Below are 72089 nucleotides of genomic sequence, written 5' to 3'. Positions count from 1 at the left end.
ATTGAAGAGTCAATAGATGATGTGATGGCCTTGCTTAGACTTGGGTATGGTTGAGAAATCAAACACTAAACAGAGCATCAATATATCTTCTGAACACATAATTGAGTTCCGTGTAGGGACAGACATCACGGATAAGAGCACATAGTCAATAATAGAGAAAGAAGTAAAGAATTCTACAACAATAGAGAAAGAAGTATAGAATTCTACAAGGTTAAACCTAGTTCAAAAAGAAAACTTGAAATCACATCTTTAGAAGACAAACTGAATCTTATTCTTCAGAAAGGGAAGAGAGGGACAAAAGACTGAGGAAATAACAATGTACACAGTTGTAACACACACATATATACACACACACACACACACACACACAGAACTGGAGCAACCAAAAAACCATGCAAACAGAACATACAAACTCCATGTAGATAACAATCGTAACCCTAGTGCTATGTTTCATCAGTGCTAACCACTGTGTCAAAACTAATCATATAATTGAAATCACAGTGAGTGGAAATAGCTATATGTATACTGTACAATGTTTTTTGATTATTTTCTAGTACTTAACACCCAAGTTTCACCACAAGGGACTGATTTTATCCAGTTACTGTAGCAAGATGATGCTGATTGTGATACAATAACAACAACAATAATGAGATTGACCTACCATGAAATTGCAATTCCATTTTGTTTTGTTTATTTTATACACCTTCTTATTGTATTTCGCCATATAGTATTTAATAACTATATGAAGGTCAATATTTTTCATTTTATGATGTACTGTGTCCAAAATATACTCAAATAATCCTACTTCATAGATTAAAATATACTGAAGTTTGACCTCAAGCCTTTAATGTTGATCTATTTCTGTATTGTTGAGCTTCCCTATGTCCCTTACCCGTACTACAGTATCTAGGAAAACATGATTCAAATGTCAGAGCATAAAAGTAATTGGATTACTCTTTATACAGCTCTGCAAGATAATGCACTCTTCTAATTAGTCTACATGAACCAGTATGATCTAGAGGTGTGTACTGGAAAGAAAATCAATTGTTTTATGACAAGTGGGTGCTGAATAGGGGCATGTTGTCCATTCTGTGTACTATGACAATGCTGGCGCTGGTCAAATTAGCAATTTATTGGGACATATGTATTGAAAGCAATAATGTATAAAAATGTTTTATTTTTTTAGCTTTAATTTCCTTAATTAGTGTACTATTGTAAAATTCCTATGGGTAAACCTTTACATTCCATTGCAATTGGTAAAAGTGTAATCTGGCGTTTCTTATATTAGTTTGTTGGATTTTAATTGCTCCCAGTGGTTCTTCTTTGATTTACTGTAGAACCTTCTTCAAATTGTTTATAATGAATGTGCAGACTAAACTGATTGGGTTAATAAAAACCAGCAAACCTGCTGAATAAGAAAAAACGCATTGTTTCCCCCAGCACACTGAATTATACCAGCAACCAGATTTAAAGACAACATGATAATATAATTCAGAGATCTTGGTTACATTTGCAATAACATGGTTAAGCCCCCAAGTCATCTGTCAAGGCTACTCTGAGTATTGGGGTCCCTATTGCTATATTAAGGTGTGGGGTAGGACACACCACAAATAGATATAGCAACGAACAATGGAATGTAAAGGTCAAAAAAGCTGTGACTGATGGTTTGGGGGCTTTATCGTGTACTTTCAAATATATATAACCAAGATCTCTGATTCTATTATTATGTGATCTCTAAATCAGGTTATTGGTATCATTCAGTGTGCTGGAGAGAAAAATGTGTTTTTTCTTACTCAGTATAACCCCTCCATTCCAAGCACCTGGATGATATCACTAAACTGATTGAGCAACTGCCCGTATATAAACCTACTGTATAACCAGCCATTTTTGTAAATGTAATGTAAATCCATTACAGTTTTCTGTTGTCCTGTAATAATGTAATGGATAGCAGCTGCTTTGGGTACGCTTGAACCCTCAAGCCATTCTCCATCAAGAAAGCTGCAAAGGCTCATTTTCTTGTTGAAGATGGTGAACTGAGGAAAATGTTTGCCTGATGTGCTCCTGAACTGATTATCTACAGTATCTTGCATAACCTACTGTACTAAATACAACCACAATATAAAATAATGTTTTTTAATTACAATCTTAATTACATATTGTGAATTGACTCTTGAAACAGCCCTTAATGACGTGGCTCCAGCTACCCAGTACACCCCACGTAAGCTTAGATGCCAACCGTGGCACACCAAAACAACAAGATAACTACAAAATCAGTCACGTAAAGTGGAACGCCAATGGCGTAAATCTCATAGTATGACTGATTTCCTCGCATATAAAACTAGCTATCTCTCCTACTGCAATGCTTTGGACGCTGCCAAACAAACATACTACCAATCTCTCATCTCTTCTCATGCCACCAACCTTAAGTGACTTTTTAACACATTTAAGTCTCTCCTGTACCCTCCCCCTCCTCCCCCACCGGCTACCATCAGTGCACAAGAACTTGCCTCCTACTTTAAAGATAAGATTGATAACATCCGAGATGAAATGGTATGCTCTTCCACAACCTCTAACACTCTTTCTTCCCCACCTGAACCCTCTGGCACTTTCTCTTCATTTGAGCCCACAAATGAAAAGGAAGTATCCGCACTCTTCTTATCCTCTTACTCTACTACCTCTCCTCTTTATCCTATACCTGCACAAGTCATTAAAAATATATCTCCTGTGCTTATTCCAACCTGGTACTTTTCCTTCTCTGCTCAAACATGCAGTGATAACTCCTATTTAAAAAAAAAACAGAATTCTGACCCTAACTCTCTCTCTAACTATCGTCCTATATCTCAGCTCCTATGCCTCTCCAAGCTACTGAAGAGACTTGTCTACTCTCGCCTCACAAAATTTCTTAACTCTAACACCCTATTAGACTCGCTTCAGTCAGGCTTTCGCTCTCAACACTCCACTGAGACAGCACTGACTAAAGTGGTGAATGATCTGGTAACGGATAAGTCTAAAGGCCATTACTCACTACTTATTCTTCTTGATCTTTCTGCTGCATTTGACACAGTCGATCACTCTCTTCTCTTACAAACACTACACTCCCTAGGTCCTAATGATACAGCCCTTTCCTGGTTCATATCTTACCTATCTGATCGCTCTTTCAGTGTTCGCTTCTCTGACTCTACTTCCTCTTCATTACCTCTGTCAGTCGGAGTTCCACAAGGTTCAGTCTTAGTTCCTCTGCTTTTCTCAGTCTATACCTCCTCTCTTGGCAAACCAATTAGCTCTTTCGGATTTCAGTATCACTTGTATGCTGATGATACTCAAATCTATCTATCAACCCCAGAGTTGTCACCAGTGGTTTTGGGTCGAGTCTCTGAATGTCTCTCTGCCATCTCATCTTGGATGTCTTGTCGCCAACTCAAACTCAATATTTCCAAAACGGAATTACTTATATTCCCGCTAACTAAGAACAGTTACCATCCTGATATCTCCATCGCTGTTGACAACTTGACAATCTACCCTACACCACAAGCTTATTGCTTAGGGGTCATCCTCGACTCTGAACTGTCCTTTCTTCCCCACATTCAATCTTTCTCCAAATCATGTTACATGCATCTAAAAAACATATCCAAAATATGACCGTATCTCACACAAGACACTACCAAATCTCTTATCCATGCACTCATTATATCCCGCATTGATTATTGCAATGGTCTCCTAACTGGTCTTCCCAAGTACAGACTCTCTCCACTGCAATCAATTTTAAATGCTGCTGCTAGGCTGATCTTCCTTGCAAGACGCTCATCGTCTGCTGATCCGCTCTGCCAGTCACTCCATTGGTTGCCTGTATTCTACCGTATTCAATATAAAACACTTCTACTTGCATATAAAGCTATTAACCATACTGCACCAGCCAGGGTCGTAGCTAAGGGTTCATGGGCCCTGGTGCGAAAGGTCAGCTTGGGGCCCCCCTACATACAACAAAATTAAAATCTCGCAAGCACTCATGCTGTAGGAAATTCTTGATTGATGTACGTTGCCAAGGGGGAGTAAAATTGCTCATTGCCAATGAGCAATTTTACTCCCCCTTGGCAATGTACATCAATCAAGAATTTCCTACAGCATGAGTGCTTGAATGTGATTTGGGCACCACACCAGTGGGTGACAGGGGTACAAGATGCTGGTCTGGGCAGCCTCAGTCCAAAGGGGCACTGATGCAATGCTCCTGCTGCACCAATGAATGTTCCATTTCTGCCAAGGGTTAGGCACTAGCGGTGAGTTATAGGGGCAGACTGCACGTGGGGGGCGAGGGTTATGGTTAGGTTGCTGCAAGGGAGGGTTAGGGTAATACAGAGCCCCTAATGGGATTCAGAGGTCGGCCTTTTGTCAGCTGGTATCACCACAGCCAGGCTATCATATGTATCCCATAAAATACATGTGTTCTCATTCCCAAGGTAGAGCCCGGCGCTGTGCGCGGTGCCAGCCACCCACCCTGGCAACAGCAGTTAGACAGGGCAGATCCAGAATAAAATGACGGGGGGGGGGGGAGAATCAAAATAACTGGGTGTGGCCTCAATGTGAATGCCATATTCATGAGCTTCGCCATAATTTTCATCACTCTTCCCCAACGCATGCAAACTTGAGAGGCTAGCTGCTGCACTGACAGATGACTGTCTCCATAATTTAGTTACAATATATAGGTTTCTAGTGCTGCGCTCTGACTATTTGTTATGTACTGTCCCAAAATTACTTTAAGAAAGAAACAAGTGACTCCTTAAATAAAATTGAAATAATCTTTACTACTTTTTGCTGTTGTGTACGGTAGCACAATGATTCCCTGTACTAACGCTCTCCAATTGATGACGGGGTTCTGTGCGCACTCTAACCACATACGAATTGGATAGAAATACATAGAAGGCAGAGATTACAAAAGATATACAGAAAAAATATAGAAAAAACAATGCATGCAGATATTGTATAATATTAGAAGCTTGTGAAGGGGTGAGGGATTGGAAAATCCTGACTTCTAATGTCCCGGTGTAGTAAGCTACAGTTGCACCGTTTAAATCATTGGTGGTCAGTTGGACCGCTCACACAAAGAGGTATTTGAAGCGGGCAGTCTTTCTGGGCTCTCCACAGGCCCTTTGCGGTGGCCGCTCACCTCTTTACAGGTATCCCCGGCAGGTCCTCCTCATACTCACCTTTGTTGGTCCTGTCGTCCGGGCTTCCGTCCTGTGTGCAATCGCGCTGTTCACTCGAGAGGAGCTCCCGGCGCTTGATCTTCAGTTACAGCAGGCTGGACCACGGAGTTGCTGTCTGTGTCGTTCTACATGAAGCCTGTCTCCTCCCCTCTTCCACCCGCCGGGGCTCAGGCGGCAGCTTCCCCAAGAACTCCTTCCGTCAGTAGTTCCGCCACTGGCCATGTTCCTAAAGCCGCGGCTGACAGCAGCAGGAGGATAATGGAGCACCAGACGGCCCGCAGTGCTAATTGATCATGCGGCCCGGGGGGCACATGGCACCCTGCCCAGCCCCGCCACTGCGGTGTACACACAACTGCGTGATGCGGGGACTCCGGAAGTCGCGCTGCTATTGGTGCGCCGTCCGCCCGATCTGTTAGGAAATGCGCATGCGTGATGGAGATAGGACGCGCTCCGGGCTTTGCCAAGGTAACGACTTTTGTGTACATCATCTCCCTGATCGCTTCATCCCTTGGTGGCGGCGACTCAGCAGCGGAGACAGCCCGTGGAGAGGAGGCCTAGCAGCATGCCGGTCCGATTTAAGGTGCCGCTGTGTAACATGCCGTACATGACATGCCGGACAGTGGCGGGGGCTGGGCCCCCTGGCTCAGGGGCCCGGTCGCAGGTGCGACCGCTGCGACCCCTGTAGCTACGCCACTGGCACCAGCATATATCTCTGTACTTATCACAAAATATCTCCCACCTCGACCACTACGCTCTACACAAGATCTGCGTCTCTCTTCTGCACGGATCACTAGCTCCCATTCACTATTACAGGACTTTCATCGGGCTGCTCCCATCCTATGGAATGCCCTTCCACGCACAATAAGACTCTCCACCAGTCTCCAAACTTTCAAGCGTTCCCTGAAAACCCACCTCTTCAGACAAGCCTATCATATTTAAATTGTACATGCATAACCCTCTGAGGCACTTATGTATTATATAGCTTCCCTTCTGGACTTGTAACTTGGTGGGACTGCTATGCTATTACTGATGCCTGTCTTTGTGTTTCCCTCCTATATCCCTATAGATTGTAAGCTTGCAGCAGGGCCCTCTAACCTATACATGAATGAGTTTGAGATCCACAGCTTTAATGAACAGGTTTGCATGGTATTGATGGGATGACAGAACTAAACAAATAATATAAATAACATTCTTAAGAACACATGTTTATGGTATAAATGCCAATAGCCAAAAGTTTAAAACCAAATGTGTCACTTCTATGGTGGAAAAGCACTGATCAATTTCTGGATATTTTCTTACCAGCTAAAATCATTGCTCTAAATAATAGGTGTTTTTCTTATTTGAGGGTTGCCATGCGGCCAAAAAGAAAGCCGCTTCACATTTCTGCTTAACAGATGTGACAACTCTGTATGAGCCAGGTATCATGGATTTGAACAGAACAGCATTTTCCCGCAGAATTTGATCAATTAATCTAAATTACTACTGGCCAGTCACTGTTGTAACATCCTCCCGTAGCATTTTCTATATACTGTATGAATATATGAATACAGTATATAGAACATAGTAGCATAAATTTCCAGCGTTGTTTTTTAATGAAATAATCACTGCAGACTAATACCGCTTTCAGACCGCAAATGTAGGGTTGCATCGGGACTTTGAAAACCTGCATGTGCAGTCTGTTCAGATCGCATCAGCGAACCTTCAATAATGCTGGTTCGCTGATGACATTGGTGGGCGTGCCAGAGAGTCAGAGCATCATCGGGGCCGGGGCAGGAGACAGCTCTTAGAGCTGGGGCTGCTCCAAGCGCTGGGTCCTCCATAGTGTGAACGGGTCACTCGATCCTATTAACCCATTCCCACTGCACAGCAACACGGCAACAAACCGGTGAGAACCCTTCTTTTTACCCGGTTTGTATTGCCGTGTTACTACCGGTTAGCTGTAACCGGTGGCCCCTTTCACATCGCACCAATTACTGGGTCAAACCGGCAAGATACCGACATGAACCCGGTAATTTTGTGCTATGTGAAAGGAGTTTAATTGCCAATGTGATATTACCCCCTTATTTGTAAATACAGAAATAACTATTATCACTTAAGGTAATGTCTCATTGACAATTTGCAGGTTTTCAATCAGCAAAAAATCGAAGCTGGAAATGTGTCCATTAAATGTTGATTGAGAATGTCACACCAATGTTGTCTGACATTAATGATTATAGTGAATGATACACATTTGCTGGCTTATGTTGTATTGCTAAGAATATGGGATACCACTAATATTTAATAGTGGACCTGTTGCTTACACACTAAGGGTCTGATTCAGGTTGGCTCTCTAGGCAGCAAATATACACACATTAACACTGCCACCCTACCCCGCCGAATGGCTGTCGCCCTGGTGCCCGGAACCTTTTGCTAGCATGCGAGGGGTTGTGTTGCTAACACACCCCCTCACATGTGGCCGCCAGCAGGAGAAATCATTCGCTGTCCATTGAAAGCTTTCTCCTGCCTTCAGTAATAGAAGCCAGTTTCAACTGACTTTTATTACAGCCGCTATCTGCCAAAAAGGGGGCGGGTGCTGACGTCACGTGATGTCAGCCACCCGCCTGCGTTCCCAGGGAACGCCCAGCATTTTCATGGGGATGCCCATAAAATGCTGGGCGTTCCCCTGCAGCCGCCCCCTGACTGTTCTTGCCCTCCCCTTAGTGTGAGAACGCCTCAGTGAGTGTGATATTTGCCAAAGGCATTCACACAGGGGTCTGCACATGTGCAAATGCGCGCATGCGCAGATCCCCCCACCATTGGAACAGGGATGAATTTGGCCACCAATGAACAAGCCTGAATCAGGCTGTAAGGATGTTTGAATGAGGTATCACTCAGTGTAATGTGTTGTTGAACCTGATTGGTTGTTATGTCTCCTCCAATCATTTTTTATCAACAAAGATAAAGTTATTTTGTCTTGAACAACTTCAGCTACAACACTGCTGGCTTGTGGAGTGAATAGAAGCTGTGCGCAGTGTGTTTTATTCCCAACAAAATGAGGTAATGCATAATTTATCTTCTGGTACAAATAATGGAACAAGTAATGAAGGGTGCTAGACCTTGTCACAGACTCAGAATGAGAACAGCTATACTAACATGTCTAGGTTAATGATTGGACAATGCTGACATTTAACAAGAGCTGTGAAGTGTGAATACTATGTAGTTTCACTGTGATTATGGTGTAGTAAATAGCAGTATCTTCTTTAAGCAACATGAAATATCATTTATTTCAACATTTCTGCTTTTCTATTAAACACTACTCTGGTCAGCTTAATTAATGTCTAAGGTGCATACACACTGGGCATTTTTGCAAAAATTGGATGCTGTTGTCTTGTTATTTATCAGGTTTGTGACATCTGTGTTAACCAGAAAACCACTTATGTTTTTACCTCTCTTATAACCAGGGCATAAAGTGGTCATGCAGAGGTGGGGGAACTCATTTCTTTATGCCACCTAATTACACCCCATCCCCTCCCTCCATTAGGCAGAGACAGGGCCAGTGGTATGGTTTTTGGTATCCCCCTGCAAACTAGAATGCTTTCCTGTAAGAATTATTGTGCAGGGCCAATATGGAGGTTAACATGTTCCACCTCACCATTAGAGGTGGTGGAAATCAGTTCCACCCCGTTCCCCCTCACTTTAACTCATGCTTATAACAAAATTGCATAACCCCACATCGACATCCGATGTAATGACGTACTGCCAGAGGCGTAGCTACGGCGGAGCCGGCGGATCACAAGCTCCGGGCGGGGACATTTCACCTGGCGCCGGAGCTCTGCCGCCGGCTCCCCCGCCCTGCTCGCCCGCTCCCCGCTATGGCCGGCGTCAGTGTCAGTGGGGTAAGCAGGGGATAAAGTGAGCCGGAACGGGGCGGAACTGTCAGTTCCATTTTGGAGGTGGAACGGTTCCGCCTCCGTCCGGACACCTTGCCCTTCTCATTACATTTAAAATCTGACACTGGGTGCAGACAGCCTATCGGAGCTCGGGACCAGAGTGTATTAGCTCCAGCCTAGTCTCTCCTCCTCCAGCTGCTCTGGCCGCGCCCACCGCTTCCCCCAACTTCTCTGGCCGGCGGCCGCGTTCTCCCCAGCTCCTTATGCCGCATCCCCCTCCCTCATCTGCACTGTCCTCCGCCTTCCCCAGTTGACCTCCTCCTACACGTGAGAGCACTGGAGTACCTCTCTCTCACCCCCACCACCGGTGCGCTTGGCTCCAGGTTCTTCCGTCACTGGAGTCCCGCCGACGCGCTGTAGTCGCCCATTTCAGAAGCACTGGTCCTTTTTCTCAGTCCTGCTATTCCCAGCGGCAGGTAACAGGCCATGCTGCGCGGCAGCCTCTCCCTCCACCTCCCAGCTCTTCATGCCATTCTGGCTCCTGGCTCTTGCATCCTAATGCTGCCCGCCCAGAGAACAAACCGCAGGAGTCTGGACAGGAGGCATCCAAAAACAGCTCCATATCCACCCTGCCCTGGGACTCACCAACCTGTTGTCGGCCAAACTGCACTTCCCTCCTGATAACAAAAGGCACAGACTGCAGGTAAGTTGGCACTTGCCTGTACTGTGCACTTCCATTGGTGTCTGTATTCATAACTGTGTTACTCCCCACCTCCCAGATCAGTGAACCCCTATATCCAGCCCCATACCCCTTCCCCATAGTGTGCCCCCTTGTACCAGCTAGCCCCATAGTGTGCTCCCCATATATATATATATATATACATACCTCCCAACTGTCACGCTTACCGCGGGAAGTCCTGACCTCCCAACTTCAAAAGTTGGGAGGTATGTATATATATATATATTTTTTTTTTTTTTTGAAGATTTGCTCCACCATCATTCACCACAGTACCTGTTCTATATAAAAAAAAAAAAAAATACAATAAATTATATATAAGTGTGTATAATGTGTTACTGGCATTATGGCTTGGCTTGTAGTGTATAGTCTAATGGGAGTTATGGTGTGTGGAGTATAGTGTAAGCAGCAACACGGTGTGTGGAGTATAGTGTAAGGGGCATTACAGTGTGTGGCATATAGTGGTATGGCCATTATGAGGGGGCCTTAGAAACTGTTTTTGGCGGGGGGATCAAAATGTATAGTTGCCCCCTCACCCCCTCTTGCCTCCCATCACCTCACCCCCTCTCATCCTCCGTCAGCTCACCCCCTCGTCCCCCGTCACCTCACCCCATCCCGTCCCCCCGTCAGCTTGACCTCCAGTCACTTCCCCCCTCCTTTCCCCAGTCACCTCCCCCCCTCCACCACCCCTGGCATCGAGCAAGAAAACCCTAGCAATGAGAATGTAGGTAAGCGGCACTTATGTGGCATAATATGTAATAGGCATTACCTGTGAGTGGCATATTGTGTAATGGGCATTACGGTGCGCATAATCCCCTGTCCCACAAAGCCATGCCCTAAATTTTTTCGGCACACACTGTTCTGTTTTTCTTTTGGCTGTTGGCTTGTTCTGCACTGGGGGGCATCATTTCAATTAAGGGTGGTATTATGTGGCCCACATTCATTTTTTCATAGGTGTGTGGGATAGGCCATACATTTAAAGCTTGCAGGGGGCGCTAAACACACTAGCACCCACCCTGGCTGTGATATATGGAAAGGGGGGGCTAGAGGTGGGGAAAGTGAGTTCCCCCACCTCCCCAAGACCACTTTAAGCACTGGAGGTAAGTAAAAAATCCGGCGAGCGCTCTCATTGCGCATGCGCCGGTTTTGGGGGGGGGGGGGGGCAAAACATGCCCTTGCTCCGGGCGCCGTGGAACCTAGCTACACCACTGCGTACTGCTCCCTCATGCACCATGTATAGAAAAAATGGGGATACAATCCCATAGGGCATAACCATTTAAAGGATTTAAATAAAGTATCACATAAGCAAGCTTACAAAAAAAAAGTTCTCAAGAGAGAGAAACCCAGCTGTTCATCAAAGCGTACCCTTCCGCATGACCTTGTACCAAGGCCTCTCTGTCACCTTATGTCTTGACCATCCCTGCCATGCTTACTTCCTGTCTTCGACCACCTTGTCTGTCACCAGTTTGGTTCCCACTCACTTTAGATTGCAAGATCCTCTCTTGCACTCTCCTACTCAGCTACCATCTATAACGGGATGCAGTTACAATCCCGGCGGTCTGGATCCCGGCGTTTAGAATCCCGACGCCGGAATCCCGACCGCCGAAATGCCGACACATTCTCCCTCCGTGGGTGTCCACGACACCCCTGGAGGGAGAATAAATTAGTGTGCCGAGCGTAGCGAGGCACCGGGCCAGCTGCGTGGCGAGCGCAGTGAGCCCGCAAGAGGGGGCGATCCACGTCCCCCCCTTGTCTGCATTTCGGCTGTCGGGATTCCGGCGTCGGGATTCTGAACGCCGGGATCCCGACCACCGGGATTCAATACTGAATCCTCTATAACTGCAGCTCTTTTCACTTGTAATCATTCATCTCTACAAATAACAACTCCTTTGCTTCCCTACATCTCTTCTGTATTGTGAACTGAAAATTGTTACCTGTGCTATGTTTTAGTTTTACATTTACTGTGATATTAAGTTCTGTGGCTCATGTATTGTTGTAGTGTATGCCACTTGCGGCACATTATACTGTAAATAACATGTAATACCAACAATATCTGTAGATGAGAACAGGGACACTGCATTTGGTTCTGAGAATATCAAATATTTAAAAATAGTGTAAACTCCCCAAACATCCATAACATTCGCATTGTTCTCTAAGGAGGCTCAAACAAAGAATTTGGCTACTGCACCAACCCAACACTGAGCAGCACTGGACCTCTCCAGGTACCACTGGCCAGTGAATACTATGGGAATAGAAAATACAGAGAATCAACAACTATGACATTACATCTGAAAAGGTGCTGTTCTGGAGAAAGATGTCCTGCTAACACTATATATAGTACTGGGTGCATACCTGGCCATTAGGCTGTGCATGCACTTAGAGAAATCATCACGAATAGTGCTCAGGGATCTCCAGAAGCACCATCACCGGCTGGGTTTTCCCCATAGATGAACACGGGCAATGTCATTTATTAATGCAAGGGCTGAATGAAGGTCTACATGGGCTTGGGTCTGAAAATATTTGGGAGCATGTTATGAGAAGCACAGAATCAGCATTGGGTGCCAGCAGGTGGCCAGGTTAAACTGCACTGACTTCACTGTTACTGTCAGTGACTTCCTATAGGAAGCCACTCCCTGCCTTATTATGCAGCCCAATCCAACTTCTATGAGCTACAGTTGGGGGTTTGTGCATACGCAGTGGCACAGCAGGGATTGCACATGCGCCAGTCCCTGCACCTGCTGGATCCATTACACTGGTGCCAAATCCCTGGGATGATGGCTCTTTCCTATTAGGTCAAGGTTTGTCATCAGCTCCCCTGTTAAATGTAAGTAGAACCTGCCACTGGTAACCATCATTATGCTGTCATGATTATGCCCCTATTTTTATGTGGAGGACTGTAGTTGGCATTAACCAATAAAGACAAAAACCCCCCAAAAATGAAACTTTTCTGACCTTGTTTAACACCACCATATAGAGTACCATGGGAACACTGCAAGCATACAGTATTTTAAGGGCATCAGTAAACTCATAAACAGTCCTCTTTGGCTTGAGAGAGAACACTGGGGGCCGGGAACAGAAATTCAGTGATGCAGAGATATAATAGCAGCTTTGTGGCGAGGAAAAAATTCTCTCTTTGTCGGACTCTATCATATAAGTTATAGACTCATAGTTATGACTATATCATTATCCATGAAGCACATATTGATCTCCCATTATCTAGAGCAAAATATAGTATTTCACAAGAATTCACATTCTGACAAATTGAAGTGAAATGAGCATTTCAGATGTTGTAAATTGAATGTGAGGTGCACATACTGTAGTTTAATGTTATATTTTATTTGAAAAAAGTCACATACTAGAAAAAGAAACCAGCTAAATTGTAATAGCAAGGCGATATTTGGTCAATAAAATAAATATCCAGTGGTATGCCAAATTATATTTTACTTCAATATTGTCTTATGGTAAATAATTGTAAGTGGCTTTGAACTTGAGTACACATCATATGAATTAAGGTCTCAGTGTAGTCCTGTGTACACATGGGGGGTTATTCTGATTTACTTGGAAAGGCACAATCACTCTCTAAAGGACAAAACCACATGCACTGCAGGTGGGGCTGATGTAACATGTGAGAATTCGATTTGGGTGGGGGGGGGGGTGTACTTCAAACTGATATCTATATTGCAGTGTAAAAATAAAGCAGTCAGTATTTACCCTGCACAGACACAATAAAACACCCAAATCTAACTCTATTTGCACATGTTACATCAGGCCCACCTGCAGTACATATGGTTTTGTCCATTAGAGAGTGATTGTGCCTTTCCGAGTGAATACAAATAACCCCCATGGCCTCATTCATTTGTAACTAAAGCAAGAAAGCAAGTAACCGGGCAAACCCATGTTGCACTGTGGGTGGTACAAATGTAGCATGTGCATGGAGATTTAGACTTTAGGTGGGGTGTGGTCAAACTGAATAGAAATTACACTGTCAAATAAAACTGTCTGCGGGCTACATGCCAAAGCAATTAGTATTTACACCACACAGAAAAGTGTTTTACTTACTTACAAACATTAATTAGGCTCATAGTTTCCAGGTACAGTATAACATACCTCCCAACATGACCCATGCCAGGAGGGACAAACTACTCTGCTTCTGCTTCCTCTTAATGTATAATTGCCATCACCTACAGATGAATCTTTCCTTGTCTTTGCTGGCGATCCGCCAGCAGCATGCTGCTGGCGGATCGCCAGCAACACGGCAAACACGGCGCCGCTATCTGACCGTGACGCGCGTGCATCCCCCACGCACGCGCGTCACAGTATCCGGGCGACGGGGGGTTGAGGCGGACGCATTACTGTCCGCCTCCCGCTCGAGGGGCAGGGGGGGGGGACCCGAGGAGGCTACGGGGGGGTGCGGTCGCCCGGTGTGGGCACCGGGCGATCAAAGGCAGCACCGTCGGAAGGGGACGCGCGCGCACCTCGTGCTCGCGCGTCCCCTTCCGGCATATAGATGGCAGCGGGGCAGGGGATGGCGATGGCGACGCCATCGCCATCCCCTGCAAAGATGAATCCCGCTACATCTGTATGTTGAAGAGGTTTACTAATAAGAAAGGTGTTTCACCACAGGTGATGGCAATCATACATTAAGAGGAAAGTCCAGGAACAGAGCATTGTGTCCCTCCTGGAGAGGGTCATGTTGGGTGGTATGGTATAATATATGTTATTTTACACCTGCAGGCAATTATAACATATTCTTTCCCTCTAAAATGTTATGCGCTCATTTGCAGAGGCTTTACTAGGGTTAATGGTGTGTAGTTCTAATTAAAAATAAATGGCAACTCTTGAAAATTAGTGACTTCAAAACAATACAGAGTGAATTTTAGTTATCAATGTACAAAACATGTTCATCCTAGTGACACTAGGAACAGGGCATCGTAAAAACCAACAGACAATATAGAAAGGATTTCACATGAACCACACAAAGCATATGTATGAATGCAAAACAATTTACAGGGAGCGTTATTTACCACATGCAAAAAAATAATAGAGACTATCCTAGTGGTTTCCTCTATAGTATGAAGAACATCTTAGTGACCAACAAACATTAAGCAGAAAGTATATGAATGTCTGCCATACAAAACAGAGAGCAATATAAAATAAAATTTAATTGAAGTGCTAAAAAGAGATAAAAGTATTTAATCTTGGCCTGTTTTTTTCGCATAGTAATATTAACCTCAATGACATTACTGTACTTTACTGTCACATTAAGTTACTTTTGACCACCCCACAGTTCACCAATATAGGCCAAAAGCTGTCTGGCTAAATAAAGCAACACATGGCGGCAGGGGCGGATTGGCCTGGCGGGAAACCGGGACATTTCCCGGTCGGCCGGTCCTTAAGACCCCAGATCCGGCCGCTATCCCCCCCAGTCTGGGCCGCGGACCGCGTAATCGCGGCCACAGTGTTTTGCCCAGATCAAAGATGGCCGCGGGAGGGCTGCTGCGCATGCGCGCACACAAGCAGCTCCTCCCGCGGGGCTTTGGTAGTGTGTCCCTGATCATCAGCAGCACTGCAGAGCCAGCCTAAGGGGGAACTGGTGAACGGTACCTTCTCCGGCTGCAGCAAGACGGTTTCCGAAAGGGGGCGTGGTCACGGGGGTCCGCGATTAGGCCACGCCCCCAAATTTGCCTGACCCTGCTCTGCAGTAGCTGACTAGCTGGAGTGGCTGCTGTGTGGTCCACGTCCAGAAGCAAGGTAATGTGTGTGTGCATGGACTGGGGACCACGTCACCACACTGTGTGAAACAGTATATCTGTGTGTTGATATACAGCATGTGTGCTGACTTGAGGGAGAGGGGCACAGCAGCAATTTCATACTGCCCACCCCTCCTCCCCCCACCAAAAACACCATAAAAAGTATCATTTTCATATATGTTGGATATTAAATTATCCTAGTACTACAAGTTCCAGCATGACCAGTTTCTATTAGTATACAGATTTGAACATTCATTCATGTATACCTACATGCTGAGGATCAGATAGCCTGTGGTCCTCTGGCAGCTGCTGATAGACTGCTAGTAGAAACTGACACGTCATGCTGGGACTTGTAGTACAAGGATAACTATCTGTTATGTACCTGGCAGTCTGTCCCTGGCTTGCTGCATGGCTTACTGCACTGCTTTTCTTAATACGTGTGCAGCGTGGCCTCCCTGTTCCCTCCCCGACTTCTCTGCACCTTCTCCGCCCTGTCCGGCTCTTCCTCCCTCCCACATCACACGCATGTGCAGTCGATGGTGTCATGATGTCATCCGCACTGCGCAACAGGAGGAAGGGAACAGCAAATCACCCCAGGCACAAACAGGGACCTCGGGCAGGGCCGGGATTTAAATAGCATCAGTGGGACTCTGAGTTGGGTGGCGGTCAGCAGTCAGCCAAGAGTACCGCAGGCAGTGGCCAAATGTAATTTAGTTCCCCCCTAATCCAGAACCCTGGTCGAGTGACCCTTTAGCCCCCCTCCCCCCTAGTTACGGCCCTGATAGGCCCTCTCCATCATGTCGGCACTAACACAAGGGTTAAGTGAGCTGGAACTGCATTCCGATTGGAGCCAGAACCGATTTATTTTATTACATGAACATGGATCAATGCATGCTGTGTAATGTGACTATGGGTCACTACGTGCTGTGTAATGTGAATATGAGTCACTAGGTGCTGTGTAATGTGACTATGGGTCACTATGTGCTGTGTAATATGAATATGGGTCACTACGTGCTGTGTAATGTAAATATGAGTCACTAGGTGCTATGTAATGTGACTATGGGTCACTATGTGCTGTGTAATGTGAATATGGGTCACTACGTGCTGTGTAATGTAAATATGGGTCACCACTTGCTGTGTAATGTGACTATGGGTCACTATGTGCTGTGTAATGTGAATATCGGTCACTATGTGCTGTGTAATGTGAATATCGGTCACTACGTGCTGTGTAATGTGAGTATGGGTCACTATGTGCTGTGTAATGTGAATAGAGGCCACTACGTGCTGTGTAATGTGAATATGAGTCACTAGGTGCTGTGTAATGTGAGTATGGGTCACTACGTGCTGTGTAATGTGAATATGGGTCACTATGTGCTGTGTAATGTTAATATGGGTCACTATGTGCTGTGTAATGTGAATATCGGTCACTACGTGCTGTGTAATGTAAATATGGGTCACTACATGATGTGTAATGTTAATATGGGTCCATATGTGCTGTGTAATGCACCTTCAGCGTGCACTATTCCTTTATAACATTTTGGCGGTAGGGCACAGTTTATAATTTGTAGGGGGCACTGAACACACTAGCGCCAGCCCTTGGGGAGGGCATTGGCAGGGAAAATGAGTTCTACCACCTCTCCATGACCATTCCAAGCCCTGCCGCTGGTGGAGGAGCCTAAATATGGACAGTCATCCCTGTGCAGCAGCTCTTGCCGGTGGGCTCTCTTAAAGTTTCTCTCCTCTCAAATCCCCCCCCCCCCTGTTCCTCTCCTCCTCCCACGTCTCCCCATTTCTCTCCTCCTCTCACATCTTCCCCTATTACTTTTACATCTCCTCCTCTCACGTCTTCCCCGTTCCTCGTTTCACCTCTACCCCTAATCCTCCTCTTTTCACGTCTCCCCCTGTTCCTCCTCCTTTCATGTCTCCCCCTGTTCCTCTCTTCCTCCCACGTCTCCCCATTCCTCTCCTCCTCTCACATCTTCCCCTATTACTTTTACATCTCCTCCTCTCACGTCTTCCCCGTTCCTCCTTTCACCTCTACCCCTGATCCTCCTCCTTTCACGTCTCCCCCTGTTCCTCCTCCTTTCACATCTCCCCCTATTCCTTCTCTTATGTCTCACCCTCTTATGTCTCCCTGTTTCCCCTCTCAAGGCTCTCCTCCTTTCACATCTTCCCCTGTTCCTCTCCTACTCTCATGCCTCCCTCTGTTACTCTCATGTCTCCCCCTGTTCATCTCCTCCTCTCAGGTCTCTCCCTGTTTCTTCTCCTCTCTCATCTCTCCCTGTTCCTCATCTGAAGTGTCTCCGTTCTGCCTCTCACGTCTCTACCTGTTCCTCCTCCTTTTACGTCTCCCCCTTAAGGGAGCTGTTGCTTTTGATAAAGGGTTCCCTGCCTTTCCCGCTTTAAAAGACTCCACCCCCTTCATTGACTCCACCCCTTTTGTAGGGCTGCTTTTAGAAATTTCCCGGGCTGGTTTTTCATCCCAATCCGCCCCTGCATGGCGGTTCTGTTTAATGTATTTCAAACTAGTTATGTATTAAACAATAAAAATGTCCATGCAAAAAAAAAGACCTTCATTAAAGCCCCCAAAAGATACTCATACTGAAAAGAAAAGTGGTGCAAGATGGTCCTTAGAAACTCTCACCCACCTTCTTGTTGGATATTTAAACGGACATGCACAGTTTAACAAACCAAGCACTTCAGCGAATGGGATTGCCACTTTTGTAGCTGAAGTGCTTTGTTTGTTTGGGCCCCACAAAACAAATTACCAATGTACTTAAGGCAGGTAACAGTGTTCTTAATCCATTTTATAGTTGAAAGTTGTCATTCTCCTCATCTGGTTCCTTCACCCTTTTAATATAATCATCACGCAATATTATCTCATACCCATTGCAATCCATCACTATAGAAGTCTTTGTACATTGATGTGATTGGTGGGAAAAGTATTATTTCTACAATTCATAGTTCATTTTTATGAATATCAACTTTTAAACATTTTTGGGAAATAACCTCCTACGCCGATCTCTCACAAGGTTACTGGCTGTGCTGAAAACTCTGAGTACACACTGTAGGGCAGCTACTTTGTACAAGGGATTTCAATATTTCTTTTTTTTTCTTCCAGTTTCCAAAGAAACTAACTGAAATGCTAATTTGTATATTGGCTTTAAAATAAACCTCCACATGCTAATGCTTGAATGCCAGAACCACACTTATTTTATTACACATGGAGACTCACAGCACTTAAAGTAATGGTAGCTTACTGGTCCCTAAGGAAGGCTAATATTTTACAACGCAATGCTGATCCTGAACAAAACACATTTTTTTATATACACTGAAAGTCACATCACTGGCAAAGGTGGCACACTGGCACCTAATGAACATTATTTTTTAGTTCAATTTTTTTAACATGGTTCCTGCACTGAGCACTCAACATTGTACCTCATAGTGCTGCAAATCCCAACCTTCACTGATAGTTACAGTATTAATAATGCTCATAGCCTTTCACTAAAAGTATGACAGTCACAGACAGCAGTGCTGCACTCCAGAAGGCAAGGGCGTAACTACCATAGGTGCAAGGGGTGCAGCTGCTATGGGGCCCAGAGCTGCAGGGGGCCCATCTTTGCTGTTTAAGTAATATGTTTTACATATAATTGTCATCATCAGTTGCTAAATAGGGGGCCCTTAGAAACTTCTGCTATGGGGCCTATGAATATCTAGTTACGCCCCTGCCAGAAGGGACGGACATTGGAAGCCCACTATCAAATGATGACTGGGCTTGTGCCATCAGATATTTCAATGTGATGGTGACTAAAAATTTGATAGAGAAAACTATTAATTTTACTTGCATTGCATATACACAAAAAAAGTTTGGGTATGTGCAGATCCTCTGTAGTGCTGTTGGACATGGATTGGACTATGTCCAGCAGCACTGCAGATAACCACTTCATTATCTGCACTAATATATACTCTAGAATACGGCTAACATGGATTCCATGTCAGGCTTATTCTAGATCAGTGGTCGCCAACCCATCGCTTGCAAGCTACTGGTAGCTCATGGTAGCGATCCGGGTCGCTTGACCATTCTGCAGCTGCCCGCCCTTCCCTCCATCGCCCGCCGCTGCCACCGTCGCTTACATTCTGAAAGCAGGAGAGCGCATCACGTGTCTCTCCTTCCCCTCAATGTATCCCTGTGACTGGGCAGTCAGCCAATTAGAGCTCAAGGGCCAACCAGCCAATCATCTCCTACCTGTCATTTTTCAAATCCAGCCTGTAACATGACAGGTAGGAGCTGATTGGCTGGCTGTTTATCACTCTCCATTTTATCACTTTTTTATGCTTGATACGGTACTTGTGAGTTATCTGGGCGTCCGATTTTTTGATTGTATGCCTTAAGTTAAGGCATACAATCAGATGCGATGCGATACGATATCGCATCGCATCGCATCGCATGCGACCATCGGATGCGATGACCCGATTTTTCCATAGGAATCAATGTTAAAATGGACTGAGTCCATTTTAACATGGAATTCAATGGGAAAAAGGGGTCCTTTTCATACCCCTACTATCCAAGTGGGCATGGAGTTGGATATAAACCTGTGGCGAGCGTAGCGAGCCACCGAGCCCGAAGCGTGGCGAGCGAAGCGAGCCCCGCGAGGGGACGGTATTCCGTGTCCCCTCGCGGGGCTCGCTACGCTCGCCACGCTTCGGGCTCGGTGGCTCGCTACGCTCGCCACAGGTTTATATCCAACTCCATGCCCACTTGGATAGTAGGGGTATGAAAAGGACCCCTTTTTCCCATTGAATTCCATGTTAAAATGGACTCAGTCCATTTTAACATTGATTCCTATGGAAAAATCGGGTCATCGCATCGCATCGCATTGCATCCGATGGTCGCATGCGATGCGATGCGATGTCCCGATCCGACCCGATTTAAAAATCGGACGCCCGGATAACTCACAAGTACCCTTGATACATCTGGCCCACAGTGAGGGGAAGGAGAGATGCGCAATGTGCTGTGCTCTCCTCCCCTCAAAAGGGAAGCGGCGGCGGAGGAGGAGACAGACAGACAGATAGCAGGGGGACACTGGACTCTCAGCAGCAGCAGGAGCACCGGACTCTCCACAGTAGCAAGAGCAACAATGGTGAGTTGTGCTGTTGCTGGAAAATTATGGGAAATATGTGTTTCTGGCACTGAGGGGGCATACCTGGCACTGTGGGGGGGCATGCCTGGCACTGTGGGGGCATGCCTGGCACCATGGGGGCATGTCTGGCACTGTGGGGCATACCTGGCACTGTGGGGGCATACCTGGCACCTTGGGAGCATATGTGTATCTGGCAATATTGGGGGCACTTGAGTACCTGGCACTATTGGGGGCATTTGTGTATCTGGCACTGAACTATTGGGGGCATATGTATATCTGGCACTGCACTATTGGGGGCATTTGTGTATCACACTCCCATTTTCATTGGCCACCCCCCATGTGGCTACACCCATTTTGCACATAGTACCACCAGAGTATTTTTTTTAAATGGCACCACAATCAGCCGGGCATTGTTTATCTGGCACTGCTGGGGGCATTGTGTTTATGGCATTACTGCGGGTATTGGGGGCATTTTGTAAATGGCACTGCTGGTGGCATGTGTATATATGTCACAGCATCTATTCAGAGAGGCTGGGGGCATGAACAGCAGCAGTGCTGGCCATGCCCCCATAGTGGAAAAAATGGGGGATGTGGCCTTGCAGGAGTACCCCGATAGCAGGTCATGCCCCCTAATTTCAGGGCTTCCACACACGCAGGTGTCCCTTCTCCTCTGCCTCCAGTGTTGGGAATAATGCTGTATGTATGCGGCATATTGGACAATGCAGTGTGTGGCATAATATATCAGGGGCATTGGGGTATGTGGCATAATGTCTCAGGGGCATTACAGTGTGTGGCATAATGTGTAAAGGGCATTTTTCTATTATTATGCAGATTTCGGTACTTGTGTATTAGCAGGGCGCCCACTAAGCAATTTGCTTAGTGGGCGATTCTGTGTAAGAAAATCGCATTGCATGGGCCGTTTCAGTGCCGTGCGATGCGATTTTCCTATGCAATTTATTCACTGCTCTCTTGGCCCCAGTGGATCGCATCGCACCTCCCGCAAAATCGCATGCGATTGAATGCGAGCGCAGCAAGCCACCAAGCCCAAAGCGTGGCGAGCGCACGCGGATTACTTTACATGTATTCCATGTCCCCTCGCCACACTTCGGGATCCGTGGCTCGCTGTGCTCGCACACTATATAAAATCAACTCCACGCCAACGTAGATAGTGGGGTTATGAAAAGGTTGGGAGGATGTGTTCCGCCGCCGTTCGCCATGCTTCGGGGTGGTGTGGATAGTGGGGGGTGCCTAAAACTACATTGCATGTCCATAGGCGTGCGCAGCACATTTAATTAGGGGGTGCACCGTCAAAGGGATGTGCCTAGCGCCACCGATTGGGCATGTTTAACACCGCCCACTAGGTGTGTCTAACACCGCCAATCAGCCGTGTCTACCATCATCTATTGACACTCGCTACAATATAAAACGTCTCTCAGCCACACCATATACTCCTGCCGATTTAATTTTTTATGTTGTAATTACTCTGTGTAACAGTAAATGCAAATAAAGTGAAAAGCAAATATATGGATGATGCAGGTACAGATGGGGCCGGGCTCTTCTTTGCTGGCGAATCGCCAGAACGTCACCGCTGGCGATCCGCCAGCAGCCCGGCTCGCCATCTGACTGAGACGCACGTGCGTCTCACGCGCACGCACGTCTCAATTTCCGTTGGCGGGGCGACGGGAACCCTGTCCGTCTCCGCTTCAGGGAGACAGACAGGGTAAGTGGGGGGTGGGGTGCGGGCAGGCGGCGGGGACCCTGGGTGACCGCCGACAAGCCGGAGGTGACCCGGGGGAAGCGCTGGAAGCGGGACGTGCGTGCATGAGAGGCGCTATACAGATGGCGGCTGGCGGGGGATGGCGGCTGGCATCGCCATCCGCTGCAAAGATGAGCCATGCCCCATCTGTATGTAGTGATATAACAATGGTCTAGTACAATTAACAAGGCAAAACACAAATAATTGATGGGCGCTTCTTTTAATGGAAGTTTTAAAAAGCAAAAGTCTTTGGTAAAACTTATTGCTGGTATTGCTAATGGCAGGGAGGTGTTCATAAGGGTGGGCACAGTATAAGGTGGTGCCTGTGCACCCCTAACACTCAATGTGCGCACACCTATGTGCATGTCATACAAGTGTATAGCTAATGTAATGGCATCAAACCCTATAAAATCGCATGCGTGCACATGTGATTTTGCAGGAGGTGCGATGCAATGCAATCCGCCGGGGCCAAGAGAGCAGTGAATAAATTACAGAGGAAAATCGCATTGCATTGGACGGTACTAAAATGGCCCATGCGATGCGATGTGATTTTCCTACGCTAGCGTACCAGTGGTGTAACTATGAATTGGGCGCCCCCCCCGCCGTGAATGGGGGGCGACCCCCTCCGCACCCCCCGCCCACAGCCTTACCTCTCTTGCTGGTCCCATCCCGTCTCCCTTGCTGGCTTCATTCTTCTGCTAGTGAGACGGACCAACACAAAATGTCCGCCCCATACAGCAGACAGTTTCAGAGAACTGTCTGCTATATGGGGCGGACATTTTATTGTGGTCCGTCTCACTAGCAGAAGAATGAAGCCAGCAAGGGAGCCGGGACGGGACCAGTGAAGTCAGGTAAGGCTGCGGGCGGCGTATTGGCGGGCGGCAGATGGGCGGACGGGAGGGGGCTAACTATAGCACCACAGCCCCCCGGCGCCCACACATGCACAGCGCCCCCCCGCGGCCTCGGGGGCTGCGGTGCTATAGTTACGCCTCTGTAGCGTACGTATGCTAATTGGGCGCCCTGCTAAACACAAGTACCCAGATTTCTTTTTTTATTTATTTTAGTTGCTCTTCAAGCGGTTTATGTTGTCTCACGGCCCAAAAAAGGTTGGAGACCACTATTCTAGATTATGTGGGGGGTGGGGACCAGCGAACGGCAACGGGAAGGTGACTGATGGCAGCGGGGAGCTCTATCAGAACGACGGCTGGCGGGGCCTTGTGGCTGGCAATTGCCAGCCCTCGCAACGCTGAGAGGGGCTCTATCTGTATCTGCAGCTCAAGTACATGGGGGGTGATTCAGGTTGGTTTGCAAAAGCAAACTCCTTCTTTAATGGACAAATCCATGTACACTGCAGGTGAGGCTGATGTAACATGTACAGAAAGAGTTATATTTGGGTGAGTTATGTTGTTTCTGTGCAGGAACACACCCCACCCAAATGTAACTCTCTCTGCACATGTTACATGAGCCCACCCCCAGCGCACATGGTTTTGTCCATTAAAGAAGGAGTTTGCTTTTGCAAACCAACCTGAATCATCCCTATAGTTTATTAAACTAGTGCAATAGCACCAATTTTTTAACATTTAACTAGTGCAAAACTGTCAAATCAAAAACATTAATGGGTGTACACCATCGCATACCGATGTTCATCCCTATGACACAGTCACAGCATTGTCTCAGTAGTGATGTACAGTAGCTCAATTACAGTCCAGTGCTGCAACACACAGCCCCTCACTGTCAATGACATTCAGTGGCTGATTCGGGGGGGGGGGGGAGGGGACAAATACACTTGCCCACCTGTCAATTTCAGGCAAAGGCCAAGGTGAGTGGGGATGGGGGTAGCCGGGTATGCTACTAGCAGTGGTGATTGAGAGGTGCAGGCTATAGTGCAGGGGAGGCATCTCCTGCAGCCCTGGAATGTGGGTAGTGGGAGAGGGGGCTGGCTGTACTTCAGGTAGGCATTCCCTGTGACCATGGACTGGGGTTAGAGGGAGAGCGTGTAGGAAGCCACCCCATGCCTGGTTGTCAGCTTTAGCCAGTTCCTGTGGCTGAAGCAGAGGCAGTATATAGAATCCAGAGTTTTGCGCATGTGCAAACAACGTTGTCTGTGCATGTGCCAATGCCTACCACATACAATGGACAGGTGCAGAGTCCTGAGGCTGGCAGCTGTCTCCTCTCTGGGCAAGGGGTATTGGCAATCATATTTGCCAACGTTTGAGATCTCCACTTTGGGAGAACCCGGAGAGGAGACACAGAGGCAGCAAGTCAGGGGCGCGCAGTGACGAGGTGATGCCAGAGGAGAAGGGGCGAGGTTAAATGGTGCAATTTGTGTCATTTTAGCCGCGCCCCACCCTAAGACCCATAATACCTCAGCCGGAAGGGGTAAGTGTGGACTCCTGGGAACATGCGGGAGATTTGGCTACCTTCTGAAGTGAGCCCGGGGTCCACACGATTTCCATGAGCCTCCAGGCATTTCCAGGATGGCAGGCAAGTATGGGGGAAACCCCCCTACTACAATTAGTTAGGAGACTCTGTACCCATTATTGACTACCAATACTGACCTATATATCCCTGACGGCACACTGCGGATTAACTGCTTTGGGTGCAAGGACAATCTTGCTGTTTGACACTGACACTCAGAAAGGGTGATCTGACACAGAGACTGGTGGCCATCCTCTCCCTGCCAGGAAAAGTGTCCTGCTTCCCAACCCGAGTTGCACCACTGTGCACTGTTAGGCACTGAGGCATATACTGGTTCTTAGAATGGGGCCACATATTTCATTTTGAGCTGTGTATTGATCTGTGTCTCCTAGATTTGTGTAGAGCAGAAAGAGGTTGAAATGCAGGTCTACAAGACTAAATACTGTTAGTCTTAGGTTTTATTTTTTATTACATATCTCACTCATTTATTGTTAAATTTTTTAAGCATTTCTATATGACTTTGGATTAAGGGGCCAATTCTGGTTCACATGCAGTGAACCAAATTCTGCCCCGATGGTCAGGGTTTGGGCTTGCGCATTTCTGCGCGTGTGCAAACCCTGACTGTGAACGGCCGTGGCGAGTTGCTCACTCTCCCAGCAATTCGCAGAGGAGAGGGAGGGATGGGGGCAGATTGAGGAACCGGTGGCGCTGGTCCATGGGATCGCTGATGCCCGCCTGCATCCCCATGTCACATGACGTCAGTCTCCTGCCCTGTCTTTGTCCTGACGGCTGCAAATATGTCAGTCTCCACTGACTTATATTTGCAAAGGCAGGGGTAATCATTTAATGAGCGGTCACAGAGTTTCCTGCGGTGTCCCCCCGCCTTCCTCTCCCGCCGTACAACAGCATAGTCACTGGGATCGGATTACATGGCGGTGGCGGCCTGACATCCCACTCCAGCAGCCAGATGTTAGGGGGGTAAAGGGTGTAAGACTGCAGGCTGACACAGAAGTACATACTGCGCTGGCCACCTGCTTCCCTGCATGCTGCTCTGTATGGCGCATGGTATACCATCATACTGCTCTGTAGTGTGTCACAGAGGTAGCAGCAGGGAGGAGTGAGCCAGACTGACACTGCCGCTAAACAGCTCAGCCCTGCCGCACCATCGGGAATATCGGAACCACAAAAGATATACTCGGACCCCCCGCTGCGTGCGCGCCTGTATGACATAGATTATACAGCAGTGTGATTTTGAATGTTGGAAAATTCAGTAAGCAAGGTGCTATGAAATGTCAAAGTTAAAATGGGTGATCCAGACTGAAAGCTCTGGTTATGAGTCATGAATGTAGCCCATATGTTTTACACTTGGCAAGCAATTCTGTAAATTAGTGAATTTGTGAATCGGGTCTGTCTAAGCCGCAGGTTTCTCTGCAATGCAAGTGAAAAATGCAGAGTTAAAAGCATTTTACTCTGACAAAACACTGCAGACGACACAGTAGTAATTGTAATGGATACTAGTGACATTAAACAATCTGTCTTCCTCATAATGGATGGAACAATTTGCCCTGGAAAATTAAAGCAATAGCTACAGTGGGACATTTGTCTAGATCACTTAGGACTCTCCTCATTAGATCTGATAGCTCTCATAGTTGGATCAATACATGCATAACCGTGGAACTACTTAGATGACAATGTGTGCTAAAGTTTTATTTTTAATAATTACATTTTGTTGGCTGACCTATTAGTGTTCAACGCTTTATGGAAATCTCTGTGTGCATTAGACAGACCTGCACCATGTGATAACACAGAAAAAAACATACAGATGGAGCCTCTCGTTCAGTGCCGGAGCTCGCCAGCACCTCCCGTCTGGCGAGCACCGGCGGAGAGGGACTCCATTAAAACCGAGGAGCACGCGCGTCCCATTCTTCGACGGCAGGGCAGCGGCATCATGCTCATCTCCGCTTCAGGGAGACAGGCAGGGTTGGGAGGGGGGGGGGGGATATTTATGTATATTTATATAAAAGGATATTTATGTATATTTATATAAAAGTATATATGGTAGTGGCACTCAAAAGTCCTTTTGTAGATAAAAGCAAGTCTTTTTATTCCATATATATATATATATATCTATGTCTGTGTGTCTGTGTGCGTGTGTGTGTGCGTGTCCATCGCATTGCGGACACACCGTGGCACTCAGAGACACCAAATTTGGCAACAAGATACCTCTGGACCCGGTGGTGTGCACCTCAAAGCCGTTTTTGGGAAATTTCACTTAGAATTTTAAAAAACACCAAGTTTTAATTTTCCTTCATTGATGATCTGGGGAAAAGAACAACTCCACACCTGATTTCATTGCTGTCATTGAGTATGACAGACACATTCTAACATTATGGTGAAGGCTTTAAACAATTAGGAAATAATTGAGGATATACATAGACCACACATAACACACACACACGTACACATTGTACACGCGCGCACACACACACACACACACACTACACCACATATGCACACATAGCACACAACACACACATTTATACGTAGAGCACCTCACACACTTAAGCTGTGTACACACGGGGGAGATAGGGGCTGAAATCGCTGGAAACACACCGCATGCGGTACAATACAAATCCATACACACTACAACACATACCCAAAAACAGTACAACAAACACACAACTCCTGGCTTCAAACAATTCTATGGAGACGGACCACGATAAAATGGCCGCCCCATAAAGCAGACAGTTCTCTGAAACTGTTTGCGGTATGGGGGCGGCCATTTTATCGTGGTCCGTCTGCATAGAATTAATAATTGAAGCCAGGAGGGGAGCCGGGGCGCGCAGACAGGTAAGCCTGCGGCGATGGGGGGGGGGGGGGGGTGTGGTACCGGCGGCCGGGGTGGGGAGGGGGGGAGGTGCCCCTCCATTAACGGCGGGGGTGGGGAGGCCGGTGGGGAGGGGGGGAGGCACCCCCCCATTAACGGCGGGGGGCGCCCCAAACCAAGCTACGCCACTGAGAACACACACACTTAAACATTGCCAGGATATGCACAGCACACTACACACACATATATACATAGCGCACCTCACAAACTTACACATTCGGCAGATATACACAGAACACAACACACACACATAACACACAGCTCACAGTACAACACACACCAACATTCACTACAACACACACCCAAAAACAGTACAATACACAGAACACACACTTAAACATTGCACAGATACACACAGATAACATACCTCAAACAGCACAACACACACCCACATTCACCACACACACCCAAAAAACAGTACAACACACACAAAACACACATTTAAACTTTGCACAGATACACAAAGACACAACACACACATACTGTATATACATAGCACACCTCACACACTTATGCATTGGACAGATACATACAATATAACACATAAAACCACATACATTACAACACACACACAAAAACAGTACAACACACACAAACACACAGAACACATAAAAAATAATTTGCCGTTTATTTAACAGTCTGTACCGGCAAATAAAAACTGTACCTAATGTACCATTTCTACTTTGTTCCCCATATCCGTCTCTCCAGTCCTCCAGTTGCACTGAGAAATCTTTGTCCTGGCCCATGCACCCATTGATCAATACAAAGTGGGTACACTGCACTCACCCTGTTAGTCAGTTGGATATCAGGCACTGCTCTGCCTTAAGGGTTTCCCAGACTCTTTTGGTTCATAGATAATGTTTGGTCGATGGGCATGAGCGCTGCATGCATTTGTTTGAATGTTATGAGTGTAAGAAGTTGAAGAATAAGACTGAGATGAAGATTTGTCATGTTATAGTGTCCAATTTACTCAATAAATCGTGAAAAAAATATGTGTACATAGAAGTACAATCAAGAAATTAAAGTAGGATTAAAAAATAAATTATGATTCAAACTGATAATTGTTTGGATGGCGGTGGGTTGCGAAACAAATCTATAGGTGGAGGGGGTATGGATATTGTGGGCATAATTGGTGTTTGGTACACCTACAGGGGGTACCCAGATGATGAGAAATTTTCACTACAGTGTCACCGTAGGGGGATTTACAATTGGGGTTCAGGTGGTCTTTTAGGGACCCCTTTACAATTCCGTTGGTCTCTTCTCCTGGAGCCTATGGTCTCCCTCAGTGATTGACTATCATTAAGGGAGACCGTAAGCTCAAGGAGAAGAGACCTACAGGATTGTAATGGGTCCCTAAAAGACCACCTGGACCCCAATTGGGAATCCCCCTATGGTGACAATGTGACCGTGACACTGTAGTGAAAATCCCATCAATTGAGGGCCCCATGTAGGTGTAACAAACACCAATTATGCCCACAATATCCATACCCCCACCTATAGATTTGTTTCACAACCCACCCCATCCAAACAATTATCAGTTTGAATCAGAACTTATTTTTTAATCCTACTTTCATTTCTTGATTGTACTTCTATGTACACTTACATTTTTTTCACGATTTATTGAGTAAATTGTACACTTTGTAACATGGCAAATCTTTTTCTCAGTCTTATTCTTCAACTTCTTACACTCAAACCTTATCAATGCACCCATTGATGATTGTGATGGCTGGATCAGTGGATTGGCTCGGCGGGTGTAGGGAAGAATTTGGCCCATTGCACCCATTCCCAGTGGGGCATTACAGTGGTGCGGGTAGCGTGCGTCGTGTCATGACATCATGAAAGTATAGAAATGGAGGTGTGACCACGTCCCTTTCTGATTTTGTACCGATTTCTGACCCTCAGATGTTGGAGGATATGTCATAGGTGCTAATTCTCAGGAGTGGATATGGAATTCATCAACACATACAAGTTATCAACTCAGGAGCGTTGTGTTTCAAACAACAACACCACACCTGATTTCATTGCCGTCATTGAGTATCAATGCAAACACATTCTAACATTATGGTGGAATCTATAACAAATTACAATCTTTGGTCTTTGGCACAGCATATTGTAAGATGACATTTTTCAGCAATTTTGGAAATAAAGAAACCCCAAGGGTTTTCCAGGCAACGCCGGGCGGGTCAGCTAGTATATAATATATGAAATAAAAAATACTTGCTTCTATCTCAAAAAGACTTGTGAGTGCCGCTACTCTTTTTTCTTTTATTTGGGGTTACCATATCCATGGATGGCACCTAATCATTTTATCAACTACATCTACTAGACGAGTGCTGGGAACTATATATATATATATATATATATATATATATATATATATATATATATATATATATATATATATACATACAGAAGTGATCGGGATCCGCAAAGGCTCACAAGAGGAGCTGCTTTCAGATGTGCATGCACAGCAGCCGTCCTGCTGCCATCTTATTTGTTGTCAAACTTTCATCATATTTACTGGAAAAGCCGTCACTGACTGCTTGCATCTTGCCATTGTGATTGAGGTAGCAACGGTCCATGGCTCAGCAGGGGGAGCACTGAGCAGCCCCGTTTGGTGATTGACATGTGGGGTGGCCGGCTGGACCGGATATAAAAAAAAAACTGTGTTGGGCGAATGGGTGGTTCGGTGCACCACTGGATCACCCTGTAGTTTTGCCATGATACATATTATTTGTAGAAGGTCAGTTTTTCTCTATAATTGTCAAGAATCCAGACATTGCTGATCACAGAAAATAAGCTCAGGTTTTATTTCAGCACAGTGAAATAATCACAAGCAGAAACAATCTTAAACAGAAAAACAATGAAAAAATAATGTATACATTTATCTTTGAAATAATTTACAATGGTTTAAGGGTTTGTAGTGAAGATTAAATACTTGCTATTCATAATACAATGAAAAACTAGTTTGCAGCTTATTAATTTACACAAACTGCCAAAATTTTAAAATACTTGGGAGTTTCTCTGACAGAACAAAATATAATATTAGCAGTTAGGTCAAAAGTAATTTACATGAGTGTTTCAGTGACCTCAAATCTGCATAATGCAGTTCTAGTCTCTGGCTATTATTTATTTTTTGTTTCTTCAGGCATAGCATTTACAGAACAAAAAGTCATAAAAAATGTTCTTACATATACAGATAAGAAAGCTCGGCAATTTTTATCACAAAGAAAAAGATAGAAATCCCTCTAAATCAGAAGATGGAATCAGTTGATAGTATCTGATGTACTACTGTGTCATTTTAGAAACAGTTTACAGATCACTATTTATGTACCCTGCGTTCTATGGAATTTAAAATTATCTACATACACATTATTATGGAAATTACTGAAGTTGTATATCACACACATATATGCAGTGGTTGAAGTGGGAATTTCAAAGTGAGGGTATGGAAAATGTAAAGGGATAGTTCAGTCCAGAGCCTAGTGTTTCACCCGCTGGAAAAGGGGGCAAGACCTTAAGAAGACAGGGCCATTGAGGCAGACTGGGGTGTTGGGGAAAGGCATAAGGTAATGGGGAAATGCATTGAGTGATAGCCAGAGGGTGGCATGGACAGGCAGGAGGTGATAGGGAGAGGCAGTGAGTGACTTGAGAAGCAGTGGTTGACAAGGAGAGATAGTGGGTGATGGGAAGAGGCAGTGGGGGGTTGTCAGTAACAAGGAAAGTCAGAGGGTAATGGGAAAAGGCAAAAGGTGACGAGGAAAGACATTAGGTGATGGGTAGAGGGTGACAGGGAGAGACAGTGGGTGAATTATATATTACAATTTGCCTATCCAGGCCCATGGTAGACTGCCGATACACAGGAGATGGGGCTCTTCTCACTCAGATCTGCAGTGCCAACCAAGTAGTGCAGGGGGGAGGGAGGGGATCTATCCCCTGGAGATCTCCTGCCCTTTTTCCATTGGGTGCCGTCTGGCGACCACAAATCAGCATTAACCAGTGTAGTGTTAAGCCATGGAGAGCATAGCGAGCGATGTGAGGGGACATGATATACTTAGACGGTGTCCATAACGACCTCTGTCGATATAGACACCAAAAATACAGTACATGAAAACCACTTGTCGGTCTTTTTCATGTCGACCTTTTTAATGTCAACCTTTTGACCCTGTTAATCTTTTTTAAGTCGACTGTTTGACTCTGTCAACCTTTTCACTGTCGACCGTTTGACCCTTTTGACCACGTTGAGCTTTTGACTCTTGACCTATAGTAATCGACCTTATGACTGTAGACCTAGACTAAAAATGTAACTGAAATACAGAATAGCATAGTGTAGATCTGTTCAATTGACTATTTAGGAATTTTAAAGAGAAATACAGTACCACAGATCTCCATCATGCAGTGGCAGTATTTTTTAACTTTTAAAATACTGGGTAGTATGTATTACTAGTCGAGGCTTGTGCCCCGTTATTAAAAATAACCTTTAATCCTGAATATATACTATTCCTGAGTGTGAACCCAGACGAGAGGAGGTGGCCAGTTGGCTGGATACACGAGGACGGAAGCTAGCAGGTTTTATGTATGTATTTATTCATGCATATGGTTACAGGTAAGTATCTATGGTTGAATGAAGGAATAAATGACTGATTGAATAAAGTAAATAACTGAATGAGATGAAGCCAATGGCTGAATGGAATAAATTCAATGGCTGAATAACTGGAGTTCACAGCTCTTTATAGCTGGAGTTTGCAGCAATACTGGGAAGCAGATTTGCACAGAACTGGGGACATCAGTGATGCAGGAAGGCAGGTTGCTTGGAGCTGAGAGCACCAGGGATGAAGAGATGTAGAGATGCAGGCTTGCGTAGAGCTGAGGACTCCAGTGATGCAGGAGTGAAAACTTACGTGGAGCTGGGGATACCAGGAATGCAGGAGTGCCGGCTTGCTCAAAGCTGCGGACACCAGCAGTACAGGCAGCAGTGTTGCATGAAGCTGGGGAAACCAGCAATGAAGAAAGAAAGTTGCTTGAAGCTGGGGACACCAGCAGTACAGGTAGCAGTGTTGCTTGAAGCTGAGGACACCAGCAGTACAGGAGCACAGGCTTTCTTGAAGCTGGGGACACCAGCAATACAGGAAGCAGGGATGCATAATGCTGGGGATACCAGCAATACAGCAAGGCAGGCTTGCTTGAAGCTAGGGGCACCAGCAATTCAGAAAGCAGGGTTGCTTGAAGCTGGGGATACCAGCACTGCAGGGAGCAGGCTTGCTTGAAGCTGGGAGTGCCAGCAGGTCAGGACAGCCAGATTGCCTAAAGCCAGGTGAACCTGCCTGATGGAACTGTCCTGTCTCTTTAAGGAGCTTGGGAATGGTAGATGCTGTCCTTAATGAACACCTGGAGTCAGGGAGTGTTGAGGCTGGCAATTGCGGTGTGTCACACCGGCAACATGGCTGCGAGAGAGGAGAAGTTAGGTATAAATAACGTGGATCTCCACCAGTAGAACACACCTTGATAAAGCTGTAAGTCAGCACAGCGAAACGCGTTGGAGCGTTTGGACCATCCTCCAGAGAAATAGTCACACTGCTAATTGTTACAAGCTGTCATTTGACCACCTGCTGAACTATCTGATCCTGTCCTATCATCTATCGTTGAGGTTGCAGACCGACCATCACTCCTGGAATTGTATTGCGCAAACAAAAAGGTTCCCCGGGCTGGCTATATCATCTTCTGCCAACGGGCCATCAACAGGTTATTTACAATATATGGACGGACTCCCTCCAAGTTCCATTGGACATTTATTTCCAAGATCAGAGCAGGTTTCATCGATTCATCAGTGGTGACTATATATGCTAGAGGTCCTATCAATTCTACTGTTATTTTAATATTGTATTTTCATGTATTTGTTATATTAAATTTTTATGATTAGATTGATGCATACACTGTCAGTAATTATTGTGTGAAAGCGCTGCTTAACTTTGTTGTTTCTGTTTTTCTATAATTCTGGGGAATTGACCACCCCCATAAGCAGCTGCTTGTTAAGGCAACAACTCATATAAAAGCGCTCTAAACGTTAACCCAGTTTAATATTGCACTTGCAGCATCTCTCTGCCTGGATCGGATGTGGGACCATTTGTAGACAACAAGTAGATAGACAGCCATTAGGTCGACACCATTAGTTCGACAACGCAATAGGTCGACATGCTTTTAGGTCGACATACCATTAGGTCGACATGCCATTAGGTTGACAGTGTCTAGGTCGACAGTCAAAAGGTCGACATGGTTTTTTTCACTGTTTTGTGTCCAAAATGTTGACACAGTCGACATGGACACAGTTTGAAGTGAACCGCAGCCCCTCGCATCGCTCGCTTCGCTCGCAATGCTTCGGGCACGGTGCCTCGCTGTGCTCGGCACACTATTTTATTCTCCCACCACGCCCTAGTGGATAGTAGGGTATGAAATAATGCCTGCTGGCACGTGTCAGCTCAAAAAACAGTGAAAAAAACCATGTCGACCTTTTGACTGTCAACCTAGACACTGTCGACCTAATGGCAGTGTCGACCTAATGACATGTCGACCTGATGACATGTCGACCTATTGACATGTCGACCTAATGGTATGTCGACCTAATGACATGTCGACCTAATGGTATGTCGACCTAAAAGCATGTCGACCTATTGAGTTGTCGAACTAATGGTGTCGACCTAATGGCTGTCTATCTACTTGTTGTCTACAAATAGTCCGGATACCCCTGTCTCAGCTTCAGGATTTTATATTTATAAACTAGGGAACACTTTATTTAATTATTATATTGCCTGAAAAAGTTCTGTACCATGAATAAAGCCTTTCATCCTTATCTTTCTATGGTATATTTAATCCCTTATCTCTTCAAATACTGAAAGCCCCTCACAGTGCACATGTACAGGATGGATGGAGAAAGTGAATGTAGGAGGGGAAAAGAGTGGGCAGGAGGAAATTAGGGATTACGTTTTAGAGGATGAATGGCTGGATAAATGGATCCCAGAGAGAAGTCTGGCAATGAACTGGATGACAATGTAAAAAAAAAAAAAAAAAACATTAACAGGATAACATCAGAGCAACATCAGAGCAGCATTGCCTGCTAGACATCTGTTAGTGTTCCGCTGCATGTGCTGCTTTGAACTCTCACTGTGTAATGTAAGCTTATGTTACAGTACAGTGAATGTTATATGAAAATAACATTGGACACATCTCCCATCATAGAACTACAGAATATACCCATTCACTACATGTGCCGTTTACTATGATACTTTGCCGTCCAGAGCTAAGGAATAAACAGTCCCTACAGGTTTTTTGGAGGATGAATTTGCAGACAAAAATTTGAAGACTGCAATATCTGCTGCGGCGGGTCCCACTTAATGGGGGGTATTCAATCTCCAGCTGCTATTACCGATGGGGCAAATAGCGATGGGGCCCTATTCAATGCTTTCTTTCCCGACACCATTGAACAGGGATCTCGGCAGAACGGGCCCGACTTTAGAAGCAGTTAGGCCCATTCTGCTGAAAACAGCCATGGATTGCCGAGCTCACGGCTGCGGCTCGACGATCCACGGCCGTAACTTGCGGCCACACCCCCTTCTTGTCGTTCGGCACATGGGACATTGAATCCTGCCTGCGGAATCACAGTCGAGCCAGCCGAGAACGGGACAGGGTCACGGCTGTTGGGCCAGCCCGACAATTGTGACCCGGGATTGAATACCTCCCAATATGGAAGGCACTGCAAATTGCAATTGATAAAGTGGCCTCTAAATAACATTGAGGTTTTTTTTTTTTTTTGTCAAAATTAATAAAACTGAATCAGTAAACAAAATGTGCAGATTTTTATAGTAAATATGTCTTCCTTCGTGCAACATTTATTGCCCACCTAACAGATTCCATGGAATACAGTTGAAAAATTAAACAAAAATATCATTAACTACAGTATCTCTCTGCGCTTTTTTTTATTACATAGGCCTTTAAATGCATTTGATAGCATAGCATTTTACCTGCATCTCATTTTGTCATCCAGCGTTGAAACTCATCTGCATACAAAGTTAATTAGTAACATATTACTTGTTCCCTTGCAGGCAGCCCAGAACTCTTAACATTGTAGCCAGTGTTTCAATTGCAACATTGGCTGATAGAGATTTTCAAATGACATATTCCCAGTAATAGCTTTAGCTGCAGAACCTTTAGTAAAAAGTGACAGTAATTAAATTGATTAAAAAAATTCAGCTTCATTACTATTGCTGCAGTCAGGTACAGTGGCAGCCCATTCAGGATTTACTGTGAGAAACATAAAAGCGTCCAGTGTTCCAACAAGGATAGCCCACTCTTAAGCCCACAAGGGACTATTAATACAGTTATGGTTTTTATACAGTACTGTGTACTAATTATTTGGCAATGATACAAATCGGGGGTGGTGTTGTAGAGATGGGATGGAAGGGTGTGGAGGGTTGGGGTAGATTGGAAGGGAGAGAGGGAGGGGAGGAGTGGGAGGGGCATAGTGTGAGGGAAGGGGTGGAAGGGGAGTTAATGAGGGTGGGTTAAGAGTTTGAGCAATTTTGAGAGAAAGGGTAGGTTGGGGTAAGAGGTTTATGAGATGGTAGTCTGGGATTTTGGGAGAGAAGGAGGGTGAAAGTGAAGGAAAGTAGGATGGAAGTAGAAAACATGGTTTGAGTGTTATGAACGGTAAGGTGGGAAGATTTTAGAGAGTAAGAGATGTGAAATAAAGACCAAGTAGGCAGGAAGGAGAAAATAAAAACAAGGTATTATGTGAGGCGCAACCAGCAGCTGCTGGTAAGAGGAATCTTAAGAATATAAATAAATATTAGCACTGGCTGTACATAAAAAAAAAGATGGGTTCTTTTCTTAAACTATTTAATTGTATCTTTCACATATTGGGTGAAATGTAATGACATGCGATTTTTAAGCATGTATAAAAATCGCACAAAATCGCACTTTTTAAAATCGCGTTATTGGGCCGATTTTCACATATTTAATGAGATGCGATTTTGCGGCAAAATAGCGCAATAAAGTGCGATTTTGTGCGATTTTTAAGTCCTGAAAATGTGCGATTTTCAGTCATGAAAATCAGCACATTTTCAGTAATGTGCGGTGTGTTGAAAAAAAAAAAAACGAAAAAAGAACGGCGTGCGGTCCCCCTCCTGAGCATAACTAGCCTCGGGCTCAAAAAACCGGTGCTGGTATCATAAAATCAGAGGGACAAACAAATAGGGGTTCCCTTGATTTAATGAAACCAGCACCAGGCTCAAGGTCCAGCGCTGGTTCCCAAAATACGGGGGACAAAATGACTAGGGGTCCCCTGTATTTTAAGAACCAGCACCAGACCCAACCAGCCAGCAGGGTAATGCCACAGCTGGGGGACACTTATTATATAAGGTCCCGCGGCCAAAGCATTATCCCCTTGGCTGGTCAGCATGGGCAGGGGTCCTGGGGAAGTGGGGACCCCCCAATGAAGGGGTCCCCCCCTCCAGGACTTACCAGCCCATGATGAAAGTCTGGGGCTGTCCCTGATGCCCCTGGGCAGTGGGCATCGGGCTGATGAAAAGTGTAAAAAAAAAGATTAAAAACTATTGTTTATACTGTAGAACTATGAGTCCCAGCAAGCCGAATTTCTCCAGCCCTGGAGCCCAGGACCCCGGACCAGACCCGGAACCAGGACCAGGGCCCCGGAACCGGACTCTTCAGCCCAGGAGCCCCGGACCCAGGGACCGACCTACGGGCTCAAGGTAACATAGAAACATAGAAACATAGAATTTGACGGCAGATAAGAACCACTTGGCCCATCTAGTCTGCCCCTTTTTTTAAACATGTTACCTCAAACCATATTTGATCCTTATTTTTTTGTAAGGATATCAATATGCTTATCCCAAGCATGTTTAAATTGTACTACTGTATTTGCGTCTACCACCTCTGTTGGGAGGCTATTCCACTTATCTACTACTCTTTCTGTGAAAAAATTCTTCCTCACATTTCCCCTGAACAGTGGTGTAGCTAGGTGCCACAGCGCCCGGAGCAAGGGCATGTTTCGCGCCGCCCCCCCCCAATTTGTAGTAGGTGAGGCTCCTGCGCAATGAAAAGTGGGCGTGGCCCAACATTATACCACACACCGTAATGCTCAAGCATAGTAGTGGTGTGGAGCAGGGAATGAGTGATAGTGCGGAGCAGGGAGGGAGGGTGGGAGTGATAGTGCGGAGCAGGGAGGGAGGGTGGGAGTGATAGTTGGGAGCAGGGAGGGAGGGTGGGAGTGATAGTTGGGAGCAGGGAGGGAGGGTGGGAGTGATAGTTGGGAGCAGGGAGTGATAGTTGGGAGCAGGGAGGGAGGGTGGGAGTGATAGTGCGGAGTGAGAGGAGAGGGTGCCTGGGTTTGAGAGAGAAAGAAGAGGGGGTACAGAGATAAAGAATCATGGATAGAGAGAGACGGGTGGATGAGAGAAGTAGTTAAATGAAGTGGAGTGAGATAGGGTGTCAGGAATAGGGGGGCCCCATCAGGGCAGATGGAAAGAGAGGGGTTAGAGAAAGGGAAGAAAGAAAGGAGGGGGGATGAGAGATAGTGTCCCATGATAGAGAGAGAGAGGGGTGAGAGGTTGTGAGGAAATGAGAGAAAGGGGGATAAGAGAGAGGGGGGTCAGATACAGAGAAAAAGAGAGGGTTAAGAGGGGAGATCAGACCTAGAGAAGAGGTGTGAAAGAGAGGGATCAGGTACAGAGGTAGAGAGGGGGTCCGACTCAGGTAGAAAGAGGTGAGAGAGAGGGGAGGGGCAGGCAAAGAGAGAGATGAGTGAGAGAGAGCATGTCAGGCAGAGAGAGACAGTTAGAGGGGGGTTAGCCAGAGGGGAGGTTGGGGAAGTTCCTTGTGTCAAGCGCTGCTGCCATCATGGTGGCAGGATCTCGGAGCATGGCAGTCCGATGGGGAGTTGCTGCTTCGCTACATTGGCAGCAGGCACAGTGCCTGGGTTATGTGGCACACAGTGGTGACCGTGATGGGGGAGGGGAGAAGATGTGAGACAGCCGCAGGGTGTCTGGGTGTGAGACTGATGCTTTGTGGGCTCTGACAAAAAAAAAATACAAATAACAAATAATCAGTGCTTGAAGAAAGTGCAGCACTGAATACACTCCAAAAATACACATATACATGCTCCCATATAAACGTATATATGCTCCCTCCTGCACATGCTTCCTATATGCATATATACACATACCCCTCCCCAATATATACTTCTTCTAGATACACATACCACCAATATAGAGATATATAATAAAACCTCCCATACATACACTATAATATATATATATATATATATATATATTACACACACATTCCTCTGAACATACACATATCCCCCTCCCCCCCCCCCCAAAAAAAAAAATATATTTAGACATCCATGCTTCCATATTATCAGCCAGGGTGCCGGTGTTCGGTGTCATCAGTAAGGTGTGATCGGTTTCCTGCACTAGTAAGTGCAGGAAAGGTGAAACACAGGGGATGAGGAATTTGTGGTCAGGGGCTAAGGAACCCTTCCCCTGCAGCTACTGGATGAGCAGGTAAAAACACAGAAGGGCGAGCAGGGCAGACGGGGACCTCCAGCTACGCTACTGTACCTCTAACGTGGCTGCAGCTGGTTTGCTGGTAGAGCAGCAGCCTCATCTGTTTGGCGCTATATGCAGACACGCACACACTCTGCGTCGGCCGGCCCTGGCGGCGAGTGATGGGGAGAGGGACGCTCAGAATACCTGCTCCGGCAAGAGCAGTGAAAGAGCAGAAGTGCCCCTTCAGGGCGCACAGACTCCGTTCTCACGGATCTCATGCAGGGTTGTAGCTACTAGCTAGGCGCTGTGTCCGGGAGACGTGCACTGTGCCAGTGGTGCTATTTAAAATTCACATCTCCCGCTGGACCGCACTAGCCAATAGGCGCTTGCGGTCCAGCAGCCACCAGTTGATTGGCTGCTGGACTGCAAGCGCCTATTGGCTAGCGGTCCAGCGGGAGACGTGAATTTTAAATTGCAGCACGTCTCCCGGACAGTGGACACAGCGGGGAGCCGGGACGGAGCGGACGAGCTGGTGGTGCCGGCACAGCTCCGGCGCCATGTTATCTTCCTGCGCCCGGAGCTGGTGCTCCACCGGCACCACCCTCGCTACGCCTCTGCCCCTGAATCTTCCTCCCTCTAGTTTCAGTGCATGTCCTCGTGTTCTGTTGCTCCTCTTCCTGTGAAGAATGTCTCCCACCTGTACCTTGTTAAAGCCCTTGATATATTTGAAAGTTTCTATCATGTCCCCCCTTTCCCTTCTCTGCTCTAAAGTATACAGATCTTTTAGTCTTTCCTGGTACGTTTTGTGATGTAGGCCATGCACCATTTTAGTTGCTCTTCTTTGTACAGTCTCTAATGTATTTATATCCTTCTGGAGATATGGCCTCCAGAACTGAACACAATACTCTAGGTGAGGTCGTACCAGTGACCTATACAGTGGCATTATTACTTCTTTCTTTCTACTGCTGATACCTCTCCCTATGCAACCAAGCATCTGACTTGCCTTCTTCATTGCTTTGTTACATTGCCTACCTGCTTTTAAGTCCCCTGAAATAGTGACACCTAGATCCCTCTCTTCCTCAGTAGTTTCCATTATAGTGCCATTTATACTATATTGAGTCTTTGGATTTCTGAGACCCAAGTGCATGATTTTGCATTTTTTTGGCATTAAACTGTAGTTGCCATTCTCTTGACCATTTCTCTAATCTGCCTAGATCCTCAATCATTTGTTTTACCCCTCCTGGTGTGTCTACCCTGTTGCATACCTTTGTGTCATCTGCAAAAAGGCACATTTTACCCTCAATTCCATTTGCAATATCACCAATAAAGATATTAAAAAGCACCGGTCCAAGTACAGATCCCTGGGGTACTCCACTTGTAACCTTTCCCTCCTTTGACTGTACTCCGTTTACTACAACTCTCTGTTTTCTGTCCTGCAACCACGCTCTTATCCATTCAACTATCTTAGAATCCAATCCCAAGCTTTCAAGTTTATTTAACAGTCTGCGATGTGGGACAGTGTCAAGGTAGGTAAGTATCAGTATGTGTGGGCTGTGGATGTATTAAACTTTTATTTTTTTAACTATTTTTTTTACAACAGAACCATGCACAGATCTCAATGATCTGTGCATGTTTCTGACAAAATCGCCAGTCAGAACCTAGTCTATTTTTTTTGCGATTTTTAGTAACCTTTACTAAAAATCGCAACCCATTAAGGCCCTTATTCTGGTTGGTGCGGTAATATCCGCGTGCGTTCGTGCCGCCGATGTTTTGTGTCTGCGCATGTGCAGAGGCATCTCTGCGCATGTGCGAGCGGAACGCACGGCCACATTCCGCATGAAATGTGTACACTACGAACAGGGGGTGGAGAGTTGTGTGAAGGGCTGTTTGGGCTCATTACCATATGTTTACACCCCGCGTTTCATGGGCGTTCCCATGCAAACGCTGGGCGTACGTATGGTAATGCGGCTGTGACGCACGTGTGGGGACGGACATATGACATTGCCGGATGTCAGCTGCCCGTCCAGATCCCTGCTTTTGCATGGAGAAATGCCCGTGTGGTCTGAGGTTGCGGGAGCTGCCTGGCCACTCGGTCCTGCATGATGGGGGAGGTTCCCTGAGATGGAGGAGGTGTATTCATGAGATATACACGTGCGGTCCGTTCGGACAGCTTCTTAACGCGTACAGACGGAGTTGGCGATCCGTATGGAAGGCGGGGTTTAGGACGCACGGTGCGGGCCGCATATTCGGATCCGGACGCACCGATCAGAATAAGGGCCTAAATATGCGAGTTCTATACTTTTTAATGGGAAAACGGCCGTTTTTGCAAAAAACCCCGCAAAAATAAAAAAAAACTGCACCCTATTAAATTTTGCCCATAATATTTAAAATGGATATCCATGAGTAATAATACAATAATGTAGGACTAGGGTCTCCTTAAAAGATATATTAGGTAGCTGTACTTTTACCAGATTCTGATGGTATTCCACTGAGTAGTTGTAGATCCTTTTTGATCTTTTAGGAGCCAGTTGCAAATAAGCTCAACTCATTTCCCTGGTAGTGTCGGGAGCAAGTGTAGGAAGTGCAGGTGCAATGTATTTTGCGATTGATTGAGGGATTGTAGGAGGGATGAAAAATGGGGGGAGCGGGGGGTGGGGGCAGCATCGGGGACCGGCAGTGAGGTAACGGGGACCGGGGAGGAGCTCTGTTAGAAGGGGGTGTGCGTGCATCCCCTTCCGGCGGCTGACGGGGGCTGGCAGTTGGCGATCTGATCACCAGCCCCCAGATGGAAGTTGATGTCTCCATCTGTACAGTGCTCCCTGTACAGTGCCCCCTGTTCATACTCTGTCACATTAAAGTGCCCCTTCAGGCTGGACAATAGATCAGACCCAATTTCTTATCAGGCAAATCTGGGAAATTGGTATGCAGTTTTACATTCTGGGTAAAGGACTGCCCAAGGCTTTTAACCCCATAGCCGTGACACCCCTTGCACCCACTATAGTTATACCCATGCAGTGCTCTGTGTTTATCTCTTTCAATTCCCCCGCAAATCAATCACAACTGCTTTACACTCCATTTTAGACAATTTTTCATACCTACTTGAAAATGATTGTATCAAATCATGGATTAGGTTACATTATTTGGAGCTTTAGATCTGGTGTCAATTGTGCTAAAATGACCAGTGCACAAATAATTAATAACCCAATGACAGGTGCCCCCCAAAAATGATAGATTAAGCTTCATCTCAATATTTGAATAAGTGAGGCCTAGCAAAGCAGGGTGTCTGACAGGCAAAACAACACTGATATTTCCTATTTTGTAATGGTCTTGGTGCCATGTCCATAAATAAAATTAAAAGTCTTTGTTAAGATAGAGACCATGATTTTTTTCTTTGCAAACTTCTCCTAAGCAGCCTAGAGGAGCTACAAGAAATTAATTCCCGCACGGTTGCTTCTCACTGATAGAAGAATAGGCTTTACTGGGTGGCAACTGATTGGCAATTGGGTATTCACATCCATGTGTGTGTGCAATGGGCGTATAGCCATAGTTATAACCTACAGTTTTCTGAGTTGTGTGTATGACTTATACACCCATGGGGCAGGTGTATAGTAAGTATCATTACTAGCAGCATTCATATCTAATAGCATCCCATCAGGACTGTCTGGTGGGACTGACATGCTATAAATTCCTAACCTTATGTATCCCTGCTATTATCCCTATAGATTGTAAATTTGCGAGCAGGGCCCTCCTACCTCTATGTTGGTCTGTTAATACCCAGTTTGTTTTATCACTGTTGTTTCCAGCTGTAAACGCAACAAAATATGCTGCGCTATATAAGAAACTGTAAATAAATAAATAAATGAAATAAATTACTAGTGATGTGGATATTAGGGGTTGAAGAATCTCTTGGCGCTAATATGATATGGGTTCGCCCGTTTGGAGTAAGGGGGATAGGTCCCCTAATCCCCAAGAAAAACATATATGGAAAATGGTATACCATTTTTCCATATAATTACTAGTGATGACTCTTCTCTCGCCCAGAGTGGTGGTGCAATCACAGTGATGCGTAAGACTCACAATATAAGCACATAGTCAATTATGACTCCTGTTCAAATATCCACCTGGAACTGTCCTGAATTTTGACAGCATAACACAGAGTACATACAGTGACTATGTATAACATATATGTAATCTTTATTTTTGAATATTGCGCACTAATTATGTACATTTTAATTGACCTTACTCCAAAGTCTAAAATAAGCTAGCCTCTTCTCCAGAAATAGAACTGTGATTCTTGGCCGTCCTTCTAAATGCTATGAAAGAGAATCCATAATAAAGGTTCTTACTGATAATAAAGAACCTTTAATGGTGCAGCCACATTAGGAGGATGTGACCCCTCTCATTGGATTAAAAATGCGATAGTCTTCAAAAGGTTCAGACCTAAGTGCTTGCCTGTGCAATTATTATTTTTTTTTTTACTTGAAAATCAATGCCGCTTGCTCATCCTACTGACTGCTTCTCATGGAGGTTTAATTCATTTATCATGATGGAGAACTTTAACTCAACATATTTGACTACAAGACCCATTTATGATCCTGTATCATCGGAATTAAGAAGGAAGAAAATTAGAAAATTAAGATGTATATGTTCCCAAAGAGATGTAAGCCCAGTTTGACATCTCATTGGAATGAAGACTGATCGCAGGAAACTAATTTATATTTGCTGCCAATTACATTTTACTGGTAAAAAATATTTTTAGATTGCATAGATTAGAGTTGTTAACCCTCTGCAGTCTGCTCTGTCAATTATTAATAGGAACATTAAAGTTCATATTAGTTTAATGTAATTGATGAATCAAAGACTGTCTGTCTGAGGTTTGTCAGGTTTCTTGAAGGAGAGAATTTGTATCTCCAATATGCATAGAGACTTTAATACTTGCATTGAAATAATATAAATTTGGAATTTCAATTCTAAGCAATAGAAATGTTAATCTACACAAGTACTGTATTCAAAAACGTGCAGTTTGCTTTGGGGGCCAGAGAGCCACCCAGCTCTGAATCAGTATTTTCTGAATGTCAAATTTAAATTGAATGCACTGTACACATGGGGTGACTGGAGCGTGTTGCAGTGGTTAACCACAGATCCAAGGGCGTAACTACCATAGGTGCAAGGGGTGCAGCTGCTGTGGGGCCCAGAGCTGAAGGGGGCCCATCTTTGCTGTCTAAGTAATATTTTTTACATACATTTATCACCATCAGTTGCTAAATCGCCATGTGAAAAGTGCAATTGTTTCCTGAAAAGTTCAAATTTTTATCATATCAGAAATGAAAATCGCATGCGTCTTATCATGGGAGTTGACATCAGAAGTCATGCATGCATTTTTTAGACCAACTGGAATGCGACTTTCATTATGTGACATGCACACAAAAGTCTCCTGATTTATGAGTCACACTATATAAACCCTGATCCTCCATTTTGGCCTTTACATTTTTTGGCCCTCCATTTTTTTGAGATGGCTTCTGATAACAGAGAAAGACAAAAGTGGTGCAGGAGTTGGAGAGTGAAGAGTCAAGTGAGGAGGAGGGAGGAAGCTGACCCATCCTGTCTAGCATCAAAAAAAAAGCAGAATCCCTCTAAGTCCTGTAAAAATGTCAGGACTTAGGGAGTGATTTAGATGATTCATAGCGGGCCCGAATTTGTTCATTTGGCCGATGGTGGGGTCTGGGCATGCATGAATATGCGCATGTGGAAATCACCTGAGCGAACACCTTCAGCAAGTTTCACACTCGCTCGGGCACTCATTCCATCACGGGAGGGCAGGAGACGGAAGCAGGGGAACTATCAGTGTGTTATGGGTGCACCCATAGAAATGCTGGTTGTACCCCTGAAAATGCAGGCACGTCGATGCCTGCTTGGGGTGGGCAGCTGACGTCACATGCGCCAGGACGTTGGGCAGGATGGCGGGCAGGGTTTCCCTTCTCGCTAGGCTGCGAATATATGCAGCATAGCAAACAAGTTGGAATAAGGCCCTTGGTTCAGAGCCCCTTGGTCACGCCCCTTAATGACTAAATAGTAATTTTGAAGTTTGTATTTATTTTTAATTAGCCAACAATAGGATGTAAGTTTTGTATTTAAAAAGTGCAAAGTAATGGAAATGGGGGTACAAGTTATTGGTCAGGTTTATTGAGGTGCTTTATGAGTGGGACAAGTGTTTTTAGGCTTGCAGGTGGAAGTAATCTTTTTTTTATTTTAAAGTGCCTTAAATCGCCCCTAATATGTACTTTTTCCCATATTCATGTATTGTAAACCTTATAAGATACTTTAAGATCATTTATTTTCCTCAAAAAACTTTTTTTTTTTTTTTTGCATTTTTCCAGTGTTTTTCAAATGAATATTACAGCCATTAAACGCATTTTTAATATCATAAAACTTTTTTGTGGATAATTTAATTTCGTACATTTTTTTGTCATTTTTGTGAGTATGGATTGGTGGTCAATTTTCACCTGTACTTGCTGCTGGTTAACACATTGCAGTACCCCTTCTTTTTGCTAAACTTCAATAGCAGAGTTTGAAAAGCGGAAGTGCGCATATCAGCGATGAGCTGCTTTTTCAGCTGATGATAAGTGCAATCACTTTACCCACAGTTGTAGATTGCGTTATCAAGCTAATAGGATATCGCTCTGTGCCATTATTATGAATCTTTAGCAATAGATAAATGGATCATTCATCTTGAAATTATTTTTTATGATATTTTTCTCAGCTGCTACAAGAAGAAATCATGCTTATCCGGGTGACCTGGAGGCTGGTAAATATCAGATTTTGCACATTCGCACAGTTGATATTATTTTTAATATTAACTGACTACCCTATTCTTACCAAGTAGTCATTATAAGTAACCAGACGTGCAGCGTAAAAACATCACAGCAGGACAAGCCGCATCAGGGGATGCCTGGTCTCTGCATATTCCATGCAGACGGCATGGAATATGCAAAAACGGCATTCCATAAATGACTGCCCCCAACGAGGAGACAGAGTGTAGAGATCTTTTTGCATCTGTACAGCACTACCAGGAAGTACAGATTCTTGGATTGAAGCTTGTGCGCTCTGAGCAGTAACCCCTGACAACGAGCATGTAACCCCTTGCAATGATCTAGAAATCCCAGACAACAAGCATGTGTTACCTGGTAATTAGCATGGTACCCCAGGACAAGGAGTATGAATCCCCTGGCAAGGAGCAAGTAACCCCTGGCAATGAGCATGCAACCCCTAGCAAGGAAGTATTCCCTGCAGTGAGCATGAAACTACTGACAGTGATCATGAAACCCCTATCTACGAGCACCAAACCCCTAGCAATGAGCAAGTAACCCCTGGCAACAAGCACCAAACCCTTGGCAATGAGCATGAAACACCTGGCACTGCGCACCAACCCTTGGCAATAAGCATGTAACCCCTGGAAATGAGCATGAAACCCCTGGAAACGAGCAAGTCACCCCTGGCAATGAGCAAGTAACTACTTACAATGGCCATGTAACCCCTGATAACAAGCATGAAACCCCTGGCAACGAGCCCTAAACCCCAGGAATGAGCATGTAACTCCTGGCAACAAGCATGTAGGTAAAAAAATAAATATGATTAACGTATAGGGGTGGGGGAAAAAGCTGCAGAGGTTCCTCCATCTGAACAGTTTGGATGTATTTACAAGATTATAATGTATACTTACTCCATTTAGATTAAACTAGCAGACTGTCGATCACCTTTAAATGATGCATGTGCAACTTTAGGAAATCATTGTATAACAGCTGTAGTTGATTAAAGACATATTTCAGCATAGTATATATCTATGGGGGCTGATTCAGCATAAGTATAGAAATTTGTGTTAATGCTTTTCACTTTGGAGGACTAGAGATGAATTACAAAATGTTATTAGGATTGATGTGACATATTTAATGGCTGTTTATTTCTCCCTTTTGTTTTCAATTTGCCGATGATCAGTGGCTCATTAAATGCAGAGCATGCTACATTCTCCCTCTGAATTGTAAAGAATGTGCTTAAATGATTTTGCAACAAGTGCAGAACATTGTATTAGGCTTGGTCGGGGACAGTGAAAGAGACAAACCCATTGTGTATTTTGGAGCTTAACAAATGATATATATGCTAAATTTGTGTTAATATATTTCCACTTAAATTGTAGCATTTGCATTCTTTCCACACAAGCAATTTCTATGAGGATGATAGATTGTCCATGCATATTGGCCCAATCGTGTCAGCATTTTAATGGCTTGTGCCTTTATCAATCTCCTTCCCCTTGCACAGACAAACAAATTGCGGTATGGAATATTACCAACTATAATAGATCAGGGGAAAACTGAATTGTTTGTTGGCCTTGCTGACTTTCACAGAAACAATCAAGAAATTATTCACAAATGTTTTTATGAATAAGCAGCATGGGGCTGGAAAGGTTATTGGAAAATTGTAAGTTTTAAAATGAGATTCTTATGTAACTTTAAAGCTATGAGAAGGATTTGGAATACACATTTCTTTCAAGTTTCATTGTTAAACATATACTTGCACAACAGAACTGAGGTTTGTCTTTTAACAATGCAGATATGATATACACGGTAATAAGAGAAGATTGAGTGATGGGGGAAATATTTACTGAGAGGGAGTGCTACAGTATTTCACATGTGATCTTGCTATGGGCAACCAATCAGATACTATATATTATATTTAAGAAGGCGCTCAATAAATAAGAAGTAGTTTCTGACTGGTTGCCCATAGTAACATCACATGTACAATAAAACCCATCATAGTAAATTCCCTCCATAGAATTAAACATGAAATAGTCTATGTACTAATGGACTAGTTCAATGGGATAGAGGAGTCCATGGTTTATTACTTTGATTCCCACAGCACTTGGGTGACCACAAAAAAGAAATGCTCATCTAATATTGCAAGGAAGCAGTGATAATGGAGAAGAAGTGAGCCAGTGGAGAAGTTGCCCACGACTAACTAATTAGCTGCTCTGTATAATTTTATATTATGTAAATTATAGATGTCGCTCCAGTGCTGACTGGTTGCAACTTCTCCACTGGTTCAATTCTCCTCCTTTATCAATGCTGCACACTGTACATCTGCCCCTGCTGTGCTGCTGTCTGCTGCAATTGGATCAGCATAAATATTTCTGTATTAAAGCCACAAGTTAATGGGGAAAATGGTACACTTATTTTTAGCAGGATATCACCAGAAAGACTGGATAAATATACAGGAGGCAGCCACAGATGTCCTTTCATACAGTATTTTTATTATTATTATTATTATTATAATTTAATTTTTAAGGCGCCACAAGTGTTTCGCAGCGTCGTACAAAGGAACAGTACACGGAGACAAAACTTGGCATAACATTGAATAAATAACAAAAATAGAGTACAAATAAAGAGCGCCACAGTTCAATACACATTACAGCTTAAATATAAGTAGTGAGGACTCAATCAACATACATCTAGAGGCTTGAGGCCAATGATAGAGATGAGTATGCGGACGAAGATGGTCACTGAGTGTTTGAGTATAGGAGAGATGTGAGTGAAATGTGAAGAGAAGTGGGCTATGACAACAGGAGGGAAGAGGGCCCTGCTCGGAGGAGCTTACAATCTAGTAGGAAGGGGAGACAGACAGATTACAAGAGGTATGTACAGTATGAACTATACTGTAGTGCATCTTGGTTGAAGCTTTATCTGAGCCTAATATCGGGGATTAGAGCTCACAAACTTTATTTAATTGTGCAATTAATGGGTGTTTCCTATGCCTAAACCACCAATTGTGCAATTTTCAATTGAATCACTCTGCATCCTGTAATTACCTGTGGGCAGTGGCGGTTTTTACCTATGGGCTGCAGGGCTGCAGCCCCCCCAGACAAAATCTGACACTGTGTGAAGCCACACAGTGGCAGTCACAGACTCACTGCATCAATTTGTGAGACCGCACTGGCTTCCTATTGGAAGTCCGAGCTGCCAATCTCCCAAGGCAGTCCCATTGGGAAGTGTTCCCTCCCTCCGGGATGCCTCTCTATGCGCAGCTGTGGGGCAGCCCCTAAAAATCGGTTCTAGGCATGCACAGTACTGTGGATGATACTGCACATATGCTGGACCCGAGACAATCAATATGATTTTACGGATCTGCTCCCAAGCAGCCCCATAGAGTCTGGGACCAGCGCATGTGCAATACCAAAGAGTCTACTGCACATGCTCTGGTCCCGTGATGGTCATATAGACAAGCAGGTGGTGGCAGGGACCTGTGGGGACTAGCAGCAGCGGCTCTGGAGGGGGCCAGCATCACGGCAGCCCCTCTCCTCTGCCAAGGTAAGCCTGTAGGCAGTGTAAGATTAAGGTCCACATAGGCCTGGAGCTGAAATTTATGAAGGGCCTGTTGTGTTCCACTGAGGGGTGTGCGATCAATGCTATAAAGAAGGGGAGGGTTTTGGGGGAACACTCTGCCTGGGCGGGTGTATGGAGCGTAGCCCATAGGCTTTTAAATGGCAGTAGCTGCGGGGGCCAATATCAGTAATGCTTCATATTAAATATATTGCCTAATCAGACAGGATCGCATCCGTCATAGATGCAGGTGGGGGCTGAAACGAAAGGATCACATCAGATATACCTGCTGAGGCCCCTCCTTCATACATGCACAAGGAATTTTATATTTGTGGCTGACCTTTCAAAATGGGTGTTTTCAGCAGTGCCTGATTAACCCTTTGAGTGCCAACATCTCTGTAAAAGATCATCAAAATATCCTGTAAAAATGCCAGCCTCGTTCACATTTGTTATATAAATTAAAATAAAAAATGTGTAAAAAAAGATTATGGGACAAAGGTAATTGGGTGAGTTCTAGAAAGTGAGAGATTTTGGGAGAGTTTTGCCCTGTTTTTTAAAGCAGCAATCAATTACATGGCAACATCAGCCTTGTTTTGCAGTGTAAATGATTGCTGCTTTTCTGAAACGCTCACCCTATTACATTTGGCCCTATATATCCTATATAAGATAAACATTACAGGTCATTATGATGAATAAAAATGTTTGTTTGGCAATTTTCACACATAATATGACAAATTCACTTGACACTCAAAGGGATAACCAAAAGGCTGATTCGGTTGCTGTCTAGGGCAGCAGGACTGGGTGGCGCCTTGCAGGTGATAGCCGAAGAATAAAATTAAGGCCTAATTTATTTCATGCTTAATAGCTATCACCCATCACAATGTACTGTGGGGGGTACATTTCTTAAGGTGACTGCCAGGTGGCTGTGCCAATGCATTTTACTGATGGAACCATTACTTTATGTACATTGTGCTACAGCGCCAGCTGGGCAGCCTAAAGCCAAAGTCACCTTCACATGCCACAAGCATTTGATCCTACAATGGTTGTATAACCTTTATTACCTGCACATGTGAAGTATGAACGGTGAGTCCCTGAGTGCCCATACGCATGTTTTTAGCAACATTACAAGGGGAGCTACACATGTTTTAGCCTTGGGCACCCGGGACCTTTAATCAGGCCTGTTTTTTGGGGGAAACTGCCACATTTATACATATCTGAACCACACAGTACTACTCTGATGTCCCAAGCTAATTATGGGAGTGTTACAGTAGGTGGAACTTCTGAAGGTCCAGGGCTTTTGGGTATGGAGGAAAAGTTTTTGATGGAGATATGGGCTCAAGGCTTTGGATGGGTCCTGGGGCGGTGCTTCAGATGGGATCTTGGGGCTGGGCTTTGGTTGAGATCTTGGTGTGGGCTTCGGACTGGCCCTGGTTTAGGTTAGGGTGCTGTCGGCTGGCTTAAAGCAGGAGTTTTTACACTTACTGGCAGCACTGCAGGGGATCCTGTGGGCCTATTTCCAATGGTGGGTCTGCAGCTGAAGCTCCTTCCCCCCAAATGTTAATCTGGCCCTACCTGTGAGGCAAACCCCGCTACTGATTGAATATACCTTTTTATATGTTTATGTTTTTAGATGCAAATAAATTGGTTGCCAGGAAACTGATTGGTTAGCAGTAAATTAGAATATATTGCCCCAAGTTAATAAACATGCCGTCCTGCAACAGTTTATCTTATTGAACTAATTAGAACCAATATAATAAGATTATACTGGCTTCTAGGCAGAATAAATGGTAATAAGCTAACCAGTATGGAAGTAAGTGGGATATGAATATTACTAAAAAATATTAATGGACATTAAATTCCACTTAATTGTGTTTGGAAGCAGTATATTGTTATACGTCTCATAAATTTAAGCAGTATAAGTAATTTGTTTTACTTCTCTTGTCTTCTCTTCAGTTTCATGCAAGACTTTCCAATGCACATTATAATATTTATTAGAGGGAAGTTCATTAAGAGTGGCAATAAGAACTTGAAAGAAATTGTGTATAAATAATTAGTTGCTTAAACACTAAGTGGTAGATAGTCAATTTAGGATGAAAATGTTCTAAACAATGTAACTTTGGAACTAGTTAATCAGATTCTACTTTAGCTCATGCTGGGTTGGTTTTGTTGTATATGTAATGCGCAAAATAAAATAATCCTGAATAATAACCATTTTTTTTTTAAATATGAAAAAATATGATAACAATTTTCTAAATGATTATGATAGAAAATGTTTACTTCTCTTGTCATTTTTAACACAGCTTTGTGTATTTCTAATCTCAAAAAGAACTAGCAACAGAGTTTTGTTTTGAATCATTTTTTTTTTTTTTTATTAACAAGAATAAATGTGGTACAGCGTGGTCAATAATCACATCTTGGTCAGGTGCATATCATTTCAAATGCAGGAGGAAAAAAACAGAACCAAAATTCTCAGTCACAAGATTGTATGATCTATACATACAGTAGATATCTACATGCATACATACATTTGACTTTTCATTCTTATTTTATTTTATTTATATTATTTGGCCCTCCTCCTCCCCAACTAATCCCAAACAGTAACCCCAACCCAACATATATGATATACTAAAACTAGCTGGATGCCCTCCTATGTCAATATCAATCACGCTTAGTAGCATATTCTCCCAAACATTGCTGTCTTACTTCACAATTGCCCGGTCTTGAAATGCTAGGCACTCTGTATGCTCAGTCAGTGGCCTCCTGTATATAGAGAGGAGATTCCATCCATTTCTGCCAATTTTTCTGCCAATTCGGGACCATTGGGGGCCATCCATGAGCGGGCAATAATGACCTTAGCCAAAGCACACACGTTAATAACATACAATAATTCCGCACGAAGTAAAGCCCCCTCTTCGGCAGCAACACACACAGTTTTGGCGTTAATGAAACAAAGGCAATACCTGTGGAGTCCAAAGCCTGCCTTACCCTAAGCCAAAAGTCCTTAACCAGCAGGCATTCCCATAGCAGATGCCAGAAGGTACCCATCCCAGTCAAGCACCTGGGACACACAGAGGAAGAGTGTGCCCCAAATCTACCCAGCTGCACCGGTGTCAGATATGTTCGATGTAGGATAAATAATTGTATTTGTTGAAATCTAATACTAGAGGTGGCAAGTCTAGGTAATTCCCTAGCGGCTATCCAGTCATAGTTATCTATAGGGCCTAGGTCAAGCACTTATTGTTCCTTGAGTTCAGTAAGGGGATCTAAATGGTGGTTAAACAACAGGAGGGAGTAAGTTAGGGAGACTGTTGTCCTGTCGCTGAGGGGCAGATTTATTAAGCTTGGTGAAGTGATAAAGTGTCTGGTTTTTATCACCGGCCAATCAGCTCCTAACTGTGAAGTTACAGGCTTGGTTTGAAAAATAATAGATAGGAGCTGATTGGCCGGTGATAAAAACCAGACACTTTATCACTTCACCGTGCTTAATAAATCTACCCTAGAGTGTAGTCATAAAAGACCTAGTAGAAGGAGACAAGGCAGGGGGGGATCTCTAAACTGTGCCTGCAAGGCATGCCTTAATTGTAAATAATGAAAGAAAAAGAGTTGTGGCAAATCAAACTCAACTTTTAGTTGTTGAAAAGATTTTAGTACCCCATTCAAGTATAGCTGACCCAATGATATAACTCCCCCTGGAGACCCACAATCGTTTCCCTGCAATGGTACACGGTTAAGGCAATTGATTAGAGTGCCACAGTGATGTCTCTGGATCAATATCTGAAAACCCAACAAGGGCCTGGGCTCCCTGCCATACTTTAACTGCCTGAATACATATCGGGGGACTATGAGGATGTAGTTTGGCCCCCAATAACCACTGTACCGGAGTACATCCAGAGACACAATGTCTAATAAATGCAGCATGTAGTGAGTCCTCATTGGTATCCTGAACCCACAGCCTAAGATGTGTGAACTGTGCAGCATAGTAGTAAATCCAAAAGTTTAGTAACAGAGTTTTTATTTGTAACAATGTGAATTGGGTAGTTCTAGCCTTTCTGTTGCCTGATGAGGCCACTGCAGTTCTACCTATCTCTCTCATTACACAAACATCCAAACATAATTGTATATAAGCTGTATGCACCAATGCAATATAAAAATGCTTTAAGCTACTAACAATAAAAATGTTGCAGACCTACTATACTACTATAATGTTTGACATAGAGTGTGTCAGTATAGCTTAGCCTTTAGCTGTTGCTGTATTCCAACACCTCTTTTAAACAGCTGAAGCTTATCCCATTGACCTAATTTTCTTATGATACATGCAATCATGTTTTTGGTTGGACAGATCTTCTTGTTGTTGTAGATCCTTCAATTAATTATACCTCACATAAACATGCTTGGTTGTTGGATTAACTACAGTAGTTCCATCTTTGTCAGTTATTAGGTACCCCTGGCTGTCTTGAAGAATTGTGTCAGATCTAACTGCTGCTTCCCATGGTGTGCAAGCTGTCTAAGCCTTAACTCTTACTTACTAGTTTGTGCTGCTGCAGCATATTCTGCCTATGCTGAAGGAAAATATACAAAGGCTTGCATTCTGCAAGTTCAACTATCATGTCCACCACCAAGTACAAATATATAGCCATTACTAGATTTTCTAATGGTAGTCTTTAGGCCAATCTGTATCCACATATATCCGGTTAGATCGCATTTGTGAGTGACTCAAAGTCTTAATGGGCCTACACATGGTGTGATATGTGCCATGTACGTTTTGTACTAGATTGCATCGCATCAAGTTCAAATTGCATGCAATACATTAAACAGTGTGTGATTTGATGTAGAGCGATACAATCTAGTACAATAAATACTGCCTGTACATACTTTTTGTACTTTGCAATATGCTACCCGTGGGAGCGCAATGCAAGCCATATAGAAATACAGTTTGATTTGAACTACATGCACTGCGTTTTGAACTAAAAAGTTCAAAACACATAAGACCATCGCACCATGTGTGGGCACCATTAAGGCCCCCATACAGTAATATGATATGACTCTTTTTCACACAATTTTGGCCCATTGGGACAATAAATCATGTGAAAAGAGTCATATTGTATGTTATTTACTTCCGACTCCAATCTGATGCACATTCAGATTGGATTCAGAAATTGTCATGCCTACCACAAGGGTTTTTCTTATGCCTGGGCAATGAATGGGATCTCATACAATACATTGCATGCAAAAGGCCTGCATATGGTACCTTGCCGGAGTATATGGAGACCTCTAGTTGGACAAAGTTAATTGGTTTCTTTAAAAAATGGATATTCCCTTTTACACTGTTCCAATCTTAATTTCTTAGTTTCAAAATGTTTCTACTGTACATATGATTTTCATTGCTGTTGTCATGTCAGATCTGCTGGAAGTTGAAATCTAGAGCTGTTTTTCTTTCAGTTGTATGTATGCATGAGTTTCTTATAGTCAAACACACTGCTTAACCTCCTTTATGTAGTTAGTTTTCATGCTAGCGGTTACTGGTTTTGTATATTGTATGTCCGAATTCTCAAGTTTCATTTGTATTTTGTGTCTTTGATGAAGATAAAATCATGAATATCCGTAACCAGATATCGTGTTATCTTTTCAAGGTCTTTTGTCTCATAATCCTTCTTTATGGCTTGCAGTATTTCAATATATTCTCTTCTTTCTCAAAACAGACAACATTATTGTCCACATAAATCATAACTGAGTAGATAGATCTATATGTCAGTAATTCTATTTGTCTCTATATGGGGGTCTGCTCTGCTTTGTGAGCACTTCATTTATTTTGATATCCTATGTTCTCACAGCCTGCTTCAGACCATATATACTGTTTTGGAGTTTAGTAACTAAGAAGTCTGTTTATGAAGACCCCATAAGAAGATTTCAGCAATGTTATTAACATAACTGAAAACAGGGCAGCTGCGTGTTGCTCCCGTGCAGGTAACATTGCATGTGGCTTCCATTTCTAGATTTTACAAAAATAAAAAATAAAATGGTTAGTTAAAAAATAAAATAGAAACAGAAAAAAAATCCATACATTTATTCGTAAGTTTAAAAAGTAATTATTTTTGGGAGAGCAACTACTTTGCAATGACAACATCGAGCTTTATGGTTGTAATTTTATTCTCTAGGGTGTGCAAGAAAATAATCAGATTGTTGAGGAATAACACGCCAAAGTCTGAAATTTTGATAAAGAGACAGCGAGGACTCGAAACATGGTGGCCCATCAGCAGCATATTTAAACACGCCACAGACGGGTTGGATAGAGAAGTGCTGAACACTTTATCTAAAATTAATCTATCTGGATTGTGGTTTCTGTTCTTTTATGTATGTATAATATGTATATTTTCATGCTTATGTCTTAATATAAATAAAAGAAAACTTTTTAACTAAAGGCCTCCATAAACTTGTGTGACTTGGCCTGTTTTCACCGGATAAATCAAGTGCCAAAATGGAGGAAGGGCTCCTGGGGAGTTGTTGTGGAAGTTCAAGGAATAACTGGTGTGACTTGTGCCACAAAGTGGAGGGAGAGGCACCCTATATATTATTTGTTTATATGTGGGTGCAGGATCCTGTAGAATGCATCCTTACCCGGCCGCTGCCTCAACTTGTGTGGGAATTATGATGCAAGTGGGCCAGGACAGAAGGCATTGAGCAGAAGAAGGAGTGCCATCTCTCGGAGTATACCTCAAATTGTTGTGCCGCATAAACAAGTTAGAACATCTTAGAAACTATATTTTTTTATAAAAGGTGCTTTGCAGAATGTACTGCCCTTTCTGCTAGTCTTCTGGACAGGTGGATAGCAAAGACTGCTGGTTACATGGGAGATGCCCTGTTCACTGGAACACACCACTCTCACATCTGCCTAACATTGTCGATAAATAGCTAGTGCAGAAAACTGCGTTTTCATTTTGTTGATGACAGTGGCACTTATCAGATTGCAAAGATAATTTATCTCAATCCAACAAAAATAGGAAACCACTAACACAAGGTCCTCTTTGTCCCTCCATTCAAAGAAATTAGATATCTCATGACCATAGGCGAATCTAGGGGGTGGTCTGGGGGTGCACAGGACCACCCTTTCCAACGAGCCCAGCCCTGTGTCTCTAGCCCCCTGGGAACCGGAGATACTGCCAGACAAAGCTGGAACGTTTTCCCTATAGGATAACATGGGACCCGCTAATTCCGACCCCCACCCAGTTCCAACGGCTGCCAGTTCCCCTTTCGGCATCACTGAAGCTCGAGGTTGATCTCAGTTAAACCCAAATCGCTGGGCCTTCAATCTGATACCAGGCTGGATCCATATGGGTTAATTGGTTCCAGGGATATGGAGGTTAAACCATTTTTTTAATTTCTTAAATGTAATTTCATGACTGTTTATGTTCTTTGAGGGCAGATTTCTCTGGAACCAAACAGCCCAGTTTCACGGGATCAAAATCATTCAAAGCCAACTTAAAAGTTCTTCAATTTGATACTGGTGTCATGTAAATGGGTCAGTTGGTTCCAAAGATATAGCTGGTTGGTTAAAGGGGGGTAGGGAGAGGGGAGTGGTTTTCCCTCCCCCATTATGTGTGCAGCACCATGTGTAAGGGGCATTATATGTGCAGCATCATGTGTAATGGGTACTATGGTGCATGGCATCATGTGTAATGGGTACTATGGTGTGCAGCATCATGTGTAATGGGTACTATGGTGTGCGGCATCATGTGTAATGGGTACTATGGTGTGCGGCATCATGTGTAATGGGTACTCTGGTGTGCGGCATCATGTGTAATGGGTACTATGGTGCCATCAAGCAAGAACCCCCTAGCAATGAGCACGTAGGTAAGCTGCACTTATGTGGCAAATATGTAATGGGCATTACAGTTTGATATATAGTATGTAATGGGCATCATGATGTGTGGCACAATGTGTAATGGGCATTATGGTATGTGGCCTTATGTGTAATTGGCATTACGGCGTGTGGCTTTATGTGTAATGGGTATTACGGAGTTTGCTAAAATATGTAATGGGCATTACTGTGTATGGTCTAAAGTGTAATACCACACCCCTTTTTGTGATGCCACGCCTCCTTCCCATGAGGCCATGCCCCCTTTTTGGCGCGCGGCGTAGCCGCGCAAAGGTCCCCCTACTGTTACATCTAGATCTGGGACCACCCATTACCATAATTCTAGATTCGCCTATGCTCATGGCATTGCTGTGGGTACAGGTAGGGATAACCTTTTCAATGATGTAGCCATAGAGTGTCAAAATAGGTTATCATTAGCCCACAGTATGGACTGGGGTGCCCCTGATGGACCTGCTAAGAACTTTGTCTTTGAAGGGTATAAGGTATTATGGAATTCTGACCACACAGGAGGATGCCACCTGAGAGGCTTAATGCTTTGGGAAAAGTGAATAAATTACTTTAGGTAACAAGACAGATCCCTAGATAAAGAGGACCAGCCATGTAGATCAATACAAGAGAAATGTTGGCAGAGGTCACCCCTGAGTGTGAAATGATAGAGCTTTTTCATGTGTCTGTAGGAGAGGACATCAAAGTCCATGAGATCCATATCATCACAAGAGACACCTGAGCCTGGAGGGTAAGCACATGATAAGGCATCAGTATCATGGTGACCCTTTCCCTGTTTGTACAACACATCCAGATGGTACCATTTGTGCATGAAACATTAGTTGGTGGTCTGTCTCAACCACCATTGGATGCCGCTAAACCTTTGGATTTCAGGGATACTTTGAAGGACTTTACAGAGTCGCCTGCCATGTTCTTCCGTATAGATGTTTGATACAGTACTATGTGAAAGTGCAGCAGGAAATTTGTGACTTGAAATAGATGCTTTAGGGGTTTGCGCACTGGAGAAATTCATGTAATGCAATTTTTATTTTGATTACATTGGAGAAGTGGACAGTGGAAAGGAGCTGCTGGCCCAAGGGAGAGGCAGATGGAAGTATAAGCATACAACTCTTCATACAAGGCATGCCAATCCCAGGACATTTTTTCAATCCTAGGATTCAGGATTGGCATACCTAATAAAAAAAACTTGCCCCCCCCCCCCCCAACTGGACACCCTGCACATTTACTCATGCAGCTGGGAGTGGTGCAAGTGGGAGAGGTGGTGCAGGGGTGCGATCGTGCATCTAGGAGTGGTGCGGCAGTGCTGGAGAGTGGCAGGCGGGCTGCACAGTGGGACATCTGACGATGTCACACTGCACAGAGCCGCACAGCCAGAGATGGGAGCGGCCGGGAAGCATCTAAGCGGCTGCTCAGATGCTGCCCAGCATTAGACAGTTCCAATCCCAGCATTGAAATCCCAGCAATTATAGGGCCGCATCCCAGAATCCCGTCGATCTCAGGATTGTCCAGCCTACTTCATACCAATGAAAACACACATTTAGTTCAGGACCATAGTCAAAAAAAGGGTTACAATAATTTCTGAAAATAGATTTCAAAATATACCAACTGATAGAAAGGATGAACATTTGGACTGATTCAACTGTAAGCTTTACTTATTACCCTCAGCCTCATCCCCTTCCTTTTTTCCTTCTCTGTGCTCTCAAACAAGGATCAGCAATGAGAGTCTGCGGTGACATCACTCACAAACTGTAGAATATATAACATTACAGTAAAACTGTACAGACCTGTTTAGATAATTTATGTGATTGCAGTAAACACTGCATTTTCCACTGATACGGAATCAGTACAAAACACATTTCTAATAAATCACGTAAAACTCCTTTCACATTTTTAATGTATATGCAAATATTTGCATTTACTCCTGGTGCGGTGACAATGTGAAATATGCAGAAGAGTAAATGCATCTAATTTGCATTTCAGATGCATTGAGATTATAGAAGCCATATATTACTGTGCTGGAGAATTTGTTTGCTATTGTTCTTTAAAAGTGCATTCTTTGACAATGCTTTAACTTCATACAGTATATGTTTAACATACATCTCTATATCATAGATAGTAATAAATAAGACATTTTGCAGATGCAACCACAATGATATAATGATATGTTACCATAACTTCAGTAAAGCAGGCATGCTTGGTTTGACTTTCTCCAATGCAGTTTTAACAGTAGACCAAATAATAATTGAATAACATCAAATTAAAAATTAGGCTTGATTCAGAGATGGAGGCTATGGTGTCCCCTGTGTTTTGGTCTTGGATCTGGATTCATTTTCATTTTTTGGGTTCTAGATTTACAATCCTCATGTATTTTGGTTTGGCTTTGGTACTGTATTTTTAAATAATGCGAAAAACAGCTAAAATCGTAATAGTAAATGTTTACTGTATGTTCCTAATGTATTATTAACCTCAGTAACATTTGTCTACAGTAATTTCCAGTCAATTTGGATTACCTTACAGCTCACAATTATTTTTCACTAATATTGTCCAATTAATGGCGAGATAAGCAGAGCAGCAGCACAATTTCACGGTTATTTTTGTTTAAAATGTTTAGCAAATAATTAATGTATTAGAGAAATAACCAAAAAAATCTATGCAAAAAAAAAAGACCACAATGCACCCCAAAACGAATTTGGACCTGAAAGAAGAGGTCTGGTTCGGCCTCTTAGTACACATCAGTACAGTCTACAACGAATCTTTGGTATTCATGTAGACTTAGAAAAACCGTCATAGAAAATAGGTATAGTTCTATAATAGCACATTATAAAGTCAACACTAAATATTTTCATTACCATTGAAACAAGAGGGTTAGAGTTCATTCTTAGTAGAGAACAGCAAAATTGGATTTGATGCTGCTCTTGATATAGTCGAATGTGTTCTTCACTTTTCAATCAACAGAATCTAATTCTATGCCTGGATTGTCTCACAGCAAATTCTCCATATTAAGGACACACTGACCTTTTTGTTTGCTTAATGAGCAAGAAAATAGATGTTCGCAGCCGACAAGATTCTGCCACAAGATGAGAAACCACACAAGTGGATTACAATAAAATAAACAAAACGAGCCTGTTTTATGTAAATCATGCGCAATTAATCATTTGATTGATTATGGGTGTTTAAATCTAGGCAAGAGGCATATAGTGGTATTACCTCTTTTGGATTTAATAAGTAAAATGTATTGCCTAATTAACCTTAATTAAGAAGCTTTTAATTATGAAGGTCGAATGCTTCCACTTTAGTGCACTCAGAGGGGGACAAAACCCACACATCCTCCAGCATACAAGACGGTTATAAAATGAAAGTTGTATGAAGCTGCTATTACACAGCCAGAGAGCTGTGTGGCTATTACACAGCCAGAGAGCTGTGTGGCTATTACACAGCCAAGATGGAAAACTACAGCAAAAGCTATTATTCACTCGCTGCACTTCAGTGTCCCATGAAAATAGCAATCCTTTTACCGACACCAGTTATAAGTTACAATCTCACATACTGTAGGAATTTTGTATTTTGTTTTAGTATTGGTTTTCACCTATGTAAAGTGTAAAAAACCTGTTTCCAGTATATTCTCCTATTACTTGTTTTTCAATTTGCTAAATATGAGGGGGATGTATCAGATCACAAGTAGAGCTTCTTATGATCATTTTTAAAGTACAAGTCAAGAAAATGATAGCTATATACTGTGGGCAATCAGCCTGATTCTGGTTGGCTAGGTAAGCTGCCAACATCACAGCTTACCGAGCACCAGAGAGGACACCCCGCAGCTGTTTCCCCTCACAACCATGTGACAGCATGTGTAAGGAAGACACATCCCCTCCCATGCCACCACTGTAGGAGAAATCATTTGATGTTCGCCGACCATCAAATGATTTGTCCCGCCATCGCAAATAAAAGTTAGTCTGAGTTGACTTTTATTAGCAGTGCCTGGCCAAAGACGGGAGGGTGGCTGACATCCTGTGACATCAGCCGCCATCCCCCGGCAGGCATTGGGCCGCCCACGTACCTACGAGAATGCCCAGCATTTCCATGAGGACGCGCATTCTAGTATCTAGAATATTGGTTGGCCATAGCAACATCCCACCTTCAATAGAACACTCACCTTAGTAAATAAACCTGTGTGTCTTTATTTGAATACAACATTTTATGACAGTCTGTTTATTTATTTATTTATTTTAAATTGCATGTGCAGTGGGCCCTGGATGCCAGGGCAAGCTATAGCGTGAAGTTCTACAAGTCCCAGCATGCCCTGCCAAGCCTGTGTATGCTACCATGGTAGAAATGAGAGAGTGCTGATGTCCCAGCGCACAGATGTTGCAGCCGATGCTTTGTCACCTTGCTCTCCCCTTGGACCGTAAAGAATAATGGAGTAAATGCAGGTTGGTGACCAGACACATGCGCTCAGTGTAAGATACAATGTATTTCATAAAAATAGCAGAACAATGTACACAAGAATAAGAGTGAAAAGGTGAAAATCCTTGGATTCCTAGAGATGAGGCGATCTTACCCAGCAGATGTTTTGAAGCCTGTTTAATGCACCCTGCTATGCTCCAAAGGTTTGTACTGGCAGCGTGTTCTCCATTCCTGAGTCACTGAGGGGGTTATTTTGGTTCACTCTTTCTGACAAATTCCTTTTTTGATGGACAAAACCATGTGCACTGCAGGGGGGCAGATGCAAAATGTACAGAGAGAATTAGATTTGGGTGAGTTATTTTGTTACTTTGCAGGGAAAATACTGACTGCTTTATTTTTACACTGCAATATAGATATCACTGCAATATAGATTGCCGCGATATCTCGTCGCGCTTCGGGCTCGGTGGCTCGATGCGCTTGCCACACTATATAAAATCGACTCCATGCGTAGTTGATAGTGGGGTTATGAACAGATAAAAAATCGCATTGGATCGGCCGATATATCAGCTGATATCGCATCCGATATATCGGCCGCCGTGAAACTAAACAAGTACCGTAAAACCCTACCAAAATTTAATTATCTCTGCACATGTTATATCTGCCCCACCTGCAGTGCACATTGTTTTGTCCATCTACGAAGGAATTTGTCAGAAAGAGTGAACCAAGAGTGAACCAAAATAACCCCCTGAGAGTCCTCTAGACTTTGAGAAAGAGACAAAGAGCCAAAGCTTCAGGACTGGAGAACACGCTGCCCAGTACAAAATTTGAAACATAGGCCAAGGGTGGACGGTATTTTGACCTTTAGGATTTTGAATGTAGGTAAATCATACTAATCCCATCAGGGATCAATGTGCTAAACAGAATCTACTATACTTAGATAGTAATGGTTTTTCCTCTGGATTCTTAGAGAATGTATATCCTATGTCATATGTTCTCGGTTTGTGTATTCTTACCATCTATTTTGCCATAAACACTGTGTTTAGGAACATTTTACAGTACCTAAAGAACAGGTCAAATCCTACACCTAGGAGTATATTCAGTTAGAGTCAGAAACTGCAGTTTGTCGGAAAAGGGCAGTTTTCGGCTTTTTTTTGTCAAATTCATGATTCGACCTATTCAATTTGTTTAGACTTCTTTCTGACAGGTCAGAATGCTCTGACCTGTCAGAAACCATGTGGTTTGGTGGAGTAGCCATTTCTATTTCTAGCTATTATCTATAAAGTGCTAGATAAATGATCAGTAGAATCTGATTTGTTGCTATTATTTATTTAGTAACAGTTTCTTATATATAAGAAACTGTTACTAAATAAATAATATCAACAAATCAGATTCTACTGATCATTTATCTAGCACTTTATAGATAATAGCTAGAAATACCATCCTGTACAGTACTCCACATATCTGCCATTTTCAAGTTGGATTATAACCTCAAGTACAGAAATATGTTTTGTCGAGTACATTAAGGAAGATTGACACATTTTATGATGGTTTAGGAACGCATTTTTAGTCTGTATTTCGGAAAAAAATGATAAATTCCTTTAATGATATGTCAGTATCTTCAACAGCAGGTGCTGAATCGAAACACACGGTGAACCACAAACACCATAATTATGTGGTTTTTAGGAACCTGACTCTGGATCATAACTGAAGTGACAAGAACATACTGTATGTCGTATTATTTGATTTGTTTTACCTTTCTAACACACCTAGACAAGTGCAGTAGACAGTGCAGTTCAAGCTACAGTACAATAAATGCCAATGACTGACATTAATTTCCTATTCCAAATGTCATACTCAAGTGTTGAAGTGGGATTTGCCATCAATGATGCATTTAATATTTGGTATCTGTGTCAATAAGAATTGTTTGCCTGGAATAAAACATCTGCCTATCATTCTTTGCAACAATATGATTTAACCTGTTCAGTACTAGATGTAGCTGATGTTGTTAAGACATATTCAATCTTAGCTGAATGATTGTATAACCTATTGCTTTGGTAAACACTGAGATGACCAGTTTCCATAGAAACATCATCATGATTGGACAACAGTTGACAGAAGAATATTAAGTCTTTCACCTTTTGGTCACCGCGGTTGACGCCAGCCATCATCACCAGGGATACAATTATTACCAGCTCAGAGATCTGAAGCCTCCTTACCATCCTGTACCAGTACCGCACTCTCATCATAACCTTAATATTCCGGTCACAAACACAATGCTGAACCTGCAATGCAAGGGCAGATCTAAAGGGATTCACTATGGGTCACTTATCAGCATCAATACCTAATTCCTAATTTAATATTAAATAGAGGCATACAGCAATGTGTTTAGTTGCAGAACGTCCACAGAGAGTTTGTACTTCGATGTAGATAACCAATGTGTTTTTATGTTATGTAACTGAACCAGTGTGCAGCTATAGTATAATACACTATAATTATATCGGTACTTGTTTCCTAGCAGGGCGCCCAATTAGGATACGTACGGTAGCGTAGTGAAATTGCATCGCACATCACATCGCATCGCTCTTTTTGTGCCTTGTGATGCGTGCGATGCGATGTGCGATGCGATCTCAGTAGTTCATTTAGTTCATTTATTCACTGCACCCTGACTGAAATCGCATCGCACATCGCATCACATGGCCCTTTTTTGTGGCGTCCGATGTGATCTCAGTAGTTAATATGGTAAAACACCTAAAACACCACCACTATCCACGTCACCCCGAAGCATGGCGAGCGCAGCTAGCCCCGCAAGGGTACGCATTACCCCTCGTGGAGCTGCGCTTACCACGCTATATAAAATCAACTCCATGCCGACGTGGATAGTGGGGGTATGAAAAGGTCGGAGGACGCGTTCTGCTGCTCTTGCCACGCTTCGGGGTGACGTGGATAGTGGTGGTGTTTTAGGTGTTTTACCATATTAACTACTGAGATCGCATCGCACATCGCATTGCACGCATCGCAAGGCACAAAAAGCCGTGCGATGCGATTTCAGTACGCAGAATAGCCCACTAAGCAAAAAACTTAGTGGGTGCCCTGCTAGGAAACAAGAACCATTGGGTGAGATTTAATAGTATGAGAGATTCAGAAAATGAGAGATTTTGTGAGAAATATCCAGGTTTTTTAAAGTGGCACAATCATTTACACTGCAAAATCAAACTGATTTTGCAGTGTAAATGATTACCGCTTTAAAAAAACTGGAGATTTCTCACAAAATCTCTAATTTTCTGAATCTCTCATCCTATTAAATCTCACCCATTATATCTATGCTAGAAAAATGCATAGAACTGATTGTAAAAAAAAATCCCATTGCAGACTGGGTTTACTTGCATTATATTTTGCAATGAGGATATATTGACAAAACGATACTAAACATATTGTAAAATCTAATAAGTTGAGCCTTATGCGTCTGTGTAGAATTCAAACAGACCTGAAATACTGGACAGAGATAGACAGAATGTTAATGTTGGATGCTGTGAAGCAATTATTTGCTACTGTGCAGTGGCATAAGTTCTTCCCAGTTGCCCGTAGGCAAGATACATATTGGTGCCCCCAAATAGCTCAATTAGAAAGGTGTCTGTCTCCAGTAAGAAAGGTCATGGGTTCTAATACAGGGTGTGAGACTTGCAAAAATGATGTTAGGAGGGGAGTCAGCCACAGAGGCGATATTGATGGCTTTCAATTAACTGTTTCAAACTTGCAGGGGAGGATAGGTGCCCCATTGGGAGCAGGAGCCCGGCAGCTGATGACCCCATTGCCTCCCAGTTACGTCTCTGCTACTGCACATGTGTATATTAGAGAATTTATTTGCAAATTAATTAGGGAGTAGGGAATCATCTGGTGGAAATAATGGGGGAATGGTGGCTCAAACACAGGTGTGATGCAACCATGTTTCAGTCTGTAGCGTTTACGCATGTTACTTTCAGCAGCCATCCGATGTGACCACAGGATTACTCAGATGGTTGATGATCACTTAATATGCTTCTAATGTTGTGTCTTTGAACACAATCAGCCAATCAGAGAAGCTTATTATTGATGTTTCTATACAGGTTTCGATAGCTGCAAAATGACCATATATTTGCACAGCTGCTCCACAGAAATCTGCAGCTGCAAATACATTTGTGTATATCTATGAATCAGGCCCATGCCATGCAAGCCGGGCCCTCTGACCTTTTTGTCTGTAACTAGTAATACCCAGTTTGCTGTATCACTGTTTTCAATTGAAAAGTGCAACAGAATTTGCTGCGCTATATAAGAAACTGTTCATAAATAATAAATAAATATTCAGATCACACAAAGGTTGCAAAAATCCCAGATTGAAATGCACGCATTTACTGTTCATGGTCCATTAGATACTAAAAATAAATATATCTAGTGAATGGCAACATCCGGTTAATATATGTTTTTTTCTGTAACACAATTCTTTCCTGGGAAACTCATTAGCTTTAGTATAGTATACTGTAGTTGAAGTTGTTTTTGTCTATTAAAAAAGACATTATTTTGAAGTGCGTATCTCTGTTTGAGTTCCCTAATGTTTAGACCATCTCTCTCACAGACAATGCACACCAGTGCCCTCAACCCAGCATTAATGTTCCTGCATTTTCTGGAATTCTTTTTTCAATTCACAGGTAATTGGGTATTTAATGAGCTGTAAATTAGTCTAACAAGCTTTGAGTCAAACTGCATGTGTTTTCCCAGTAACATTTTGTAAACTTTCACAGACTACACATTAAAGACAATTTTGGAAGTGTAAAGCTTGATTGTCAGCCAATGGAAAATTGGTCAGTTCTTGCCAATGTTTGGGATTATTCTCAGTTAATGCACAGACACTCCAGGGATTGTATGAAGATCCAGATTAGCACAAGACAATCTGTATTCATTTGAAAACCAAAATTGTAAGACATATTTTAATATTGATAACCACTGAATTTACAGTATAATGGATTACTTACAATGGATCGCAATATTTGCCATTCATTCGTAGACTGGTGATGCTCGACTAGTGATATTGAATATTTCTTGTAATGTTTGGTTATACAATACAAAGTTTTACTATGCAGTTTGATTGCAATGTGCTTGGATTGCCTGACAATCAGTATATTACACTATAATAAGGTGATGCAACTTGTTTTTCTGTTTAATTTGTTAATGGGAGTGAACATTCTAATGCAGTGGTGTCAAACTCACAGGCCAACATCTGTTGTGGAACTACACATATCAGCATGCCCTGCCACAGATTTTATATAATGGTTTACTAAAGCTGTCCAGCCGGGGGGGGGGGGGGGGGGGGGGGGGAGACTGCGGGAACTGTCCAGCCGGGGGGAAGGGGGGGTTGCAGGCAGCTAAGTGCTGAGTATGTGGCGGGGGCTGGGGCAGTCCCCGCCCGGCGCCGAACACTGCCGCTGGCCTGGCTGCTGATGACCAGGCAGAGGCAGCAAGTTTTACACGGGGGTTCCGGCAGGTGGGAGGAGGGATATCACTCACCTGCTTGGCAGATCGTCAATTGATTCTGCAGCTTCTCCTTCCGCCGGCTCTCCTCTGCGGTAGCTGGCCTGCAGCTCACTACCGCCCTCCAGTGGCCTGCGTCTTCCCATTGCTTAACTGTAATCACATGAAGTGGAGATTCATTGACAAACATAACTTTTTGCAAGCTATTAGTTATACGCATAACTCTTGGCAATGAAGAATCAGATTCAACTTTATTGGCCATGTATACTTGCATATACTAGGAATTTGACTTGGAATGCTGTGCAACAGCCAGTTTGGTAAACAGTGACAGATATACAAACAAATACAGGTATACGCTAGAAGTACCCTGGGGGAAATAGATGCAGGGAACACATACCCACTGAGCTGCACAGCGCCTAGGCAGCCATCAGCGGCACCACTGGTCATTGCAGCAGCCGGGTAGGTAACAATATAAGCAGTGATAGTACAGTTATCACACAGGGAACACATACCTGTCTAGCTGCACAGCCCCTAGGCAGCCATCAGCAGCGCCACTGGTCACAGCAACAGCCAGGCAGGCAACAATACAGCAGGGACAGTAGAGTTATCACACAGGGAACATATACCCGCCAAGCTGCACAGCACCTAGGCAGCCATCAGCGGCGCCACTGGTCAGTGCAGAAGCCAGGTAGGTAACAATATAAGCAGGGACAGTACAGTTATCACACAGGGAACACATGCCTGCCGAGCTGCACAGCGCTTAAGCAGCCATCAGCGGCGCCACTGGTCACCACAACAGCCAAGCAGGCAACAATACAGCAGGGACAATACAGTTATCCCACAGGGAACACATACCCGCCAAGCTGCACAGCGCCTAGGCAGCCATCAGGCTCCACTGGTCATTGCAGCAGCCAGGTACAGTAGGTAACACTTTAGCAGAGACAGTAAAGTTATCGCAGAGACAGTACAGTTATCACACAGGAGAAATGGGGTTACGTAATGATGAGTGCACAGTTCCTAGGCAGCCATTTACGGTGCCATCTTGAAGGGCTCAACATGCCATCTCCTGTAGGGAGAGCCAGCGTGGGTTGTGGAGGGGGGGGAGTCAGTCAGTGAGGCCGAGGGAAAGTCGGGAGGGGGGGGGGGGGTGCGGTTCACCTGGAGCTAGTGCTGGGGGGGTCCTACTGGCCTCTGGGTGTCCTGCCAGGGCCCTGTGGCCGATGCGCCTCCTGTCCCCCTCCTGTCCCGGCCAGGGAGAAGGGGGGAGTCACCAAGTGTGCTGGGTCCTGCCTGTGCCTGCCTGTGCCGGAGGTGATCTACCTTCTTCGGGGGCTCCCTGGGCCGATGGAGTCATCTGCCGACAGGTTCCTGCTCCCAAAGGGGCACCTCTCCTCCCCTGCAAGTTTGAATCAGTTAATTGAAAGCTGTCAATATCACTTCTGTGGCTGACTCCCCCTCCTAGCAGCACCATAGACATGCCACTCTTTATTTTAAACATAATATACATGACATACATACATACATAGATACCGACATGCATACATATATTTCTATAAGGTGCAGTGTGTGTGTGTGTGTGTGTGTGGGGGGGGGGGGGGGCAGCAATATTTATCTTGCCTCCGGGTCACTGGGACAAACTTACGCCACTGGCAATAACTATGTGCAATGTTTTCAAAATTTGACCAATACCTAAATGTTTATTGTGGCATTTTGTTTTACAACAGGAAAATATGGTTTATACAGTATGATAGAGAAATGATAACTAATTTTTTCCTTGCTGTACTCCCATCTCAGAATCAGGCACTTAAGGTTTTAATTCTGTATAATTGGCTGGGTGTCTTCAGGGGTGATTGCAGTTTTGCAGGGCCTAGGTCAGGCATGTCCAAACTGTGGCCCTCCAGCTGTTGTGAAACTACACATCCCAGCATGACTTGCCATAGTTTTAGCATTCCCTAATAGCAAAATTGTGGCAAGGCATGATGGGACTTGTAGTTTCCCAACAGCTGTAGGGCCATAGTCTGGACATGCCTGGCCTAGGTACTAGAAGGGGACTTGGCTAATGCAGGAAGGTGTGGTCAACCCCTGCCTGCTTAGGAAATGCTAAAAACAGTAACTTCTGTGTGCCTACTCAGGGGGATGCTGGTGTACTGATGGAAGGGTGGCAGTGGCGGCAGCTGATGGGGGAGTGGTGGGTGAGATCAGGCAACCTCCGCACATCACCCAGGGAAAGAGAGGACTGACTGCTTCTGTAGCTGCCTCTCCTCCCAGTGCAGCACACAGCACTGTGCTGGATTGGCTGGGAAGAGAGGCTACTCATGTGAAACTAGCCAATGAGAGTCTAGGGTCAGGTAGAAGGAGAACTGAACCTGAGCACAGCTTTGGCTGTGAAACATACAGTGCTGCAGATCCTCAGGGTCAGGCAGCCATCATGCATTTAACATTTATGGCATTTTTAGATGTTTTAACTGACCCCCATTCACAGCAGCCCAGAAGCAGCAGCAACCACTTCAGAGAACATTAAGTTTAATCAACAAGAACCAGCAATATAAGCCTCAAATGCTGCTAGACCCATATATACCCTTGTGTAGACTCCTTCTGCCAACTATTGCTTGGTAAAATAAAATTTAGCAAGAGATCTGGATGTCCCTGGAAATAAAAAACAGAATTTATATGTGAAGACCTTTGTGCACAAGCAAGTACTAGGCAGTAAAGCACCAGATTGACATGCTTCATGCTTCAATAAATTATCCCACAGTACAAGCTGTAAGGTAGCGACTGGCTGCTGTAGAGCCGTAACCCTTGAACTATTAATGAGCTCTTTGCAATACTCTACCATGGGCAGCTTGGAACGAGGGATCATTGTACAAACCTACCATATAGATTCATCATCCACATGCTGCAGTATCCACACTTACATAATATTAGCATTTAAGATGGAAACTATTTGTAATTAGCATTTAAGATGGAAACTATAATGAAGTGTATTTTTCTGTGGCAGCAGAGAGTCATTTATCCCATTATGTGAAATTCTACATGAGTAAGATTTCAAGTCAAATATATTTTTATATTCACAGAAAAATCATCCCAGTATATACTGTCATTCTACTGTAGCTGCGGTATGTGAAATTGCCCCCATACTGATGGCTGATGGGGAAATACATATTCATTTTGTCTTTAGTGCACAGTAGTTGCTAAACGTAAAAGGAAAAAAAAAATGGTAAGTGGTCCCAGATATGAAACACATATGTTACTTTAGGAAACATTGTCAACATCTTCATCTTAGTTACTGCCACCATCCCTCAGAGCACTAACGATTTCATAATGAGCTAATTTCAGTTTGGGAAATGCTTTTCTAATTTGATTGCAAGAACTTCCAGCCGTTTGAAAGATGCTCTCGGAGTCAAATGATTAGTTAGGAGTATGAGAGGAGTAACGGCATGTAGATTGATTCCATAATGATGCTACAGACACAAATTTGTTTTCTTTGGGTTGTTAGGGAGCCTGTAAACTAATGCTATTTCCTCGCTGTGCTTCACTGCCTTCAGAAATATTTATCTCCTATTGCCAAATGGGGAAATGTGTAGACTTATTTATTCTGATCTGATGGCACAATAAAATGTGTCTTAACTCCTTGTGACTCTATGCTACTTCGAGCTGTGCTCTAACAGCTCAGTATTAGGATTTGTCTGCATGCCTCTAGGTACTGCCAAACTGACTATGGATTTATCGCTCCATCTTGGTGTTCTTTTATTTGTTTATAAACTTTTTATTCTCTGTACTGTTATTGGCTAAGGCCCCGCGAGGTGTGGGTACTGATTACACGGGGCCTAGATCATCTGCTGAGATGGCAAATGTTCCCCAAGGCAGTGCTGTGGGAGGGACGTGATTAGTATTTTCCCCTTTGGAGGGAGATTTTGCAATCTCCACTCTCTACAGTGTATCCGGTTGATAGATCTACAGTGTCTATATTGGCAGTCAGTAGGTTGACAGCAAAAGGTTGACATGCAATAGGTCGACAGGGTGAAAATGTCAACAATCCAAAGCTGGACATTCAAAAGGTCAACAGAATTAAAAGGTCAACATTTCCAAAAGGTCGACATGATTATGACACATTTTTTTTACATATCTTTGGACTTTTTTTCATACTTCACCATGCTGACATAGAGGGAGAATATAATAGTGCCCGAAGCATGACGAGCGAAGTGAGCTATGCCAGCTATTACACTAATTGATGGTACATGTCGACAGGTGTGGACATTGGCACCAAAAAAATTTGAAAAACTTGATTGTTGATCTTTTGATTGTCATTTTTTTTGAATGTTGAATTTGGATTGTCTGTCAGCAGCCCTGGGTTTAGCAGTTTTTACATTAACACTTGATGTATATAACTTGTTTAAGAACAAAAACTAAAGTTAGCAATTGCTGATTCTCAATATAAATGTAATTGACTCAAGTGCATCCTTCATTATAATTTTCAGTGCTAACCAATGTAATAAGAAAAATAAGCTATTGGATTTTATTGTAGTAAGGTATAGCATCATTTATGGATTAGTTAGTTAGATATAGTCTCCAAATTGCAGAAAAAACATGTTCAAATTATTTTGGACAATAAAACACC

The 72089-nt window shown here is 43.9% G+C and overlaps 1 long non-coding RNA gene across 3 annotated transcripts; it reads left to right on the top strand.

Moving 5' to 3' along the window:
- Positions 1–15363: 15363 nt before the first annotated feature.
- Positions 15364–63921, top strand: LOC146030628 (uncharacterized). Of its 3 annotated transcripts, none has more exons than XR_014456122.1 (4): positions 15364–15557; positions 37379–37519; positions 61809–61995; positions 63595–63921. It is a non-coding gene; the product is annotated as an uncharacterized LOC146030628 (long non-coding RNA). The 3 variants fall into 3 exon arrangements; XR_014456134.1 differs by having other exon boundaries at positions 63583–63921; XR_014456128.1 differs by lacking the exon at positions 37379–37519.
- The last annotated feature ends 8168 nt before the right edge of the window (positions 63922–72089 follow it).

This window comes from Crinia signifera, chromosome 1 (genome assembly GCF_055691185.1).
Source record: "Crinia signifera chromosome 1, ASM5569118v1, whole genome shotgun sequence".
Taxonomy (NCBI): domain Eukaryota; kingdom Metazoa; phylum Chordata; class Amphibia; order Anura; family Myobatrachidae; genus Crinia; species Crinia signifera.
Note: the sequence above shows the minus strand (reverse complement) of the source record. Positions and strands in the feature narration are given on the sequence as shown.